Here is a 72,089-nt window from a genome sequence, read left to right as displayed (position 1 = left end):
ATTTGGCGGTTCTCAGAGAGATGGTGCTATAGGGTAGTGCCAAGGAGGTTTCTATCGGTGAGGATAGTGTTTTGCGACTCCAGGTTCGCCTATGTATTCCTAATATTGATGGTCTGAGGGAGAGGATTCTAGAGGAGGCACATAGTTCGCGGTATTCCATTCATCCGAGCGCTGCGAAGATGTATCGTGACTTGAGGTAGCATTATTGGTGGCGGAGGATGAAGAAAGACATAGTGGAGTATGTAGCGAGGTGTTTGAATTGCCAGCAGGTCAAATATGAACACCAAAGGCCGGGTGGCCTACTTCAGCAGATGCTTATACCATAGTGGAAGTGGGAGCGCATTACTATAGACTTTGTGGTTAGGTTGCCTCAGACTTTGCGGAAGTTTGATTCAGTGTGGGTCATTGTTGACAGGTTGACCAAGTCGGCCCACTTCATTCCAGTGGCGACTACTTATACAGTAGAGAGGTATGCTCAGATCTACATTCGGGAGATAGTCCGGTTGCACGGTGTGCCTGTTTCCATCATATCAGATAGAGGCCCTCAGTTCACTTCCCATTTCAGGAGAGCTGTTCAGAGTGAGTTGGGGACCCGCGTGGAGCTTAGTATAGCATTCCACCCTCAGACAGACGGGCAGTCGGAGTGGACAATTCATATCTTGGAGGACATGCTCAGAGCATGTGTGATTGATTTTGGAGGACAATGGGATCAGTTCTTACCCTTGGTGGAGTTTGCGTACAACAATAGCTACCAGTCCAGCATAGAGATGGATCCATACGAGGCTTTATATGGTCGACGGTGTCATTCTCCTATCGGGTGGTTTGTGTCACGACCCAAATCGAAGGGCCACGACGGGCACCCGGTGCCTTACTCAACTGAGTACCAACATAACATATCTTTCTTATTATACTATCTTGAGTAAATGAGCCAGAAACACGTCATGAGATAATAAGAATAAAACATAAGGGAATACTCAACATATGACGACCCAACAATGATATACAAACTTATACATGTGACATACGGGCCTATAAGGCCGACATGACCATTTGTAAACTCAACACATAAGCCAACAAGGCCATACAAGTATCCATAAACCTGACATCTGTCTACAAGCCTCTAAGAGTACATAAAATCATAAAGGTCAGAATAGGGACCCGCCATACCAATCAATACATATCCAAAGCATACTGACCAAATAGGCAACTCCGGAGCAAGTGGAGTGCACCAACACCTCCGCTGAGCTGATAGCCTACTCGGAGGAATGTCAACCTATCAATTGGGCCTTGTGGGAATGAAACATAGCGTCCCCAGGCAAAAAGGACGTCAGTACAAATAAAGTTCCGAGTATGTAAGGCAGGAAAGCATAAATAAGAACAGTAATATAAAGAGAGATAGAGGAGATACAACCTGTAACATCTGCGTGCCTCTGGGGGATACTGACGTGAAATGCATAATACATATATATACATAAACTTTTAAAAACATACGCCTCTTTAGGCATCATCATTATCATATTGTACCCGGCCTCAAAGAGGAATCGGTAAAAACGTATCCAGCCATCATAAGGCTCAGTAGAATCGTACCGACCACGTGGAGCTTGGTAAATCCAACTGATCAATGGTTGCACAATAGGTGTCGAACCTGGCCTACTACAGCGCGGCTCGGTAGAGTAAAATAGATACTATATATAATGCATGATAGACTCATGGAATCACGTTCTAAACCTTTTGGAGTGACTTAAGGTCGTTGCACCTTTGATTAATATTATGGACATCATACCATCAATATGAGCTTCTATAGGATTCAAGGATCATACATACTTGCTTAAAATAACTTTATAAGGAAAGAACAACATGGGTAACCTTAGATTCTAGGAGTAGATCCGTTATGAAATAGCATATTCATTTCACTTTAGATCATGCCAAAAGAAAGAGGGAAGTGTCTTAACATGCCTTAACCATGGTGAGTCCTTAATACCTCCCAATCTACTCTTCAAACAACTCAACTCAATCTACCATTGCATAAGGAGATTCAAAATCAGTGTTGAATAAAGGCTAAGTCTGCAACTTAAACTTGTAGTTCATTTATATAAATTCAGGCAGCATCTCCCCTAAAACAAGAGCCTCCTCCAATACCATATACCAACAACAATTACCAAAGAAATCCAACAATACATAATTATCAATAACAAGACACCATAAAACAACAAGAAGTCATAACTATTTTACGACGAGTGACAAGCTCCAATTGGAATTCATATACCCCATATCATCCCTTATAGACTTTTTGCTTTAACTTAATAGTATCATTAACATGTAAATAAAGTCATTCATCAATACTAGCCTTAAACCATATATCCATAACAAAGAAAATGATCCACAACCCCAATTATTCTTAATTAGCAACTTCATACACTAGTTTATGTCTAGTTCATCCATTTAACTTAACCAATGCCAAGACAACCTTAAGCGTCTGTAGGAACACAATATAATTACCTGCTACAGTGGATGCAAGTCGAAATCCATATTATATTTAGATTACAACAGCCCAACACACCCCAATCAATTCATACCAAAAAACGACGACTATAGTAGTGTCCAACGCCCCGAAAATATTACAAAGAATGACTAATCCATCATTTCTTCATTAGGTGGTGTTTATCCACACAATTTATCTTCCAAAACTTCCATTAAATAGCAGCAAAATATACATCCCAAAAGCTACACGAAACAGCCAACAAAACAGTCCATTACAAATAAAATAACTCGAACGCACGACTTCCGATCACCGTCCCGTGAGTTCTAACTATTATGAAATAAATTAATCAATATTACTTGATGTTTAAGAGCTTGAAACCAGAAATTAGGCATTTTTATTAACTTAAAAATAACTTCGAAAACTCAAACTACAAAGAAAAAGAGAGGCTATATAGTGATACTTACGTCGTGAGGATCGTTCTAGTGTTTGTCGCGCCCCCTTTTTTTTCTCGCGAAATAGGATTTATGACTTTGACAACTCTTTTAACGGGTATTAAAAGAGAAGAGTCACCACCTAATGATCAAAGTCCATTAGGACACTAAGAAGAGTTTGATTTAGGAAAACTAGACATCGGGTAAGAGCTTGAAATTATCCCGAAGGGAAGGTGTTAGGCACCCCTCAGGATCCACTAGTGTGGTTCCCGGCCATACTATAATTGTGACTTTAAGTAAGCAAATAAGAGTTTCAAATATGAGGGGGTTTTCACATAATAGTTGCAAATAGATAAAATTAAAAGAAGTGAAAAGCAAGCTGAAATTTGAGAAAAACGGTTTAAAATTTTGAAAGGTAAACAACGAAATAAACAAGTAAAGGGAAGGGGGTCCTAAGTTTATAAATAATATGGATCACCCCACACAATGTCTGGTAATCGCTCCTCGACGAAGGGTTACACGTGACATTATCGCGTGGTCATCACCTTCATATCTACCCTTTCCCACCCCGTTAATGTGTTAAAGCGCGGAATAGTCTCGTTTACTTATTACATGCTATTACCCGCCCCAATCCTATTAGCCCCGGAGGTGCTTGGGACTACTAATCCTATAATGGTGGAAATGTTGGCTTATTTGTGGTTTCAAAAGGTAAAAATACTAAGGCGACAAACAAAACATGTATAGCAAGTATTGGGAAAACACATAAATAGGTATGGCTCAAATAAACCTCCTCAAATCAAAGAAAGCATATAGTTTAGCATGTCTTACACGTACTGATTAGGGTCTGATTAAAACTTAAAAGGCTAAAGCAGGCTGATTTATCACATATTTTCAGATAAGAAGTCCGAATTAGACCTGCCCGCTGGTTGTAATTAATAAAAAAAAACTGGTGCAGTCATAACTATTATCCTAAGGCTTGCCTAAGTGTTAGACGAAACCTATAGGCATGATATCTACTGGTTTCAAAAAAGATGAAGTGTACTGATTTTAGAAGAGGTCGTCAGTTATTCAGGGAAGACGAGTTTTGACAAAAGATTCTGCAGATGTTGGACAATGATATTGCTGATTTTAGACTTATAGGTGAACGAAAACGTTTCATACTAGGTTGTTAATTCCTATAGGCATACTTTCTAGGCGTTGTTGACTTTAAAAACATTGTTATTGACATGCAGAAATCCTATAGGCAAGTCATCTGTATGCAGTTAGTTATTTAACTCCTATAAACAAGTTTGCCTAATGGCAGATGCACATGCAAATTGCAGGAAGTCCAATAGGCATATTATCTATATGATATGCAGAATTTTAGAAATGACTTATGGACATGGTCTCTATATAATATAGAAGTGCAGAAACCTATAGACATGGTCTCTATATAATTCAGAAGTGCAGAAACCTATAGACATAGTATCTATATGAAATGCAGAAATGCAGAAGTATAATAATTCCCTATGAACATGATATCTATATGAAATGCAGAAGTGCAGAAGTATAATAATTCCCTATGAACACGATATCTATATGAAATGCAGAAGTGCAGAAGTATAATAATTCCCTATGAACATGATATCTATATGAAATGCAGAAGTGCAGAAGTATAATGATTCCCTATGAACATGATATCTACCCCTTTGCAGGCATGATTCCCTCCCTTTTCACTAGCCATCCCCAATAGTTATTACAAGTTATTACAGCCCGGAATGAAATAAGAAAAATAAAATTAAAAGTACAACCAAGGGGAGCCTAATTTACACTCCATGTCTGAAATATGAGATGAACCAACTCTAAAATCATGATCCAAAGCCTTCCTCTCATATTTGGATGTGTCAGAGTTCCCTAAGAGCCTCATATGGACTCCAGGCAGTGCTCACACCCAAATGTTACCAGATTAAGAACATAGTGCAATGTGGAAGGTCCAGCCCTCAAGTGTCCAAGTTCAGAGGGAACTCAAGGTCCCAAGGCAAGGCTCACATGAGGGGGCAGAACCTAAAAACTAGGAGAGAGTGCAAGTGCAGAAGTGAAATTCTGAAAGGGGAAAGGGGGAAAAGGGAACGACTTAAAAATCAGTGTATATAGGGGTATAGAGGAGTAGGGAATTTGCAAGAACACAAGAGAAGCAGGCTGATGGGCATACTCAGCAATGGGATATGTTGGCATACCCTCCAGCCTGTTAGAGGTTAGGACCTCACTGGTTCAAAACTCAAGTTATGGGCAACAACTCATGTTGCCATACCCTAAGTCACCACTTACAAGCACATAGGGGTAATGGGGTAGGGAGTAAAGATTCACAGTAGAAACAGGCAGTAGAACATACGCATATTAAGTTAAATATTGAACTCTACATAAGCAGTAAGGTAGCCATGGATATAAAAACTTTAAGTAAACACATTGGGGTGATGCTGAAACTAAAATTAGAACATACCAGTTTCAGCGAAAACAAACAAAGATAAAGCAGTAGTCTTGTAAAGCCAAAGTGCAAACGAGCAATCAGAATGCTATGAGTTTAGAAGAGAATTGTGAAGTCTGAAGTGTAGAAGTATTGAATTGAAGGTGTCCTAAAGTACAGAAGGGTCATGCCCTTTTATAGTGCAGAAAGAAAGTAGAAATAGGTAAGAAAATAGTTTGGAAATCAATTACACAAGGTCTCCCTTTAATTATGGGATTCTGATTTCAAACGGGCAAAATAATTAAGGAAAGGGGTCAATCAAACACTTTTCCAGAGTAGTACAAGAGGGGTAAATACATAGAGGTTTATTTAAGGACAAAGTCTTGATAGTACACGGTTTGTGCAAATAAGGAAAGGAAATTAGTTAACAGCTAGTAAATCAGAAATTGAGGATTTCGTATGAATGAACCACGTCATAAAGATGGGAAGGATTTCGACTTAAGGAAAATCAGTACCAATCAATTAAACTTATTAAAAGGAATTCTGAATCAATCACAAGTTAGAAAACCATTTTGAAGAAAGATTCCTCATATATAAAAGCACACAAACACGTTAAACATGAAGAAATTTGTCATGTTATTGAATAGAAGAGTCTAGTGTAGGAGAATCAAAATTGTGTGCAAACAAAAGAAGTTCACACTTAGTTCATAGACCCAGAAATAAGTCCGGAAGAGTCAAGGTTCCTCAAACAGAACCCTAGTTTGATCATATGACCAAACTTGGTGGAAACCCCAAAATTCTAGGGTTTCCGACTCGAGTCAAATACAGAGATGAGGAGGCAACAGGCTCAGAGATGAGGAGGCAACAGGCTCAGAGATTTCTTTTCAGAATCTCATGAGAAGACAAGCAAATACAAATAACATTCAAAGCAGACAGAGTGTAAGAGCATAATGAGAGAATAGTCACGACAGTAAAAGACGTGTTTAGGAAAACCTTTTAGAAGGGACTTAAACAGAGTTCAGTAGAAGGCAAACAAAACTTAAGAACTCAGTAGGAAATACATACAGTAGAAGAACACAAAAATACCAGAAAAGTATAGCAAAAGATCATATAAAAAAATACAGCAAGATAAACATGCGAGCATGGTACAAAACACAGTAGAAAAACAAAGCACAGAAGAACATGTATAGCATAAGAAAGCAGTAGAAGCACATGCGTGACAAATACACACAAAGAAAGGAAAAGAAGAGTCGGAGACACTTTTTAAGCTTTTTCAGATGTCCTAAATTGGAAAGAAGTAATTTTTTGAAAGAAAAATTGGGTAAAATGTTTAAAAACTCAAGTAGAGCACAAATATAGAACAGATCTAAGAAAAAATCAGAGAAAAACTCGAATAGCTTAGGGTTTCAGGGGAACCCTAAAATGAGAAAGGCTTTGAAAAGGTTCGATCTGAGTCGGAGAGGTTAGAACCATGCTCAAAACATCATTGTACACCGGAGCAAAACCGGCAAGGGCCATAGAACCTTGGATCTATTGAGATCTGAACGGACACCTTCGAGGTCAGACCTAGGACCTTCGAATACCAAGTGTTTAAGAGCAGAGGGAGATGAGGTTAGGCCATCCATGGCTTGAGATGTCATGGATTCCGGTGAGCTTGAGGTAGAAGACAGTAAGAGAGGCTAGGGTTTCGAGAGAGTTTGAGAGGAGAGGGATTTCAGAGGCGGCTGATAGAAGAGAATAAGGGGATTAGGGTAGTCATTGGGGAATTAAAAAGGTAAGGAATGATCGTGGCCGTTGATAATGATCAACGGTCTGGATTAAAAGAGAGGGTCGGGCGGATCGGATAAGCGGGTCAGGGGTCAGGTTAAATTGAAATTTGGCTGGGTAATTTGGGATTTGAAATTGGGTTATTTGGAGGATCAATTTGGGCTATAATTGAAATAGCCAATTTTTCCCTTTTTATTTTATAAAAATAGAAAAATGACTTCTGAAAATAAATTAAAGGTACTAAATTAATTAATAATATATAGATATTATATTAAAAATGCTGGAACCAATTTTATAATTATACGCGCAATTAAATCTTAAAATAGGCTAAAATTGCAATTAAATGCAATTTAACTTTTAAAATACTAAATAAATTTACAAAAATTACCTTAGCTATATTTTGGTATAATGATGATTTTGGGAATAATTATTAGTTTTTGTACTGCTAAAATAGGGCAATAAATTGATTTAAAAATCTTTTAAAATTAGGAAAAATACTAAAACGTTTGGATATACCTATATATGCATACATATGATATTTTGAAAGTATTTTGCATATATAAAATATACAGGTAAAAATTGGGTATCAACAGCTGTCCCTCTTTACCCGAGAAGGATGAAAGAGTTGTCGGGTAAAGATATGATGGCCAATTTGACCGAACGAAATGGTTTGAAGAATCTGACCGTGCTCTGGTTCCTGAGCTGCCTACATATCCCTGGTCTTATAGGAATCAGGCCATATGTAGTTCAGGATCCGTCGGTAGAATATGCCGATGGAGATTTTTTCAAGAACGGACGAGATATTCGGGTTGGGATGGATGGTTAAAGTCTAGCGGAGCTGCGAGAACTGGAGTGGGATCGCTCCTACTGAGACGGCAATTGCTAGTCGGTTTACCTGCAAATAAGCAATACAAGTGTATACTATGCGAAAATTTAAACATGATGCAATTTCCCGTCGGACCATGAATGTTGTCTTCGGACGGTTAGGATGACGTCCTCAGACCATGACGTCCTGGGCCATGAAGCATATGATAAGGATTCGCATGCCATGAAATGATGTTCTCGGGCTATGAGAATGATGCCTCCGAACCATGATGCCTTTGAATAATGATATGCAAAAGATAAAAGGGGTCCTCAGGCCATGAAATGGAATTCTCAGGCTATGAAAATGGTGCCTATGAACAATGATGCATTTGGACAATTTGGCAATCTTTCAGCCCATGAGATGCAATAGGTGGCGATCTTTCAGCCAATGAAATGCAAGAAGTGGCGATATTTCAGCCGATGCAAGGTATAAATGAAGCGGCGATCTTTCAACCAATGAAATGCGATAAGTGGCGATCTTTCAGCCGATGCAAGGTATAAATGAAGTGGCGATATTTCAGCCATGCAGATGTAAATAAAGCGGCGATCTTTCAGCCGATGCAAGGTATAAATGAAGCGGCGATATTTGAGCCATGCAGATGTAAATGAAGTAGCGATATTTCAGCCATGCAGATGGAGGTAGAGCTTAACCTCGGAAGGCAGAATGGTAGACTTATGCAATGCAGAGAATGTATATGGAGACAGAGCTTCGTCTCGGAAGACAGAATGGTAGCCTTATGCAATGTAGAGAATGCAGATGGAGATAGAGCTTAGTCTCGGAAGGCAAAATGGTAGCCTTATGCAATGCACAGAATGCAAATGGAGGTAGAGCTTAACCTCGGAAGGCAGAATGGTAGCCTTATGCAGGAAGTAAAACGGCAAATGGCAATAAAGTTTTCTTAGCTGATAGCGGATTGCGATATTGCGACTGTTGGGGATACTGTGTTTGCTGGGGACACTACGTGCGGATGCAGCTGTGAGTAAGTGCAACGGTTCTGAGAGTAGTATTTCCGAGTAATGTGAGTCTCGTGAGTGTATAGTATATTTGATGACTTTGCAACTCAAGTGCCTGCATCCAAAGAAAATCGTGAGTTTTGTAAAGGGGGAGGTTAGTTCGTATTCCCGCTGGCTCTGCTTGACTTGCTCGGCTCTGTTCCGGTGATACTGTGTGTATCATTGGGGTAGCGTTGCTAAACAAAGCAACTTTGGTAACAGATATGCATGATTTAGTAAAAAAAAATACATAATTGAGAATAGTTTTCCTTAGATGAACCTACGACTACGACGTGGTTCAAGACATTACAACTTCTCTTACTTCGAAATTTCGAGGGTCCTCCTCAAAATTCTGCCCCAGTTTACTGGGCTGCTGCTTCTAATGGTTGTTAATGATAAATGGCTGGAATTGGCTTTGGAATTTTGAGGGTCCTCCTCAAAATTCTGTCCTAGTTTCCAATAGCGGGGAAATGGAAATTTTATTGCATTGTGACCGAACCCATAGGGCTGCCTACGTATCCTCTCTTAAACGGGAATCAGGTCAGGCGTAGTTCAAGTTACATCATAAAGTAAAGCATAAAGGTTGCAATAGTATCGCTTCACTACATTTGAATTGATCGACTTCGGCCAAACTTCTCTGTCCATTTCTGCAAGTATGAGGGCTCCTCCTATTAGAACCCGGTGGACCATGTACGGACCCTGCTAGTTGGGAGAGAACTTCCCTTTGGCCTCGTCTTGATGCGGGAAAATCTTCTATAACATTAGCTGCCCCGGTGTGAACTGTCTCGGCTTGACTCTTTTGTTGAAGGCTCTGGACATTCTGTTCTGATAAAGCTGACCATGGTAAACTGCGTTCATTCTTTTTCCATCTATAAGAGCTAGCTGCTCATAACAACTCTTCACCCATTCTGCATTGTCGAGTTCTGCTTCCTGTATGATCCTCAAGGAAGGAATTTCTACCTCAGCAGGAATGACCACCTCTGTACCATAAACCAGCTTATAGGGAGTCGCCCCGGTTGATGTGCGGACTGTGGTGCGATACCCCAATAAAGCAAATGATAACTTCTCGTGCCACTGCTTATGCTTCTCTATCATTTTCCTTAGTATCTTCTTGATATTCTTATTAGCAGCCTCAACGGCTCCGTTCATCTGAGGTCTGTAGGTTGTAGAATTCTTATGTTTTATCCTGAAGGTTTCACACATGGCTTTCATCAAATCACTGTTGAGATTGGAACCATTATCAGTAATGATTGATTCTGGAATTCCGAACTGACAAACGATACGGTTGCGGACAAAGTCTGCCACAACTTTCTTAGTCACTGCCTTGTACGATGCTGCTTCAACCCATTTGGTGAAATAATTAATTACCACTAGGATGAACCTATGCCCATTTGATGCGGCAGGTTCGATTGGTCTGATAACATCCATTCCCCAAGCGGCGAACGGCCATGGTGAGCTTGTTGCATTAAGCTTGTTTGGAGGCACCTTTATCATATCTGTATATATCTGATTGCAGTGGCATTTCTGGATATACTGGATGCAGTCCGTTTCCATAGTCATCCAAAAATAACCAGCTCGGAGTATCTTCTTGGCTAAGACAAAGCCATTCATATGTGGCCCGCAGGTCCCAGCATGGATTTCTTCTAGTAATTTAGATGTTTCCTTTGCATCGACACACCTTAGTAATCCCAGATTCGGAGTCCTCCTATACAGGATTCCTCCGTTGTGGAAGAAATTGTTGGATAATCTTCGAAGTGTACGCTTTTGAATAGGGTTTGCATGCTCTGGGTCTTCTCCTTTCGCCAAGTATTCCTTGATATCATGAAACCAAGGTTTTCCATCCGCTTCTTCTTCAATGTGAGCACAGTAAGCTGGATGATCGTAGATCTTTACTGGAATAGAGTCAATGAAATTCTTATCTGGATGTTGTATCATGGATGATAGGGTAGCCAATGCATCGGCAAATTCATTCTGGACCCTGGGGACATGCTGGAACTCTGTCCTTGTGAACCTCTTTCTCAACTCTTGTACATGATGCAGATAAGGGAGTATCTTGGAGTTCTTGGTTGCCCATTCTTTTCGGACCTGATGTATAAGCAAGTCTGAATCCCCGATCACTAGCAACTCTTGGATGTTCATGTCAATGGCCATCTTGAGTCCCAAGATGCAGGCCTCGTACTCAACCATGTTGTTGGTGCAAGGGAATTTGTGTTTGGCAGACACTGGATAATGCTGATCGGTTTCTGACACCAGGACTGCTCCTATGCCAACTCCTTTGAAATTTGCTGCTCCATCGAAAAACATTCTCCAACCATCATAGGATTCTGCAATGTCTTCTCATATGAATGACACCTCTTCGTCAGGGAAATACGTCTTTAAGGGTTCGTATTCTCCGTCCACAGGATTCTCGGCAAGATGATATGTCAATGCCTGTCCCTTGATTGCTTTCTGAGTTACATAGATAATGTCGAATTCACTCAGCAGGATTTGCCACTTGGCTAGCTTGCCAGTGGGCATGGGCTTCTGAAAGATGTACTTCAATGGATCCATCCTTGATATGAGATACGTGGTATAGGCACAGAAATAGTGCCTCAACTTCTGAGCTACCCAAGTCAGAGCACAACAGGTGCGTTCTAACAGAGAATATCGGGCCTCGTACGGGGTGAACTTCTTGCTAAGATAGTAGATGGCCTGCTCCTTCCTCCCCGTTTCTTCATGTTGCCCAAGAACACAACCGAACATTCCATCTAGCACTACAAGGTAGAGTAATAGGGGTCTACCTGGTTCGGGCGGGACCAAAACTGGCGGTGTTGACAGGTACTCCTTGATTCTATCGAAGGCTCTTTGGCAGTCATCAGTCCATCTGGTAGCGGCGTCCTTCTTCAACATCTTAAAGATTGGCTCACAGATGACAATAGATTGAGCTATGAACTGACTGATGTAGTTAGTCTTCCCAGGAAACTCATCACGTCCTTTTTTTCTTTGGCGGTGGCAATTCTTGAATGGCTTTAACCTTTAATGGATCTAGTTCTATTCCTCGGCGACTTACAATGAACCCAAGTAGTTTTCCGATAGGAACCCCAAATGCACATTTCGCGAGATTCAGTTTCAGGTTGTACCTTCTTAGTTTGTTGAAGAACTTCCTCAAATCTTCCATGAGATCAGTGGCTTTCTTGGTTTTGATGATGACATCATCTACATACACCTCGATCTCCTTATGTATCATCTCATGGAAAATGGTAGTCATGGCCCTCATATAGGTGGCCCCTGCATTTTTTAGGCCGAACGGCATCATCTTGTAACAGTACATTCCCCGCGGCGTAATGAAAGCCGTTTTCTCAGCATCTTGTTCATCCATCCAGATCTAATGATATCTAGCGAAGCAATATACAAATGATTGCAACTCATGCTTGGCGCAATTGTCGATCAGGATGTGTATGTTCGGCAAGGGGAAGTCATCTTTCGGACTGGCCCGGTTGAGATCCCGGTAGTCGAGACAAACTCTGACATTCCCGTCCTTCTTTGGTACTGGCACAATGTTGGCTAACCATGTTGGGTATTCTAGTACCCTGAGCACCTTGGCTTTGACTTGCTTAGTGACTTCTTCCTTGATTTTCAGACTCATGTCAGGCTTAAACGTTCTGAGTTTTTGCTTTACCGGTGGACATGTTGGATCGGTTGGCAGTTTGTGAGCTACAATAGATGTACTCAGACCAGTCATGTCATCATATGACCAAGCGAATATATCTTCATATTCCCTTATAAATTCTTTATATTCCTTCTTTTCTGATAGCGATAAGTGGACATTGATTCTCGTTTCTTTGACGTTCTCTGCATCTCCCAGGTTAACAATCTCGGTTTCATCTAGGTTGGACTTAGGTCTGTTCTCAAAATTTTCAACCTCTTTAACAATCTCTTCTGGTATGTCATATTCCTCTGAATCTATGTCCGTTTGTTGCGTTGTCTCGTTGCATGTCACAGTCATTGGTTCATCAAGATAAGTAATAATAATGATGTATGAGTAAAGTAATGAGAGAAAAATAATAAGAGTAAGATTTATAGGGAAAATGGAAATGTTTTGCTAAATTCCATAATTGTTTTGAATATTGAAGATCTTATTGCAAAAATTCAAAAATGCGAAAGGAAAATCAACTAGTAAAAATGAAAGATAGTGCATGATGCTTTGTTCAGCCTTGCTACCCCGAGGCTTTCTGGGCTCTGGTGGTTCTGATGGTCCAATTGTTGATGTATGCTCCTCGGCTTACAGCCTGTATGGAAGGGTCTTCCTCCCCCTCCTCCTTGCAAATGACACAACAATCATGTCATCATCTTCCACGAATAAATTCCTCATTGCTGCCAGTGCTTCCTCTTCTTCCGACCCATATATAACATCGGCTGACTGGAAAGTCTGTTCCAAATGGGGTATCGGCTGCTCCAGTGGGTAGTAAGGGTCGCGCCATGGTGGCGACCAGTTGTTGAACTCTTCCCAAGTGTACTCGTATCCCAGACCGAAAATGGTGCCATGCTTCTTCGGCTTGATAGGTTTGGCGATTCCTTGGAGGTTCTTGCCAAGTCCCTTACCAGGTTCATATCCGCTCCAGTTCAATATGCTTTCGGTTTTGTTGTCCCACCATTTGTCCTTATCAACGGCGTTGACTCGCTCGATGTGGTGATAGGTCTCTCCGCCTATCTTTCTTCTACCTCCGATCGCTGGGATGGTTTGGTGACTGTATATGGGATTGCTACCGTCGCCGTGAATAATCACCTCTTGGTGATCCCACTCAAACTTCACTGCCTGATGTAGGGTTGATGTTATAGCCCCAGTGGCATGAATCCAAGGCCGTCCCAAGCAAGTTGTAAGATGTCGGCACGTTTATTACTTGAAATTCAACATCAAACCAAGTAGGCCCCATCTGCAAACACAAGCTAATTTCCCTAATAGTGGACCTTAGGGAACCGTCGAAAGCTTTGACATTGATGGCCCTATCCTTGATCTCATGCAGCCCCTTTCCTAATGTCCTGAGTGTTACCAACGGACAAATGTTGAGGCTGGAGCCTCCGTTAATCAGGATTCTTGTGATGAAATAATACTCACATTGCATAGTGATGTGCAGCGCCTTGTTGTGATTCAACCCTTCTGGTGGCAACTCATCTTCATGAAAAGTGATCTTGTGACTCTCTAATACCTGACCTACCATGTTTGCCATTTCTCCTCCAGTGATGTTGCTCAGTATATATGCCTCACTCAGCACCTTCAACAAGGCGTTCTTATGTGCATTGGAGCTTTTTAGCAAGTCTAGGATAGAGATCTGTGCTGGTATTTTGTTCAACTGATCAATGATTGAGTACTCCTTTGCTTGTATTTTTCTCCAGAGATTATCGGGCCCTGCTTCAGTGATGGTCGGTCGTCCAGAGGCCTGCTTGCTTGATTCAGCCAAATGTTCTGGGGTGTATACTCTGTCGGTTCTTGTCATACCCTGTGTCGCGACTGCTTCTTTGGATTTGGCTTTACCTTTCCTTTGTTCCTCGGTTGTGTATTCCCAAGGGATGGCCTTTGTATGGAATGGTGTTATAGCCGACATTGCTACTGGAATGGGCACCTTTACCCCAAACGGAGCATGTATTTTGGACGGTAAAACCATAACTTCAAACGGCACGGGTGTGTTTGATGAAGACCCAAACTCGACCTCAATTGGTGTTGGCATCTTTGTGGGGGAGGACGCTTCAAACTCAAGTGGTATGGACATATTCACCTCGGTGTCCACAGAAGGCTGGATCTGGACAACAATCGGATTAAGGGTGACTATCGGTTTCTTTGGATCGTCACCTTCCGCGATCAAACCGATCGATCCCTTGGGGTCCCAATCATCTTCTATCTCAATCATGAGAACGCCTCCACCCTTGTGGTCGGGCGGAGGGTTGTTGCAGACATTTAGAGCAGGCTCCTTTGCCACAATAATCTTGTTATCAATCAGTACATGGATCTTATCTTTCAGAGAACAACATTCATCAATGGCATGCCCTTTCATGCCGGAATGATATGCATGGGATTTATTTGGATTGACCCATTGGGAAGGGTTTTTAGGGGCTATAGCAAAGATGGGGGTGACATAACCAGCAGCTTTGAGCCTTTCATATAGATGGTCAATTGGTTCAGCAATGGCGGTATATTGTTTGGGAGGTCTGCGGTCGAAATTTAGTCGGGGTCTAGGAAAGTTTTGGCGAGTGGGAGGTGATTGATACTGAGAGGGTTGAGCATTGTAGGCTTGATAGACATGTGCGGGTTGGGAATATCTGGGTGAAGTAGGCTGATATGTGGGAGGTGGAGGTGATTAGTAAGTAGGTGGTGGAGTTTGGTAAGAGGGTGAGGGTGCTTGGTAATTTGGAGTAGGTTTATATGTGAGTGGAGGCATCGGGTAGGTTTGGTATTTGATAGGGGATTTGGTTCTCTATGCAACCATTACGGTACTCACGTCCCTTTTCTTGGACGTGCCACCAGACTATAGAGCCTCGTTGGTAGCCTGCAAGGCTTCAATGTTTGTGACCATACCACTTTTGATGCCTTCCTCGATCCTCTCACCTAGCTTGATGATGTCGGAAAATTTCTAGCTTTCAATCAGCATCAACCTTTCATAGTACTGTGGGTCTTGAGCTCGGATGAAAAACCTGTTCATTTGTTCTTCTTCTAAAGCCAGTCTGACCTTAGCAGCTTCTGATCTCTAGCGAGTAGCATACTTGCAGAATGTCTCCGCGGGTTTCTTCTTTAGGTTCTGGATGTAGAACACATCTGGCGCATTTTCTGTGTTGAACCTGAACCTGTCCATAAAATTGGACGCCATGCTTACCCAGTTCGACCACTTCTTCGGATCTTGGCTAATGTACTAAGACAGAGCATCTCCCTTCAGACTCCTCATGAAAAGTTTCATGCAGATCCTTTCGTCCTTTTCTACTCCGACAAGCTTGTCGCAGTATATTCTCAAATAAACTCTCGGATCTCATGTACCATCAAACATCTCAAACTTCAGAGGTTTGTACCCCTCGGGCAGTTCAACATCGGGTTGTATGTAGAAATCTGCATAGTTTAGCCCCTCAATTCCTTTTCTTCCTTCGACGCCCAAAATTCGGCTAGTCAACTTCTTAAGCTCTTCAGCCAAACTCTTGATGAGTGAGTCTTTATCATCATACTCAAGTGTGCTTGAAATAGGTTGGGTGGAGTGTGGCATGGTTTCCACATAGATGGGGGTGTTATGAGTGTGGAAATGGTCATTTGTGGAGTTCACAGGTTCTGGGATGAGCAGTGGAGTATTGTTGGAAGTATGGCAGGTGTTGTAGTGGTGGTGAGAAGCGGGATGGTTTTGTGGTTTTGGGATGTTTTGTGGAGGTGTGGGGTTTTGAGCGTTAGGAAAATTGACATCTGGGGTGGTGAGGGAAAATGATAAGCTTGCCAAGTCCCGGACCTGATCAAGTTCCTCCTGAAATTTCAACAGTTTTTGCTCGAGTTGGGACGCACTTTCTTTGGAGACCTGAGTACCATGAGTGACCTTTACCCATTCAGTTGAGTTGTTCAGATCCTCCATCTTTTCTTTGTTCTTATTTTTGACAGGACTTGGAGGAGGAGTGGGTGGAGGGCCCTTTGATCTTGTGGAATATGATGGTGATGCTAGAGTGCATGAACTAACCTTGGGGGAGGGGAATAAATAAACAAAAATAAAAATAAAAAGGTAACAAGTCAGTGAGGATTATAAGAAAAAATGTTGCGATATTTAAACACATAGTGCAAGAATGTAAATTGTGTCCTAATTTGGGGAACCTCTTTGTGCCCGAGGTAGGCCTAGCAACAAGTTGATTTGGAGATCTTATAATGCTAAATGCCTCATTTTATTGATAAAAAGTAGACGAATCCCAAAACGATGCTAAATAATAGGAAATAAAATGTCACTAGTGGCCATGGGCCTTATTACATTCATAAAACGAAAAATAAAGACTCCTATCTACTTGGTCCCAGAAGGACCTTCCCTAGACTCGGCATTTTTGGCTCCATCGAACAGCTTCACCAGCTCGTGAAGTCCCAACAGCAAGTAGGCTCTAGCCAGGTGTTCACCTTCGTTTCCCTCAGCATTCTGGCGGTCCTCGATCCTCTTGATGAATTTCCTTTCCAGCTCTACTAGACCCCGTTCCAAGTATCCTAGTTGCTTGTTGGCGCTGACATCAATGTCTTTCCATTCTTCAATCAGTTTTTGGTGGGCTTCTTGAATCTCGCGGTGTTCGCTTTCACATTCCCGAATCCTCTTGCGCAGTTGGTTGTATTTGACCTGTGCTTCAGCCCTCTCATCGATGATTCTGTGACTTCGAACAAACCCAGGTTGGCCCAGACCATTATGATTGTCCTCCAGCCATCCTGAATAGTATGGGTTGTAGCTAGCATGGTATCTGTCTGGCTCGATAGTATCTCTCCCCATAATGATCTTGTAATGCCACATATGCTGAGCTTGGCACTTATAAGGACTGTCATCAGCTTGGAAGTCGGCCTGGAAGTGACTCATCTTGTCGACCCTTGGTATAACCTGTTTCCTACCAGCCTGTCTCATAACCCGGAGAGGGACATAAGGGTAGTTCCTCTCAAATCAGTATCAGAAATGGTGCATCCCTAGATCGAGCGATGAACTCTTCAGTAGGGAACCACTCGAACATCCATTGTATTTGATCCTCAGTCAGATTTTCAAACAGCTCCACCCATCCCTTGGCATCTTCTGGCTGAGCAAACATGTTGGGCATGTAGTTCATTCACCTTAGTTGATGGAAGGCTATATGATCGTCCCAGTCTCTATGTTGAATCTCTTGCTGATATTCACCCCTTTGGAGATGCTCCATGAGCCAGAATTGGAGTAGCAAGTTGCATCCCTCGAAGTGTGGGGCTCCTTGTTGACACTTTTCTAGGGCTCGGTATATCTCTGCGATGATCATGGGCACTATGCTAAATGGTTGTCCCCCAATTCCCTCCATCAATGTTTTGGTGACCATGGCTAGCCTGGGGATCCTTGCTTTCTTCATTGGAAACACTATCATCCCCAAGAAACAGAACATGAAGACAAAGACCCTTCGGTGAATATGCCCCAACGATGTAAGGGCAAACTCATCCGGATAAGTACGCTAGGATTTGCTGTGACCGTACCTTTCGTACAAATAATCAAAGGGAATGTAAGACTCCTTCAAACATGTCAAGTCTTGATTCTTCTTTAGGCCCATAATTTTGAGGAAACCTCTACCCTTGCGATTTTCTGGCATTAACAAACCCGGAGTCTCCCATGGTATACCAGTCAATCCTCTTATTTCCTCTAGCAGAGGTGTCATCGCAATCTCCCCGAAGCGAAACACAAACCTATCACAGTCCCAGAACAGAGTAGCAGCTTCTATGATTTTGTTGTTGGGTTGGACCTCCAGGAGAGAAGGTAGATTTCCTAGGTATTTTCGGACAAGAGTCTGATCACTGGAATGAAGATCCTCCCACCAGCTTAGCAACCTTGGGTGGATGTTTATTTACCATGCCGAATCTGGGGACTTCATGCCTCATGTTTCTGTAAGACAAAAGGGTCAGGCCCTTCCCCCCACCAGACTCGACTATTAAATACCAATAATTGGCATAAAAGCATTTAATTCTCCAAATAAATGCACAGAATATGGTAGTGTCCAATTGGGTTTTTTGGAAAACCCAGTGGACTTTGGATGAGGTTGTCTTAAAGAGTCATTATGCGGATAACATAACTAACTCGCTAAGTTTGACCATGATGCATGCACAATTAAACAGAGTAAGGTTTCTATGGGGTATTAGACTGGTACCCTTGAGAGGACAACTCAAGAGGGAAAGGCACGGAACCGTCGACTACACCATTGATCGACTGATTTTACCGTAAATACGCCTTTGCCAGATTTAAAGGGTGAAAATATCGGAAAAGCGCAACCGCTCATTATAAGCGTTGCTATGGTATTTGTTTGGCACGAGTGGAATATGATGTTGAAAACATGTTTATGCAATGATTAAACAAGTTGTCACGTATTTGCACGTTCATAAAGTAATAATTACAATAATTTAAAACAGTCATAAAGGAGTGCAGTAGAGGAAAGAAGTAAAGGAGACAAGGGAAAGAAACAAGAGACAAGTCAGTTTCGCAATCGAAAAGAAAATTGAATGCTTAAAAGAAATAAACAAATACCTGCACATAAAGAAGAATAAATCACAATAATAGTCTGAAATGGTAAAAGCCTAAATGTCCCCAGCAGAGTCGCCATGCTATCGCGCCCCCTTTTTCTCCTCACGAAATAGGGTTTATGACATTGACAACTCTTTTAACGAGTATTAAAAGAAAAGAGTCGCCACCTAATGATCAAAGTGCATTAGGACACTAAGAAGAGTTTGATTTAGGAAAACCAGAGCTCGGGTAAGGGCTTGAAATTATCCCAAGGGAAGGTGTTAGGCACCCCTCAGGATCCACTAGTGTGGTTCCCAACCATACTATAATTGTGACTTTAAGTAAGCAAATAAGAGTTTCAAATATGAGAGGGTTTTCACATAATGGTTGCAAATAGATAAAATTAAAAGAAGTGAAAGGCAAGCTGAAATTTGAGAAAAAAGGTTTAAAATTTTGAAAGGTAAACAACGAAATAAACAAGTAAAGGTAAGGGGGGTCCTAAGTTTATAAATTATATGGATCACCCCACACAATGTCTGGTAATCGCTCCTCGACGAAGGGTTACACGTGATATTATCGCGTGGTCATCACATCCATATCTACCCATTCCCACCCCGTTAATGTGTTAAAGCGCGGAATAGTCTCGTTTACTTATTACATGCTATTACCCGCCCCAATCCTATCAGCCCCGGAGGTGCTTGGGACTACTAATCCTATAATGGTGGAAAAGTTGGCATATTTGTGGTTTCAAAAGGTAAAAATACTAAGGCGACAAACAAAACATGTATAGCAAGTATTGGGAAAACACATAAACAGGTATGGCTCAAATAAACCTCCTCAAATCAAAGAAAGCATATAGTTTAGCATGTCTTACATGTACTGATTAGGGTCTGATTAAAACTTAAATGGCTAAAACAGGCTAATTTATCAAATATTTTCAGATAAGAAGTCCGAATTAGACCTGCCCGCTGGTTGTAATTAACAAAAAAAACTGGTGCAGTCATAACTTTTATCCTAAGGCTTGCCTAAGTGTTAGATGAAACCTATGGGCATGATATCTATTGGTTTCTAAAAAGATGAAGTGTACTGATTTTAGAAGAGGTCGTCATATATTCAGGGAAGACGAGTTTTGACAAAAGATTCTGCAGATGTTGTACAATGATATTGACGATTTTAGACTTATAGGTGAATGAAAACGTTTCATACTAGGTTGTTAATTCCTATAGGCATGCTTTCTAGGTGTTGTTGACTTTAAAAACATTGTTATTGACATGCAGAAATCCTATAGGCAAGTCATCAATATGCAGTTAGTTATTTAACTCCTATAAACAGGTTTGCCTAATGATAGATGCACATGCAAATTGCAGGAAGTCCTATAGGCATATTATCTATATGATATGCAGAATTTCAGAAATAACTTATGGACATGGTCTCTATATAATACAGAAGTGCAGAAACCTATAGACATGGTCTCTATATAATGCAAAAGTGCAGAAACCTATAGACATAGTATCTATATGAAATGCAAAAGTGCAGAAGTATAATAATTACCTATGAACATGATATCTATATGAAATGCAGAAGTGCAGAAGTATAATAATTCCCTATGAACACGATATCTATATGAAATGCAGAAGTGCAGAAGTATAATAATTCCCTATGAACATGATATCTATATGAAATACAGAAGTGTAGAAGTATAATGATTCCATATGAACATGATATCTACCCCCTTGCAGGCATGATTCCCTCCCTTTTCACTAGCCATCCCCAATAGTTATTACAAGTTATTACAGCCCTGAATGAAATAAGAAAAGAAAAATTAAAAGTACAACCAAGGGGAGCCTAATTCAAGCTCCATGTCTGAAAAATGAGATGAACCAACTCTAAAGATCATGATCCAAAGCCTTCCTCTTATCTTTGGATGTGTCAGAGTTCCCTAAGAGCCTCATATGGACTCCGGGCAGTGCTCACACCCAAATGTTACCAGATTAAGAACATAGTGCAGTGTGGAAGGGCCACCCCTCAAGTGTTCAAGTTCAGAGGGAACTCAAGGTCCAAAGGCAAGGCTCATAAGAGGGGGCAGAACCTAGAAGATAGGAGAGAGTGAAAGTGCAGAAGTGAAATTCTGAAAGGGGAAAGGGGGAAAAGGGAACGACTTAAAAATCAATGCATATAGGGGTATAGAGGAGTAGGGAATTTTCAAGAACACAAGAGAAACAGGCTGATGGGCATACTCAGCAATGGGATATGCTGGCACACCGTCCAGCCTGTTAGAGGTTAGGACCTCACTGGTTCAAAATTCAAGTCATGGGCAACAACTCATGTTGCCATGCCCTAAGTCACCACTTACAAGCACATAGGGGTAATGGGGTAGGGAGTAAAGATTCACAGTAGAAACATGCAGTAGAACATACGCATATTAAGTTAAATATTGAACTCTACATAAGCAGTAAGGTAGCCATGGATATAAAAACTTTAAGTAAACACATTGGGGTGATGCTGAAACTAAAATTAGAACATACCAGTTTCAGCGAAAACAAACAAAGATAAAGCAGTAGTCTTGTAAAGCCAAAGTGCAAACGAGCAATCAGAATGCTATGAGTTTAGAAGAGAATTGTGAAGTTTGAAGTGTAGAAGTATTGAATTGAAGGTGTCCTAAAGTACAGAAGGGTCATGCCCTTTTATAGTGCAGAAAGAAAGTAGAAATAGGTAAGAAAATAGTTTGGAAATCAATTACACAAGGTCTCCATTTAATTAAGGGATTCTGATTTCAAACGGGCAAAATAATTAAGGAAAGGGGTCAATCAAACACTTTTCCAGAGTAGTACAAGAGGGGTAAATACATAGAGGTTTATTTAAGGACAAAGTCTTGATAGTACACGGTTTGTGCAAATAAGGAAAGGAAATCAGTTAACAGCTAGTAAATCAGAAATTGAGGATTCGTATGAATGAACCACGTCATAAAGATGGGAAGGATTTCAACTTAAGGAAAATCAGTACCAATCAATTAAACTTATTAAAAGGAATTCTGAATCAATCACAAGTTAGAAAACCATTTTGAAGAAAGATTCCTCATATATAAAAGCACACAAACACGTTAAACATGAAGAAATTTGTCATGTTATTGAATAGAAGAGTCTAGTGTAGGAGAATCAAAATTGTGTGCAAACAAAAGAAGTTCACACTTAGTTCATAGACCCAGAAATAAGTCCGAAAGAGTCAAGGGTCCTCAAACAGAACCCTAGTTTGATCATATGACCAAACTTGGTGGAAACCCCCAAATTTTATGGTTTCCGACTCGAGTCAAATACAGAGATGAGGAGGCAACAGGCTCAGAGATTTCTTTTCAGAATCTCATGAGAAGACAAGCAAATACAAATAACATTCAAAGCAGACAGAGTGTAAGAGCATAATGAGAGAATAGTCACGACAGTAAAAGACGTGTTTAGGAAAACCTTTTAGAAGGGACTTAAACAGAGTTCAGTAGAAGGCAAACAAAACTTAAGAACTCAGTAGGAAATACATACAGTAGAAGAACACAAAAATACCGGAAAAGCATAGCAAAAGATCATATAGAAAAATACAGCAAGATAAACATGTGAGTATGGTACAAAACACAGTAGAAAAACAAAGCACAGAAGAACATGTATAGCATAAGAAAGCAGTAGAAGTACATGCGTGACAAATACACACAAAGAAAGGAAAAGAAGAGTTTGAGAAACATTTTAAGCTTTTTCAGAAACCCTAAATCGGAAAGAAGTAATTTTTTGAAAGAAAAATTGGGGAAAACATTCAAAAACTCAAGTAGAGCACAGATATAGAACATATCTAAGAAATAATCAGAGAAAATCTCGAATAGCATAGGGTTTCAGGGGAACCCTAAAACGAGAAAGGCTTTGAAAAGGTTCGATCTAAGTCGGAGAGGTTAGAACCATGTGTTGATACCCAATTTTTCTCTAGGTAATTTTATACCCAAAATATTTCCAAAATAGCATATATGTGCATATATCAGCACACCCAAGAGTTTTGGTATTTTTAATTATATGTAAAACCAAGTTATTGCCTATTTTAATACCATAAATCCAATAATTGTTCCCAAAATTATTATTTTTGGTGAATAACTTGTTTTATCCTCATATTTACACCAAAAGACAATTAAGGTGATTTTTACATATTTTTACAAATTTGTTTGGCATTTTTAAAAGCTAAATTGCATATAATTGCAATTATAGCCTATTTTGTAATTGATAGCATCTTATAATTATAAAATTAACCCTAGCATTTTTTACTTAATATTTATATGATATTTGTTTACCCGGTACTTTTAATTTGTTCTTAAAATCGTTATTGCTATTTTTTATAAAACAAAATGGGAAAAGTGGCTATTTACAATCTAGCCTCAATTGTATTTCAATTTCAGCCAATTTGGAACCCTTAATTAACCCAACTCAGCCCCAAATTCGAGCCCAAACTACCCAGCCCAATTACCTTTAACCCGACCCAGCACCTACTCAATCGACCCAGCCCATAACCCCGTTCAATCTCGGCCGTTGATCACCTAGATCAATGGCCACCATTGATTCTTTCCTTTTTAATTTCAAACGACCCCTAAACCTACCCCATTCCTTCAGAGACGCTGCCTTTGAATCCCTTCTTTCTCTCAACTCTCTTTCAACCCACCTCAAACCCTAGCCGCTGCCTCTCACTGAAACCCTAATCCATGGCTTCCCAGGCTCATCGGAGACTTGTACCAGCCTCTCATGGCCTCTACGTGCTCGTCTTTGAGGTCTTATGACCAGATCTTGAAGGGGTTTCGACCAAGCTTTTGCTTGATGACTGTTTTTCGGTCGTCTTCAACCTTTGTCCAGGCCAGCCATGGCTATTCGAGTTCGATCTTCGACTTTCCTACTTAGATCGATAGTTTTCAAAGCCTTTCTCATCGCCTGGGTTTCTTACGAAATTCTAATCTAAGGTTCCTTCGATTTTATTTCAGATCTGCCCCGAATCTATATGTGTTTGAACTTTCTAAGCATCTTTCTCAAAGTTTCTTTAATTTTTTGCTTTCAAAACTCTTTATTATTTAATTAGGGTTTTATGTTAAGGTATTTCGAATCTCTTCTCTAATTCTCGACATGTTTTACTGTGTTTTGATTGTGTTGTTTTCTATCTGAGTTAGCATGTTTAAAACCCTAATTCTTGAGATTTTGTTTGAGTTTCTTAGTCTGTTTGTTAACATTCATTTACCTTGTTTTTCTATCTGATTTAGCATGTTGAAAACCCTAATTTTTGGGGTTTATTCGAGATTCTGAATTTGTTTGCTTGTTTCACTTGTTTATCGCCTCTAAACCTGACTGATTTTGAAAACCCTAGTTCTTTGGGGGTCTATTTGAGTTCCTGAAGTTCTTCGTCTGTTGAAATTGCTCAATGTGATTCCTTTACTTCAACTCTCTTTTTTCTTTATGTGACTCTTTTGGTTCTGAGTTCTTGCTACCTGTCAAACTCGACTATGATTTTCACTCAACTCTTTGCATGCCTCTGATCCTTTTCTCTATTACTAAACCACTGAAACCTGACTATCATGCTTCGAATGCTTGCTCTATACTACTACTGTATGTTGTTTCTTTTTCCATAGTTTGGCCTCACATGTCTATTACTTGTGCATTCCTTTATATACTGAGTCCTTTCTGTGATTGATTTTCAAACTCATAACTGGTTTCAAAACTTTTTCCTCTTACTCGCCTGTCAAGGGTTAATTGATTCTCTTTCTTGGTTTGGCCTTACTAAACCCTTTCCAAAAATAAGTACAATCATGTACTTGGACTTAAATACCTATTTTATGATTTTACTGCTCATTTTATGGCAATAACCATTCTGCTTACAGACTGATTTTCTTTCCTTATTTTTGATCCTGTTAGTATCTGTTTGAACAATAATCCCTTGATTAAAGGGAAGTCTTGTGTTAATTGATTCTGATTGTGATCATGCCCATATTTGTGTTGAAGCTATACTTGTTTCCTTATTCTTTACTCGTTTTCAAAACTATAAATATCTATACTCTTCTCTTTCAGAGACACGAACACACACAGCATAAGTCACTACTTCTTCTCTCAAATACTCTTAGTTTTTCTTAAAAGCATTCGAGTTTTTCTCTGAACTCATAAGCTAGAGTCCTCTTCTCTGATTGTGCTTTGGCTGCAAGTATTCTGCTTTTCTTCCTGCTTACTTTTCTGCAACAGGTATGTCTCTTCTTATTTAAATTCTGCCTCTCTCTTATGTGTTTATGCTTCAGTCTTCTCTTTGTTTATTTTACTGCTTTTTTCAAGTTTGTTTATTCCTACTCCTATATGAATCCCCATCCCTAAACCCTTTGTATGTTGAGTTATTGTTCAGAAAACATGACAACACTTGATATTGTTGTTCATGTATATGGACTGGACTCCCTGAGTCCTAAACTCTTTCAATCCCCATTACCCTTTCCCTTTATATGTATTCTGAGCCTGAGACTTTGGTCTGGCAGTGTCTTAATCACTGTCCAGACCATAGTCTGACCTTCTATAGGTCTGTGCTCTTCTTTATTGGCTGAACAGGCCTGGTCAGGGGTGTGCCAGCCTATCCTATGGCTAGGCATGACCACCAGCCTGCCATGGCACTCCCTAACCCTCCCCCCCTCTTGCATTTACACTCATTCTTAGAAACTAAGTTCTGCCCCTCTCTTGTGATTCTTGCCTTGGGACCCCCTGAGCTCCCTCTGAACTTGGACACTTGAGGGCTGGCCCTTCCACACTACACTATAACTCTTTCTAATTAATATCTTGGGTGTAAGCACTGCCTGGAGTTCTTGAAACTCCTTGGATCTCTGAAACACCCTAGATAAGAGAAGGCTTTGGAAATCTGGATCTCGGAAGTGGTTCAATCTTATATTGTTAGATACTAAGTCTGAATTAGGCTGCTCGGGTGTAGTTGTAATTTCTGATGTATTTTTATTTCTGTCTTATTTTTCTGGTCTATAATAATTTGTATAAACTCGGGGATCTAGTGAAAAGGGGAGGGAATTTACTTTTATGCACAAAAAGGTAGAAACCATGCCTATAGGACTTTTACTGTTAATCTATGCAACCTAACAAGTAGAAACCATGTCTATAGGATCTAACTTTTTGATTTCTGCAACTATGCATATAGATACCACGCCTATAGGGATTTGCATTTATAATGACATTAGGCAAATCGTTAGGTTTAATGATAAATCAGCATATAGATATCATGTTTATAAGGCTGTTAACGTTTGAAAGGTATTAAAATCAGTAACTCGTAGAGATCATGCCTATAGGAACTTCAAATCAGAATTGCTTCACTCGTCTAAAGCAGTACTGACCCTTTTTGCTAAAACAAACGGCTTTCTGCACATTTTCTGAACCCTTAAAACTTTTCTTGCAACCAAATCAGTGCATCTTTTTCCTTCTTGATAAATATTCTCAAATCAGTGCATATTTTCTGAAAAAACTTACTGCTTTCCTGATAATTTGACAAATATTTTTTTCAAATCAATCTGAATTCATTTCTTTATACTTATCTGATAAACCTTTTGAATCAATCTGCAATTCAGTTCTTTTGTTAAAGCTCGGCAACTTTTTTTCTTAAAAACGTTGTTTTCTGAAACGCGTTTTAAACCATTTTCTTTGTATTAAGTCTGTAATCTTTTCTGAAACTTATCTTATTCTGCAACTCTTTTACAATCAGTAGTTCTGTCCCACACTTAAGGTAAAGTTGACTAATTAAAGTGGCTCAGTCTTTGACAACTGCATTCTAGTGAGCCTAATGCGGACTTCCTGTCTAAAAGTATGTGTTGAATCAATCCGCTTATCGCTTAATTTTTTAAAGACCAAACCAGTACATGCAAGACATGCTAAACTCTATGGCTTATCTGATTTAAGGAGGCTTACTTGAGCCTTACTTGCTTATTTGCCTCCACTTTACTTGTATTATGTGTTTTGATTGACGCCTTAGTATTTTGTCCTTTGAAACTCTCAAGAGGCCCCAAATCCCTTTCCCTTTAGGATTAATAGTCCTAGATGTCTCCGGGACTGATAGGATTGGGACGGGTACTAGCATGCAATAAGTAACGAAACTTTTCACGCTTTAATACCTTAACGGGGTGGGAACGGTAAAATATGGATATGATGACCGGTGCGCTAATATCACGTGCGACCCCTCTTTTGAGGAGTGATTGCTGGATATTGCATTGAAGTGATCCATATTAATCAAAAACCTAGGACCCCCTTCCCTTTATTTTTTTTCATCTCTTCTTGTAAAACTATTCAAATCCTTTTTCATAAATTTCTGCCCTCTCTACTTACCTTCAAAAGTTTTTAGCCTAATTGCAATGTTATATGCGAGTCCTTATTTGAGCCTTGATTGTTTACTTGTAAAGTCACAATTGTAACATGGACGGGAACCACACTAGTGGATCTTGAGGGGTGCCTAATACCTTCCCCTCGAGATAATTTCTAGCCCTTACCCAAACTCTGATTCTTCATCTCAAACCTTTCTTAAAGTGTCCTAATGCACTATAATCATTAGGTGCAACTCTTCAAAATTCCAAAACCCAATTCTCGAAAGGGAATAGAGTTTTCCTCCCAATGTCGTATACCCGATTTCGACCCACGCGTAGAAAAAGGGGGCGTCGACACCATGCTCAAAACATCATTGTACGCCGGAGCAAAACCGGTAAGGGCCATAGAACCTTGGATCTGTAGAGATCTGAACGAACACCTTCGAGGTCAGACCTAGGACCTTCGAATACAAAGTGTTTGGGAGCAGAAGGAGATGAGTTTAGGCCATCCATGGCTTGAGGTGTCATGGATTCCGGTGAGCTTGAGGTAGAAGACAATGACAGAGGCTAGGGTTTTGAGAGAGTTTGAGAGGAGAGGGATTTCAGAGGCAGCTGATAGAAGAGAATGAGGGGATTAGGGTAGTCATTGAGGAATTAAAAAGGTAAGGAATGATCGTGGCCGTTGATCAAAATGATCAACGGCCTGGATTAAAAGAGAGGGTCGGGCGGATTGGATAAGCGGGTTAGGGTCGGGTTAAATTGAAATTGGGCTGGGTAATTTGGGATTTGAAATTGGGTTATTTAGGGGATCAATTTGGGCTATAATTGAAATAGCCAGTTTTTCCCTTTTTATTTTATAAAAATAGTAAAATGACTTCGGAAATTAAATTAAAGGTACTAAATTAATTAATAATATATAGATATTATATTAAAAATACTGGAACCAATTTTATAATTATACGCACAATTAAATCTTAAAATAGGCTAAAATTAAATTTAAATGCAATTTAACTTTTAAAATAAATTTACAAAAATGTGCAAAAATTACCTTATCTATATTTTGGTATAAATATGAGAATAAAATAAATTATTCACCAAAATGATGATTTTGGGAATAATTATTAGTTTTTGTACTGCTAAAATAGGGCAATAAATTGATTTAAAAATCTTTTAAAATTAGAAAAAATACTAAAACGTTTGGATATACCTATATATGCATATATGTGATATTTTGAAAGTACTTTGCATATATAAAATATACAGGAAAAATTGGGTATCAACAATGTTATTGCTTCGTGATTTCATGCCTCGGACGATAATCTTGTTGGATAACCTTGTGGACAGCTTAAGGGCGAGGTTAGGGGTCTTATATAGTCGAGCTCTCTGGAATTATGAAGAAAGAGTCGACATAGGAAGATAAATATCCATTTTGGTTGAAAAGTCAAAAGGCGCTACTTGGCACCATCTCATTGGCCCTTTTTCAAATACTTATATCTTTTTATCCAGATGTCGTATGAACGAACGATTAAGAGAGTTGGAAACTACATTCTAAGATCTTCAATTTGGTATATAATATGTCCCAAAAAGAACTCATATAGCACACGAAATTTATTACTCAAAAAGCTTTATTACACGGCAAATCATTAGTCTTTTTTTCCGCAACTTAAATCCGATTTTTATCAAACTTTATACTTCATATACAAACATCATATATAGCTATATCATGGCTTTAAGCTTATTTAAATCATGATTAACAAGTCTTATATTCATCTTAACTTGCTTAACACTTAGGCAGACCTTTCTTGTCCTTGTAGAAGGATTTCATCCTTTTTGAGCTTACATCAATTGACTCACGACATACTTTCAGGTACAAAAATATGGGTTGTAATAGTTTGAGCCTGGTGAGGCTAAGTTATACGGTATAGATTTGGTGCAGGATGCCTTGGACAAGGTAAAGTTGATCCAAGAGAGGCTTATAACAGCTCAGTCCAGACAGAAGAGTTACGCGGAGCAGATGGCGAGTGATGTATCATTTATGGTTAGTGAGAAGGTCCTCTTGAAAGTCTCGCCAATGAAGGGTATTATGAGATTCGGGAAGAATGGCAAGCTGAGCCCAAGGTTTATTGGCCCATTTGAGGTGTTGAGGCGAGTTGGGGAGGTTGCTTACGAGCTTGCTTTACCCCCCAGCTTATCGGGAGTTCACCCAGTTTTTCACGTGTCTATGCTTCGGTGGTATCATGCCGACTTGTCCTATGTGTTAGACTTCAGTACTATTCAGCTGGATGAGAGTCTGAGTTATGAGGAGGAGCTAGTTACCATTGTTGATAGACAGGATCGCCAGTTAAGATCCAAGAGGATTTCAGCGGTGAAGGTCCAGTGGAAGGGCCAACCAGTCAAGGAGGCGACCTGGGAGTCCGAGGAGAACGTGCAGAGCAGATATCAAAATATATTCAGCACCTCAGGTATTTTTCTATGTTCGTTCGAGGACGAACGTTTGTTTAAGAGGTGGAGAATGTAACGACCCGACTGGTCGTTTTGCTTTTTAGAACCCTGTTCCCTTAAATAAAACTTTCCATGCTTGCTTTAACTAATTTATGACGTATGGGGACGATTGGTTCTGGATTTGGAAGAGTTTGGGTTGAAATATGCTCATTTGATTCCTTAAAATTTTCTTAAAAGGGCTAAGTTTGACTTTAGTCAACATTTTTAGCAAATGGACCCGAATTTGTGTTTTGATGGTCCCGGAAGGTCCGTAGGAAAATATGGGACCTGGGCGTATGCCCGGGATCGAATTTCGAGGTCCCTAGCCCAAGTAATGAATTTTTATTAGAAATTATTAAATTGAAATTTTAAGGATTTAAAGATACTAATTAATGATTGATCACATTGGTATCGGGCTCCAATGTTGGTTCTGGAGCCCAATACATGTCCAATTTAACATTTAAGACCTACCCGCAAAATTTTATGTCAATCCGAGTAGTATAAGTACATTAGGCACGTTAGAAGTGAATTTAAAAACTTGAAGTTCATAAGTTTGATTCAATCGGTTTTAGGGGGTGATTCGTAGATTTAGCGTTATTTCGGGTGTTTCGAAGGTTCGAGCGGGTCCATTTTATGATTTCAGACTTGTCGGTATGTTCAGACAGGGCCCGAGAGCCCCGAGCGTCAATCGGACGAGGCTCGAGTGAAGTTGGAAAAGTTGCAAAGGGCTAAAGCATCTGGTATTTGTCATAACCGCACCTGCGGTTGGATGGCCGCAGGTGCGAGACCGCATAAGCGGTCGCCCTCTCGCAGATGCGGCCAAGGCAGGCCAGGCCAGAAACCGCAGAAGCGGCTCAGAAGCGGGATCGCAGATGCGGTCCCCTGACCACAGAAGCGGAAATCGCTGAAGCAGCGAGCTTCATTTAATACGGGTCCTAAGTCATTTTTGCCACTTTTCACTCCTCTTTTGGGCGATTTTGGAGCTTTGGAGAGAAAACTTCCACCTAGCACATTGAGGTAAGTTTATCCCACCTATTCCTAGTTTAATACTTGTGTCTTAGGTAGATTAAACACTAGGATTAAGGTAAAATCATGGGGTTAGAGCAAAACCTAGGGTTTTGACAAAAGTTAGATTTAACCATGAAATTTGCTATGAAATGAATTAGAAATCACATATTATTGATCCTTAGGTTATAGAGAACAATTTTCTTCGAAAAATTTCGAAATCCAGGCATGTGGGCCTGGGGTCGGATTTTAGGAAACTAGAGTTAAGGGTTGGGAAATTGCTTAAATAGCTAGAATACGATCTTGTGAGCTTATATTGACTAGTTCCTACCTCATTTAACTAGCTTTGGATCGTTCGGCTCCAAATTGAGAGTTTGGGCTCGTTCTTGGCATTGGAAGTATACTTTGGAGCGAGGTAAGTCTCCTTTCTAATCTTGTAAGAGGGAATTGTTCCTATAGGTGTAATAATTGAATAAATTGCTAATATATGTAGGAGTTACGTACGCACTAGGTGATGAGAGTCCGTGAGTAGCTACTATTATGCTAAGTCCGGGTAGTCTAGGACCCAAAAGCATGCTCTATGTGATATTCTTGTAACTTCATGTTTAATTTGGATTTGTATAAATCATGTTGATTAGGGTAAATGATACTAGTAAGAGGAACATTATCTTTCTTGGCCTTTAAAAGAGAAATTGATTATTTCTGTGAGTAACTGTTTCCCAGATATACACTATTTTCTGCTTGTTGTTGTGTTATTTCTATTTGATCGCATCGCATGTTTGATTCGCGAGCGGGGTAATAGATGCATCTATGGTTCGTGTCGTTCGACCCTCGGTAGTGCACAATTTACTTTTATGTTGGACCGGGCCGTACGACCCTCGGCATTACTTGCGCATGTTTTACTTAGTATTTTTCTACGGACTGAACTTCGTATATGCCTTGGAATGTAGATAGTTAACTATGATATTATCAGGAAAAAGGAACCAATATTTCTTGCCATGAAATGCTAATTAATTGTACTATCCACGCTTAGCATAAATTATTTCTCATATTATTTGACCCTAGTAAGTATCAAGTCGACCTCTCGTCTCTACTTCTTCGAGATTAGACGAGATACTTACTGGGTACATATTGTTTATGTACTCATACTACACTTCTGTACTTAATTGTACAGGATCTGAGGCAGGTACCTCTGGCTATCTGTCTGGTGCGCATTCCTGAGCAGATTTCGAGACTTCTATAGTGAGTTGCTTCCCTTCCAGTGTCGTTCAATAGCTAGATGGAGTCTCTCTTATTTATTTTTGTTGTCTATTCTATTTCGGATAGTAGGATAGATTGATTCTTTTATATATTCTACTAGTTGCCCACAACTTGTGACACCAGGTCTTAGCACACATATTAGTAGATTATTCTTTTGGGGATTGTATAATTATTTTTGGTACATTACTGGTTATCACCCGTTCTAATCTTAACTTAAGGAATTATTGCAAGTATGTTGGTAAAGGTAAAATGAGAGCTTATTTGGTATTTTTTTCCGTGTTGACTTGCCCGGCAATGGTATTGGGCGCCATCATGACCTATTATGGAAATGGGTCATGACAGACCCCTCTGAATTTGTGGCAATAGATTTCAGAATAATGGAGAAGAATGCAAAGGCTAAGAAAATTCTTATCTATTGACTGGTTCCTGATGAGTACAATAACATTTCTATGTGCTCTAATGCAAAGCAGATATGGGATGCACTCCAAACTGCTCATGAAAGAACAAACCAAGTGAATAGATCAAGGATAGAGCTAATTATGAGAAACTATGAGCTCTTCTCCATGAATTAGTCTGAGTGCATCCAGGATATGATGACTAGGTTTACTATAATAACTAATGAACTGAAATCAGTTGGAAAGGTGTTTAACTCAGAATAGTTGGTCAGCAAAGTTCTAAGGATTCTTCCAGCTTCATGGGAATCAAAAGTCATAGCAATCCAGGAAGCCAAGGAGCTGGACAAAATCTCACTTGATGAGTTGGTTGAAAACTTAAAGACTCGTGAAATGAGAAAGATACAACTGAGCAAGGAAGAACCAAAGAGGGATAAGGCCTTGGTTTTTAAAGCATCTGAGGAAGATGAATCTGACAATGTTGACCCTAACCTAGCAATGTTTTCCAAGTTCAAGAGGTTCATGAAGAACTCCAAAAGTGCATCAAAGAGAGAAACCAACGGTAAGCCTAAGCAGATGGACAAAGCTAATTATAATGGGTGCTACAAGTGTAGAAAGCTAGATCACATGGTCAAGGACTGTCCAATATGGAAAATTGAGTGGAGGAAAGAACGAGCTAAAAAGGAAAAACGGGAGAAGATGAGAGAAAAGGGTTCCAGCAAAGGAAAAAACCTAGGTAAAAGATTCACTGAAGCAATGAAGCAGGCTTCTTGGCATCATATAAGGATAGTGGAAGTGATAAAGAGGAAGAAAAGGAGTATGAGGCTATAAGTCTCTATGTTGTATTTGATAAACATCATGTTTTGGAGACAGAGCCCCCAATACAGCTTGGAATGCAGATTGGAAGACCTCCTTTGATTGATGAACACCAGTACGATGAATGGAAGCTACGTATGGAAACATTTCTTCGGGCCACTGACTTTGACCTTGGTAATTTTCAGTCATGGACCAATTCTCCCGACCAAAAAAGGATAGTGAAAGTAACAAGTGCAACAAGAGAGAGAGGAATATTATGAGGAATATCGTCAGTTAGTTCAAAAAAATGCTAAAGCAAAGGACCTGGTCTACAGAAGCTTGTCCAGAAACACTCTCTTCAGAGTGTCCTTTTGCATATCTGCTCATGATATATAGAGAACCTTGGAAACCGACTTTGGAGATGAAATTTTTCAAGTGGCATTAATGGCGATTGAAGAATCCCAAACAAAAGAAGAAGTAATAGGATTGATGGCCATGAGTAATTCAGAAACTAAAGATAAAACAAACGAGGTAAGTATCTCTAACTTGAAAGAAAACATTCATGCTATAAAAAACAACTGATGGCCATAATTGTGACCTTGATGAATGAAATGGATAAAATGAGTACTAGAAATGATCGGCTAATAAGCAATCTTTTATATGTCAAACTTGATCTCAAAGAGCTTGAATCTGACAGTGTTAATCTAGAGAAACAGGTCAAAGACCTTAAGAACCAGGTTCTTGATCTTGCTTCTAAGAATGAGAAGTCTACTGATATACATGGTAAGGGAAAAAAGAGTGATCTACAAGATAAGCTTAAAAAGAAACTAAAAAGGGCTAAAGATAATCTTTATGATGCTGAATGCAGGAATAAAACCCTGCAGGAAAATCTAGAAAAGGCTAATTATGAACTCTCTAGACTAAGTAAATGTCATAGATCTTCTGATGCCTTGGCTGAATGAAAACTGTAGCTCTAAAAATTTCAAAATTGGCTACAGAAAACTTGTCTCTATGTTTGAGCCAAAGTATGTAGGAATTTCTGATAATAACATGTGCACTCATTGTGGAAAGGTAGGACACTGAGACACTTGTCCTGCCTTAATTCATGCTCAGTTTAGAAGCACCTTTGGTATTGCTATAAATGTGAAGAAGGAAGAGGAGCCAAAAGTCAAGCCTCTTGTCCATACTAAGTGGATTAAGGTTAATAAGAAAATAGCTTCTAATCCTCTCCCCTTCTAGATAAGAAGAGATTTGATTCATCCTTTTTCCAACAAAAAGGGACCCCAAACTTGTCTGGATTCTCAAAACTAACTTATGTATTCTGGTGCAAGATAAAGTGAAATGGAACAATCAAGACTGGTATCTAGACAGTGAATGCTCAAGACATATGGCTGGAAAAAAGAAAAACTTCCTCTCACTGACAGACTTCCAAGGAGGGAGTGCATCATTTGAAATAGGAAAAAGGTCCAGATAACAGGTATTGACAAGGTTGGTAAGTCACTCTCTCATGCTACAGAAATATTATGTGTTAGGCCTTAAACACACTCTTTTTAGCATCTCTCAAATGTGCGACAAAGGAAATAAAGTAAAATTCAATTCCAAAATTTGCACTGTGATACTGATGAAATTGTGTTAAAGGGTAAGATACATAACAATATCTATAAGATATTGATTATTTCATGTCCCCAGAGTGAACACACATGCTTGAGTATAGTGGAAGATGGTCCACTTCTATGGCATAGAATACTAGGACATGCCAGTCTCTCCCAACTCAACAAGTTGGTAGAAAAGGACTTGGTCATTGGTCTACCAAAGGTTGAGTTTTCCTTTGATAAGGTGTGTGATGCCTGTGTTAGAGGGAAACATGTAAGTTCATCCTTTAAATCTAAAAAGGTTGTCAGTACCTCTAAACCTCTGGAACTCCTTCACATGGACCTATGTGGACCAATGAGAGTAAGGATTAGAGGAGGTAAGATGTATATTTTTGTGATTGTTGATGACTTCTCCAGGTAGACATGGACTCTGTTTTTGGATCTAAAGATGAAACATTTGATATTTACTGTGTATTTTTTAGAATGATTCAACAAAAACTAGGTTGCAATGTATTAAGTATAAGAGCTGGCCATAGAACTGAGCTTGAAAACTCCAAATTCCTTGAGTTCTATAGCTCGCATGGTATTGACCATAATTTCTCTGCACCTAGAACTCTACAACAAAATGGGATTGTAGAAAGAAAGAATAGATCCCTAGAAGACATGGGGAGGACCATGTTGATTTCTAGTGGACTGCCTAAGAGTTTCTCGGCTGAGGCATTCAATACTACCCTGCTAAATAGATTCATGGTCAGATCCATTCTTGAGAAAACTCCCTATGAGTTACTTCGAGGAAGAAAACCCAACATCACTCACCTGAGAGCCTTTTGGTGCAAATGTTTTGTGCATAATAATAGAAAAGAAGCTTTACGTAAGTTTAATGATAGAAGTGATGAGGGAATTTTCTTGGGTTACTCTCCACATAGTAAGGCCTGTAAAGTTTTTAATAAAAGAACTATGTATGTAGAAGAAAACATTCATGTTATCTTTCATGAATATAACAATTTGACTGAGAAAGGTTTCTAGGATGAAGATTATAACATAGGACTCACTGGTGATGGAGTTACAAAGGAATCTGAAACTTAGTATGAAGATGGATCCGAAGACGACAAGAAAATTGACAGTGATCATGAGGAACAAGAAAAAGAGAGAGCTACTTTGACTACTAACCAAACTAATGAAGCCACACCCATCGAACATGTTCCTTTGGGTCACTCCTTGTGTGAATCTTCTCTTGGTATACAGATTAGATCATAGAAGCATCAAAGCTCACATCCTCTTGAGAATATCATCTTTGATTAAAATGCAAGAGTGCAAACCAGGTGTTCTCTAAGAAATCTATGTGAACTCATAGCATTTCTCTCACCGTTTGAACCTAAGACCATCAAGGAACCCCTAACGGATCCAGGTTGGATTATAGCCATGCAAAAGGAGATAAATCAATTTGAAAGAACCAAGGTCTGACACCTGGTACAAAGACCCAACAACAGAACTATCATAGGTAACATATGGGTGTTTACAAACAAGCTCAATAAACAAGGAAATATCACACGGAACAAGGCCAGACTCGTGGTTCAAGGATACAATCAAGAGGAGGGCATTAACTATGATGAGACGTTTGCACTTGTAGCTAGAATGGAAGCTATAAGAATGTTGATAGCCTTTACTGCTCACATGGAGTTCACCTTGTATCAGATGAATGTAAAGAGTGCCTTCTTGAATGATTATCTGAAGGAGGAAATGTTTGTCAAACAACCTTCTGGATTTGAAAGTGAAGAATTTCCTTACTCTATGTTCAAGCTGGATAAAGCTCTTTATAGACTGAAACAAGATCCAAGAGCTTGGTATGCAAGACTCTCAAAGTTCCTCCTAGCGAACAACTTTGTAAGAAGAAAGATGGACAACACTCTATTTCTAAGGAGCAAAGGGAAGAGAATATTCTAATTATACAAGTGTATGTGGATGGCATTATCTTTGGGGCTATTAATGAAGCAATGTGCAAGGAATTTGTTGAGATGGTGGGAAATGAGTTTGAAATGAGCATGATGGGTGAATTTAACTTCTTTCTAGGGCTGCAAATCAAGCAAACACCTACTAGAACCATGATACATCAGCAGAAATGCATCAAGGAACTACTAAAGAAGTTCAACATGTACTCCTCTAAGTCCATTGACACTCTCATTGCCACTGCAACAAAATTGGACCTTGATGAAGAAGGGAAAAGTGTTGAACAAAAACTATATAGAGGATTTAGATCACTATTGTACCTCACAGAAAACAGGCCTGATATTGTATTCAGTGTGGGACTCTGTGCAAGATTTCAAGAAAATACCAAGGAATCTCACCTGAAGGCTGTCAAAAGGATACTAAGACATCTCAAGGGAACCCGTGACCTCTGCCTATTGTATCCTAGAGGATATAGGTTTGCTCTAGTTGGCTATGCTGATGCTGACTATTCAGGTTTTCATGTTGACATGAAAAACACTTCAAGAATATCTTATTTTCTAGGTTCTGTCTAGTGTCTTGGGGAACAAAGAAGCAAAACTCAGTGGCATTATCTACAGTTGAGGCTGAATATGTGGCAGCAACATCCTGTTGTGCTCAATTGTTATAGATAAGATAACAACTAATGGACTATGGTATTTTTGTTGATTGTATTCCCATCTTCTGTGATGACACTAGTTCAATAAACATTGCTAAAAATCGATGTCAGCATAAGAGAACCAAACACATTCATTAGACACCACTTTCTCAAAGACAATGTTGAAAAGGGAAATATCTCAATTAACTTTTGTAAAACTGAAGATTAAATTGCTGATATTTTTACTAAACTCTGAGTAGGAATCACTTTAAAAGGAACAGAATAGAACTAGGTCTAATTAATTCTTCCAACTAGGTTGAACCCCAGTGATTGGCTAGAAAGATTATAATTAGATGTAGATAATTAAGTACAATGTGTTTGATTCAGCTTCGTGTTTGTATCAAGCACACACATTTGCTCGGAAAATCTGGCTGATAACTATGTTGCATGATACTAATGTGAAGTGCTAAAGCTTTATTGCATAAATAAGTAAGTATCTACCAAAGAGTTGTTCTTCGACTCAGGTACGTGCCATATTGTCTTAATTCACTAGGACTTAATTTCCTAAAATTATTGTTATGCTCAGACTTCTAATTTTGTTGGCATCACTTCCAGTTGTCTTCTAGTGAAAGAGTAAGGGGGAATCCTGGTACAATTAGAGTTCAATTACTTCTGAAATCCTAACAGTCAAAGTAACCGTTATAAGAGTCCCACTAGAACTCAAATTCAGTCACCTTCTCTCTTCCAGTCAAATTAGGAGTAATGTCTTTAAAAGGCCCTTAATCAAGAACCAATTCTCTCATTCTCTTCATCGAGTCTCTTATCTGATCACCATACCCAAATCCAGCCAAAGTCCCTCTAAAGCTAAACTATTAGCCAAGGCTGAAGCAAAATCCAAAATCATGAAGCCCAAATCAAAGAAAAGTGTCAAGTCATCAAGTGAACCTACACCAACACCTGCTCCTTCTCCTTTGATATCGTCCACTGTACCTACATCAACATCCCATGTTCCTGTTGCTCTCACCATCCCCACTTCCATTGCACCCCCCACTTCCAAACCAACCACCCATACATCTGAGATTACTATGAAAAATACCTCTAAGTCAACCAAGGTCAAGGCTACTCTAAGAAAATCTATCTAGGAAGTGGCTGATGCAACTACTCAGTTAGAGACAGTGGTCAAGAAAGCTATGGTTCAGGGGGAATCCGTACTAGTCATTGCTAATCAAGTATAAAATCCTCCTTCAAAATTAGATATTTTGGTATCCACTATAGATGCTACACCTTTAGACACTCTGCCACCCACGAGTGAGAAACCACAAGTAGAGGAATTCACTATAGAAAAGGGTGTAGGCAATCTGGGGAAAGAGGTAGATACTACTCCTGTGGTGCATATGGTTGAGGGGAAGGAAGTAAAGAACTAGTATAAAAGGAGGCATCTGATGGTCTTTCATTTATTTGGACGAAGAATGAGCATGATGATGGGGGTGAAAAAGAAGAAGAATCTGTGGACGGTCATGAGGAACATATTGCTCTAGACATAGCTAATAAAAAAGAAAAGAGTAAAAATGAGGAAGAATCTGGAGATGAGAAGGACACTGATACGGATGATAAAATAGGTGAACAAGTAAATAATTCTGTAGAAGAAGAAAAACATAGTGAAGAAGAAGACAAATCTGAGAGTGAGGATCAAGAAAAGGTAAGTGGGAGTGAAGGAGTGGATGAAAAAAGTGAGGGCGAGAGTGACAATTTGATTGAGGAATTTGAAGGCTCTATGACCATTGGGAACACTATCATAGCCCCTTCAGAAGAAACTAGTGAAGAGAAAAGGATTCAAGAACCTGGGCCTCTGTTAACTTCTTTCACTGGAGATGAAGAGGTTAGTAGTGATGAAGATGACTTGCCATTGTCTAAGGTAGGGAAGAAACCCATGAAGACTCCTATGAAAGCAACAAAGTCATCAGTCCCAACAAGGAAATGAGTGGCTCCTCCTACCAGGTCTCCTCTTACAAGGAGTAAAAGAAAGGTTGTTGATGAACAAGTCATTAAGGAGTCTAGAAGTGCAAAGAAGCCAAGGAAAAAGGTTTCAATTGTGGAACCTGTGGTTGAGTTGGATGGAGAAGATGAGTCTAAGTCTGCTTTGCCAGCTAAGGCCTCTACACCAAAAAGAATGTTTCCAAATTTACAAAAATTGCTACCCCTTCTACAAGGGCCAGTAGAGGAAAGAAAAGAAAGAATGTGCTAACTGTAGTTGATAGACTCACAGAGTTCAGGAACAGAAAAGTGCTTAATGGGAAGATTCTTGCAAACATTGATAAGAAGGGGATGGCTCAACTGGTGGAAAATCTTGAGCTACAGGGTTAGAAGCACATATTTGGCAAAGCCTTCCCTCATGTATGTGTTCATGATGTGGTGGAGTTCTATGCAAATTTCAAATTTGATGGGAAGGTAGTCAAAAGTAATGAAGAGGGTTTAAAATGGAGTTTGATGCTGAGGAGATGTGGATGCTTCTGAACATCTCTTCTTTGGGATTTGACAATTACTTGAAGAAAAAGTGGTCAGCCATAGACAATGATGTTGACACTGGCATTGTAGTCAAAAGAAAATTTTCTCAAAAGTTTGAACAGGATGCTCCCGAGAAGGTGTACAAGACTGATTTGACTCCTTCCTACAAGTTGTTGTTTCATTTTGTCAATTCCTGCATTCTTTAGAGGTCTGAGATAAGGCATGAATTACCCTACTGGATATGGTTATAATGAAATTGCTTGAAACTGGTAGACCTATCAATCTCATTAGCATGATGATTCAGCATATGGCAAAATCTGTAGACACTTCTAAGCCTAAGCATGCTATGCCTTATGGTTTCATGTTGACTAAGCTGTTTGACAAGCTCAACATTGCCTTGCCTGAGTTTAAGTATGGAAATCACAATGATTTTTTGGATGTTATTACCCTCAAGAAGTTTGGCTATGAGGAGATCAAGACTAGAGGACCCATAATATATGTTATTCTACCTAGGAGAAACAGGGTTGCAGAGCTCAGTAAGAGGTTGGAGTTGGCTGTTGAAGAGAATGCCAAGCTTCATGAAGACAATGATAAGCTGAGAAAGGAAACCAGGCAACTTAGGGAAGAGCTCAGAAGAGATAGGGAAGCTCATGCCCAACAGATTACCACTCTTGTGAAAGCATTGACCCCCTTTATCTCTCACCCATGAACTTTTTCCTTCCTAGTGTCCTTAGTTTCCTTTGCTATTCCAGTGATGCTTTATATTTTTTTCTTCCTTTTCTCTTAGTCTGAGTAGTTTGCAGTATACTTATTTTATTTTTTCCTAATGGTTTAAGACGAGGTTCTGGGCTTATTTTGGCACTACTAAATGTCTCCTTTTGTATTGTTTTACTAGTTTGTACAATATTGGATCTTCAGCCTAGTCTGTTTGCCTTGATGTTTCTTTAACTTGTGTTGTAGCCTGTTTGGCCTTGAATCTTACATTATTTGTGTTTTATCTGTCTAACATCTTTTTTTTTCGATGATGCCAAAAGGGGGAAGATAAGGTTATGAGGATGTGGGCAGTGAATATACATGTCTGTCAATAGTATTTGTTGTGATTATCTGGTTCCGTTGCGTACAAAGTTTGTCATCATAAAAAGGGGGAATTTGTTGAGTATTGAAGTTTTGATGATTAACAAAATGTGATTAAATGCAATGATTTAAAGAACCAGATCCTCAACATAGCTGCTTAACTGTTCTAAGAACCAGCTCCTCAGGTTAATGATTGTACGTCTGTACAAGACAGTAGCTTTATCTCAAAAGTTACTCAGGTCTGAGTTTGGTGGAAGAAGGTTGCTACATGTGATAAGGGTTGTTGCTCAAGAAGATACGAATAATTCAGTCAAAGACAAGAGTTCCAAAGCTTATGGAATCCTTGGAACAGTAGGAGTCCTATCAAAGGAGAAGCTGACTATGTATAGGACTCCCAGAAAATCTCAAGTCTATGCGTTTAAATACTATCTACTTTGGACTTCTATTTTTATCCTTTTACACATCAATTGAAGAGTCATATTTTTTTCACTCTAGTCGAGTACTTGTATTATATTCTTCTGGAGTCAGTCTAGCAAATGTGTTTTAGGAAATCGAGTTGTAATGAAGCATCACAAATAATTACTAAGTTAGAGTGAGTGTTTGCTTTACAAGTTAGAGTAACTTGTAAATCAAATAGTTGCAGTAGGAGTATTGAAGAGTATTGAATTACAATCTTGTAATTAATACATTTTTAGTTCATTATTCTAGTGGAGTTGAAGTTAAAATCTTACGTAGTAGGCCATGGTTTTTGCACCTTTTGAGCATGATAATTTTTCACGTAAAAACTGATGTGTTTACTTTATTGTTACTTTATTTCAAGTTTAAGGAACAAAATAAAAAACCCAGTTCTTTAGTGAATCATATGGGCACTCAAACTAACAACTATATCCAAGCTAATAGGTTAAAATATTAAATAATAAACACATTTAATCTCTGAATATAGTTGTTTTGCATGAATAATAAATCGAATAAAATTCTAATCCAAAAATATTTGAAAATGAGAAAAGAATAAAATAGTATAATGGAATTTTTGCAGTTTACAACAGATACCCGAGGTTGGAGTGAAAATAGCACGGGTTAGTCAGTTTTCGTGATCGATAATTGAAAAATAGCCAACGTTTGCAAAGTCATTGAAAAATAGCTTCTATTTTGCTGCAATATGGAAAGTTACAGTATAATATAATGGAGATTGGTGCACCTGTGTATGAACTTCCAGCATATTATGCTGGAACTCCAACACACGAAAAGTTCCAGCATAATATACTGGAGATTGGAGCACCTCTGTAGGAACTTCCAGCGCCAGTATATTATGCTGAAATATTTTTCGAATTTTAAGTAGTATTTTTGTTCTAATTTATCTTTACATGAAAAATGGCTAAATTTCGATTATTTTTAAAAATATGACTATTTTTCAATTACCTGCTATTTTTGAATTTCACCCGCGGTTGGAATACCGGCCCAGTCTATCAAATATGGGCCTAAACGTTGTAAGACAAGTCCCACTAATATCAATCAACTGGGCTACCATAAATAATTCCAGCTCCATACCCTGATTCTCTTCCAACAATTCCATTACGCCTCTCCGTTCGCTAAAAATCGACACAAAGGGAGGAGAGGATTTTTTGAGGCAAAAATCAATGGCCACTGAAGCACCGATAGAGGCGACGGAGGTTCCGCCGGCGTCAGCGACGGAGACGGTGGCGAAGCAGCCACATAAGCTAGAGAGGAGATGGACATTCTGGTTCGATAATCAATCTAAGCCGAAACAAGGAGCCGCTTGGGGAAGTTCTCTTCGAAAAGCTTATACTTTCGAAACTGTTGAGGAATTCTGGAGGTATACAAAAAATACAAAACACGAGATCTCTTTTAGATTCTTCTGGTTATATTTTTTTTGCCCTAATTTAGATTTTTTAATGAAATTTTATCAATTGTTTTATGAATTGGGTAATAGCACTTTTGATTCATAAGTTATTGAGAAATTCTGATTTTGTTCCCTGTAGCATTTAACTAAGCATATTTAACCTTTTATTCATTAAAATGTGTGTTTTTTGGTCCCATTACATAGGAAAATATGTTTACATTTAGATTAGTTTTAGAACTATATTACCCTTAAATATGAAGTAGTAGTACAAATTTAACATAACATATGGGTACTTAAATGATTTAAAAGTTAATAGTTCGTTAAAGTGGGTAGATTCACAAATAGAAGGATGAAAAGTGCACATTTTAATTAATTCAAGTTTAAGTATGCATAAACAGATAGCACAAGGACTATAACTAGAATATTTCAACATTTAAGGGTCAAAAAGAACACTCTTCCGTCCTTAATTAATTAAGATGCTTTCATGTTGCAATGTTATGTTGATGTAAGAGTATATGAATATGTTACCTTCACAAAGAGAGAGCACATGTCTTGGACCTACTTTGTGCTGGAAACATATTAAAAATTATACTTTCTACTACCTGCTCGCTCATATGAAACTCTGTTTTGGGAGTTCGAAAAAATATTCACCATTACGTTAATTATGGAGTATTATTTATGGAAAAGTTCCATTAAGAATATTGTCCTATGCATCTTTTGCAATTTTCAAGAATCTAAGTGCACCTAAGGGGGTGGGCTAGTGGTCAATGAAGTACGAGAAGAACCTTGAGATCTCAGGTTCAAGTTCCAGCGGAGGCGAAAAAAATAGTAGGTGATTTCTTCCAATTTGCCTAAGCCTTGGTAGGCAGAGATACCCGATACCAGGTAGCAGGTACACGGCAGAAGCCGGACATCACGTCATAAAAAAATCAAGAATTTGAATTATTTAACAATCCAAAGCTTGTGATATGTTCTCTGTACACCTAAGTTTTTAGGTATCAATTTAGTATTTTCTTTAACCACCACTAATATAATTACTATACAGTCAAGCATTGTGCTATAAAACCAAACAGTGCCATTTTTATCTTAAATTTCATAATTTTCCATGTAATGAATTTACTGCTGCAATTTATCCATAGTTTGGATGTTGTGTGGCTTTATTTTAATTCATTAATGAGATATTACTGTTTAGAAAGTGTAATAGTTCCACTATGTGGGATTATACTGGGTTTGTTGTTGTAAAGTATAATAGTTGGATAGAGGCTGCTTTTAAATGTCAATTGAAGTGTTAGATCTTTCTCTTTTCAGTTTATATGATCAGATATTCAAGCCCAGCAAGTTGACTGCTAATGCGGACTTTCATTTGTTCAAAGCTGGGATTGAGCCCAAATGGGAAGATCCTGAGTGTGCTAGTGGTGGCAAGTGGACTGTTACGAGCAGCAGAAAGGCTAATCTTGAGACTATGTGGCTTGAAACTGTAATAAAATCTTCTCTTTACTTTTCTTGGTTTCTGTTCAGTAGGCAGGATGTCATGAAAGCATTATGTTGATTAGTTTCTAGTTAAAGATGCTCACATGTTGTTTGCTCGATGGAATTCTTTTGAATAGCTGATGGCATTGGTCGGTGAGCAGTTTGATGAGTCAGAGGAGATATGTGGAGTGGTTGCCAGTGTACGTCGGAGTCAGGATAAACTTTCCTTATGGACTAAGACTGCCTCCAATGAAGCAATTCAGGTTATTGGAATTCTCATGATGTAGAATAGTTACTGAACTGAAAACTGTGTTATGTTTTACCCTATATCATAAATCTGATATGAAATATTATTTAAAAAAGAATATACCAGAATATGATCTTTTTCTTAATGATGATGATATGGCCCATCTTCCCTTCTAAAAAAGGAGCTATCTCCAATTCTTTTTTAAATGCTGAAAAAGGAGAGCGTATTTATTTGAGCACTGAATTTTGAGAACAAGGGAAGCATGCCCTTCCCCGTTGTGACCCATGGATGGAACACTAGATCTAGTTATTAAATATCGGTTAAAACCATCACATGCCTTAGCTAATCAGTGGCTGAAACTATTATTTCTTGGTAGGGAAGTCCTTGATATTTCCTTTAACTTGTCTCTAACCGGAGTTGGCAGATATGATGTTGTTTTTGTAATGGTATGACCTCTACCATGTATTTGTTTTGAATTTTTTCTTTTGATAAAGTAAATAATTTTCTTAGTGATGGGGTGACCCCGTATACAAGCCTATACCAAAAAGTGGAGAACCTACAACAAAATATGGTTGTCAGTGAAAGAAACCAATCATTTATACACATAAAGACCTCATGGGTACACCAAAAAGCTAGAAACGAGAGGTCGTTTTGCAATTTTTCGAAAGCATTATCAACCTCTTCAAATACTCTCATGTTCCTCTCTTTCCATAGAACCCACATAATGGCTGATGGGGAAACATCCCATGCCCTCGGTCTTCTCTTCCTCCTGAAGGCCCAAGTATGCAACGCCTCTTTCATTGTGCACGCATCACGCATTATATTCGAAACCAATTTAGGACCACCGACCGCAACTGTCCAGCCACATGACAACGCAACAAGAGATGGTTTTACACCTTTGCCCGCACAACTGTACAAGATGCAACAACTAACCATTTGTTCTTATTATGGGCCTTTTGTTGCCGTTTTGCATTAGGCCTTCGCTAAAAACACTTTGACCCTGGCTCATATCCCTTGAACTGATCTATGGACATATAGGCATCTGAATGTGCTTCATTTTCATCTTCTAAAGTACCCTTGTGCTTGAAATCGAAATTTGCTGTGTGGTGATGTTCTATAGATCATAGATGGTAAGAAATTCCAAAAGGGTGTGAAGTTTGCAAAGGTGTTCCCTAGAAGTCTGTACTCATCAGCTTCTCATCTAAACACAGGAATGTGGTTATTTTGAAGGGTTTTACTTGTCACGAAGTGGATGCAGGACCCCCTCCCCCCAACACACACACACACAACACACCCACCCACCCAATATGTCTTTGTCTCCAATTTAATTAATTAATGATTATGGATTTGGGAAAATGGAAATATGCTATCTGGACTTTAAGGTTGTACTTTGCAATCTTTTAACCTTTCCGACTTGAACTGTATAATGAATTGATAATGTTACAACGACCTTTTAACATTTGTTTAGAAAAAAGGGCAACTCGGTGCATGATTCATCCCGCGTTTACACAAGATCCGGTGAAGAGCCGCAACACTAGTGCGTGTGATGGAAACAACTTTACTGTTGCTCCAAGACTCCATTTCACCTTTTTAACATTTTAGTTTTTTTATTTAAGTTTGGGGGTGGGAAGAGGGATTTCAAATGGAGACGTGTACACTAGAAAGAACTAACTGAAAAAGGACAAAGGACAGATAACCTAATGCTGTACCTGGGACATAAACCATTTCTCTTATCTTTGCCTTCATGATTTAGTGATTTTTCTCTTTTTTCTTTTCCTTGCGAAGTTTTCACATTGCCTCTTAAAATGTTTAAAAACTCGTCAGGGTGGTAAAGTGCAATAGGCCTTTTATACGAATAAAAAGACAAAGAAACAGCTAAACTGAAATAGTATTTCTTCAATCTCACCTAACAGTTTCATTCATTTACAGTGTACCTAATTCTGGTTGGTCTTGTTTAATACACCTTCTCCTGTGTGTACCACTAATGCACTTGCTAAGGATGATTTAATTCCCACACCCATACTTAATATGATTTTTTATTCTGATATCCTATATGATCCTCTTCTCCCATATCCCCCCCCCCACCCACCCACCCACCCACCCACACAAAAGATGCTGGAAAATGTATCTTTCTCCCTCTGAACATGCAGCTTGGAGTTTTAGACACAAGTTCTTGTATTTCATTCGTTAAGCACTATTCCATATTATACTAAAAGCTTATATTAGACATGTTCATCTTACAGTATTGCAAGACACAAGGTTCAATTTAAATTCCATTACATTGCTCCACTAGGTTTCCTTTTTTGTTTATTGTTGTGTGACTGCATGTGTTTTCCTGCTTTTAACACATGTAACATGTCTGGATATCAACAATCTTCATTCCTAACCTTTGTTTTTTGGCATGATGCTACACTTGATGCATTGTTTTCCTGCTTTTAACACATGTAACACGTCTGGATATCAACAATCTTCATTCCTAACCTTTGTTTTTTGGCATGATGCTACACTTGATGCATTGTGGTTTCGCAATTATATATAACCGGTTGGTTTTATGCTGCAGATGAGCATTGGTAGGAAGTGGAAGGAGATCATTGATGCTGAAAAAATATCCTATAGTTTCCATGTAACTTCCCTTGCCGCTTCCATTATTGCAAAGTCAAGTGTCTTTTATCTTTCCTCCTGTTAATTTCTTTTCCTCTCGTAATCAACCTATCTTTTGGTCGTTGCAGGATGACTCTAAAAGGGAAAGGTCAGCTAAGAGTCGATATACTGTGTGAATTCCTTTATTGTGTGGGATTGACACTGGTCCCTAGATTTTCCAATACTGAAAATTGTACGATTAGCACAGTTTTGCGCTTGTCTGCTGCAAAATTTTGATTTTCTTTTTAAATTTATTCGCACTTGATATGGATCTTTGGATGTATTGTGTTAAAGATTTTGTTTGGTTCTGTGTTACTTATCTGGAGCCTGCCCCATGTATTAATTTAACGATGAGAGTTGCAGTTTTCATTCCTCAAAGCCAAGGGACTTCTGTTCTGTCAAAAGGTTTAGTCGATTGATAACTAATTTGATATGTAGCTTATTGTGATGAAAGAAGAAAAAACTGTTTTAATATAGCTCACTGTCGAAGTGGTCGAAAATCATCTAAAGAAAAATGATAGTAGCAAAAGGAACTGCTTTTTAGTGAGGCTATCACTAGCTAAAAGTAGTTGCAAGTTACTATCAAAATCTGTAGCACTTTTTCATACAATACAATAGTCACAACTCAAACATCTCGTGTTCTCAAATAGTCATATTGTTTTGCATCCAACTGAGAATTTAAGAAAGTAGTCTTGTAAGTCCAAAATCTATTCGTTATAAGTCCAAAATCTCAGTTATAGTCTTTACCTTGTACATTCTCTTCCAAATATTCATTGGCTTTTAGTTTGCACTCATCAACTTGGATTTCTCCCTCTAAAGCCAGCTTTGTGTGAGTTGCCTTGTGCGAGGAATTATGAATGATGCAAAACAGTTCTCCATTTGTTCATCTTCTATGACACATTATTTGGAGAGTCAAAGAAAATCCTCTTTTAACAAAATTGCAATAACTATCGGGGTATTAAGCTGCTTAACCATACTATGAAAGTCTGGGAGAGAGTGGTAGAGCTAAGAGTGAGGAGGAGTGTGTTTATTTCCGAGAACCAGTTTGGGTTGATGCCGTGACGTTCGACTACAGAAGCTATCCACCTTGTGAGGATATTGATGGAGCAGTATAGGCAAAGAAAGGACTTGCATATGGTGTTCATCGACTTAGAAAGGACATACGTCAAAGTTCTGAGGGAGATTTTGTGGAGATGTTTGGAGGCTAGAGGTGTACCTGTTGCCTACGTTAGGTTGATTAAGGACATGATGATGGATTAAGGACCTGAGTGAGGACAGCGGGTGGGTGGGGAGGACTCGGACCATTTTCCGGTTATGATGGGGTTGCATCAGGGGTTGGCACTCAACCCTTTTTTGTTTGCTCTGGTGATGGACGTACTAACGCGACACATCCAAGGGGAGGCGCCGTGGTGCATGCTATTTGCAGATGATATTGTATTAATTGACGATATGCGAGACGGTGTGAACGCGCAATTAGAGGTATGGAGGAAGACCCTACAATCTAAAGGTTTCAAGTTGAGCAGAACCAAGACAAAATACTTGGAGTGTAAGTTTAGTGGCGAGACTCAAAGAGGGGAAGGGGAGGTGAGGCGGGACTCGCAGGCCATCCCTAGGAGAAGGAGTTTTAAGTACCTTGGGTCTATTATTCAGGGGGGTGGGGAGATTGATAAAGATGTCACACATCGTATTTGTAGCGGGATGGATGAAATGGAGACTCGCTTCCAGTGTTTTGTGTGACAAGAAGGTGCCACCGAAATTTAAAGGCAAGTTCTACAGAATGGTGGTCAGACCAACGATGTTGTATCGGGCGGAGTGTTGGCCAGTCAAGATCGCTCATGTCCAGAAGATGAAGGTAGCAAAGATGAGGATGTTGAGATGGATGTGCGGGCACACCATGTTAGATAGGCTCAGAAATGAGGTTATTCGCGACAAGGTGGTTGTGACCCCTATTGAGGACAAAATACGGGAAGCGCGACTTAGGTGGTTTGGTCATGTGAGGAGGAGGAGCACATACGCTCCGGTGAAGGAGGTGTGAGAGATTGACATTGGAGGGTCTATGGAGAGGTAGAGGTAGGTCAAAGAAGAGGTGAGGAGAGGTGATTAGGCAAGACATGACGCAGCTTCGGCTGACCGAGGACATGACCCATGATAGGAAGGTATGGAGGTTGAGGATTAGGGTAGTAGAGTAGGTAGTCTAGAGTGTTTGTAACAGTAGTATTGGCACGCAACCTCGCTTTCTATTGGTAGTAGGTTTGTATGATTAACCGTTGTTTTCTTTCATTGTTGTTCGCCTTACTATCTTGTTGTTTTTATTTTGCTTTTATATGGCTTTTTGGTACCTTCCCGTCTTGTCTATGCTTTCATTAATGTGGTGCTTATGCTTTCCTGAGCCGAGGGTCTATTGGAAACAACTTCTCTATCCTCACAATGTAGGGGTAAGGTTTGCGCCCAGAGCTCACGGTGTGGGATAATACTGTATGTTGTTGTATCTTTTAAATATTTCGAATGACTTACAATTGTGACTTATAGTACTCCATTTAAGGGTTTTTTAATATGGACATTTCATTTAAACAAACTTGAAGAATATATGTTTGGACTAATACCGAAAATTAAACAGCTTGATTCGCGTATTCTAAACCTCCCACTTAACATTAAACAGTGAGACGCATTCCATGTCTCCCCCTACACAAGACGTTCAAATTTAAAAGCAATTTGGACTTTTGGAGCGAGGAGAGGTCAAAAGTAACGAAACCTTGTCACCGTTACTTTTCCTGAAGATCTGCCTTTCTTTCGAAAATTTCTCTAGAACTTTGTTATTTCCTTAAAAGAGTTAATATAGTGAATATGGATAGAATCTAAGTGTTGAAACAAGAAGGCATACCTAGACTAAAACGCATATGTTTGAATAATACAGATAACTAAGTTGTATCAACATTGAGTTGTTTCAAGTACACAAAGCTATAGCTAAGCTATTTGATCATAACAACATTTCCCATGTCAATGGTATGGGACACCATACATATAATATATAAAGCTGATATCAAGCAAGAAATCCAAGTCTTTCACCATTCTTCTTTGCTAGTCGGATCAATCCTTGCCTTTGCTTCTGATCTGCTCCTATTGATTTGCAGAACTCTGTGATTACCTGAAAATCAAATACCATACACAATTCCTTTTTAGTATTATATCTTGCACAAAATTGTAACATTGATGTTCGAATTGTGACCTCTTCGCCTCTCGGTTATTCTTTAGATATATATATATATACACACACATACATACATACATACATACATACATACATACATACATACATACATACATACCTAACCGATCTTTCGTCTAAGGATGCCTAACCGCCGCACCAATCATTAGGGTGGGACACTGCAAGGTGGGTAGTTTATCTGGGGCGGATGCCTCCTAAAGAGTAACAGAGGTGTACGAAGGTAGGCTCATGCTAAGATTCTGCTCGTGAGCGTAATGGTATAAGCCTACCTGAGTGTGAGACCAACTGGTCGACAGAGACAAAAGTCGGCCATAGTGATTTGAGAGTCCCGTGTGGAAGTGCTCTCGCTCAACGGATATGTTTATGTATGTGTGCATTATAAACATATAATATACATATTTTATACACTTTTTAGCTGGCGAATGCAATTAGTTTTGGTCGACCCGACAATTTGGTATTTCCCCTTTCTTGGAGACTCAAACACTACATTTATCTTAGAACATCCAATTACAAACTGTCCTCGATAAAATCTTTTAAATATGTTTTATTTTGTTATCATTTTAAAGTAATTCTCGTGTAAATATTCTATCACAAGTTTACTTTAAAAGATAAATTGATCAAGTTCGATGTTACAGGACATCTGGTCAAATTGAAGATTAAAAAACATAACCTACTTGTTTAGAACAGTAATATTAAAAGTTTGAATTGGAAATACAATCTTAAACCGCTCTTTGTTTGAACCCTTGTTTCACATTCATTCGAACTGATGCTATAAAATTTTAAGGATTTGAAACTTTTAAAACTGAACCATAAGTTCAAAATCAATCCAAATAGACAAAACTAAAGATTTTGTTCTCAATTTGAAAATAACACGTAGTTGTCTTTAAATCTTGAAATTAATTTACATTTGATCATTTCTTTTACCAAACAACTGTGATATATTGCTGACTTTATTTCCAAATTAGAACATTGTTAGAGCATTCAATACCATCACATTAAGAAAGACTATTGCAAAAGCTATATCTACCCAAATTCTACCACAACTAAGATATTAAGAATATAGGGAGAGAGAAAAAGGACATCAACCAAAAGCAGTTAGATAGAGCACTCAACGATGCTCCCAGTGGTCAATGGCGTGAGTGCAAAACAACAGGTGATTGATATTAAAAATTTTGAGCAGACACAAAAAAACGTAATTTATGTCCATCTAGCGAGCAAATCGAGTTATTCAGTATATATGTTGGTGTGAGGAAATAAGTATCTAATGAAATAGTCTGGCGCAAACTCAACACTAAAGGACAGCTCTGTGCACGAAGTATCCCGAATTCACGCGGGATTCAGAAAAAGGCTGCAGCCTATCCTGATGCAAGTATCAGTGGTTTGGACTTGTAATCTATAGGTCACATGAAAATGACTTTACCGTTGCTCCAAGGAGTCACTTCAAATTGATCTCAACACTACCGTTATTTTAAAAAAGAAAAATCTGCTAGTAAATGGTTAGTACCTGAGAGTGTAAAGCAATAGCTTTGCCCCTAAGCTGATTGAAACGTTTCTTGCCAACAATATTCCTAGTGACAACAACAATAGGAGCAAATAATCCTTTCCCATCATTAACATTCCCCATCATTGGCCTTGATCTCACTGGTTTTCCCATACGTACGTTCATTGGCACTTTCCTAGCAAGAATGCCATAATCTTCACCACCAATAGATGAAGAAAAAGAAGTAGTAGCTGAAATTGAAGTTGTAGTTGTTGCCATTGAAAATACTTAGAATTTTCAACTACAAGCTACTTAAAATCTTCAATATTGAATGGTTCTTTGTTGTTGTGGTTGTGATTTAGAACTTGTTGTGTTATAAAAGATTTTTTTTGTGGTTTATGAAGAAGGGGTTGGTTGTAAACTTGGTAGCCTTTGGTTTTTTTTGAGTGGTAGTGAAGGAAAGGAAAAACAAGATGGAATGTTGAGAACCACACAATTGCATTGGCTGGCTTTGATTTTTTGTATTGGACTTTGATTTTTTCCAGCAACACGTATTTTATTTTACTTGAATAATAGGAGTAAGATTCTTGTTTTTTTTATGGTCCCCATTTTCTTTTTCTTCATTCCATCTGTTTGGGAGATCTGTATCTTCTATTCTAGTGGCTCTTTTTCTCCATATGGGGTCCACTACCATTCATTCTTGATCATCCTTGTGAAATTGTAGCCGTTGGATTTATTTATTGTTTAAAAGTCTTTTAATGATCGCAAATTATGAGTCACAATTTTGGAGCTTGAACTATTTTATTCTGTATTTCTATTTAAATGTTATTAATGATGAATTTTGTGAACCACCTAATTTAAAATTTACGCAAAGAGATGAGCTTATGCTTACTCTCAGTCTCTTTGCTTGGTAGGTCTACGGGCTAAGCCCCTTACTTAAGATTCACTTCATAAGGCTAATTTATCGTGAGGCTTTGGTTATAGACTAGCTACTTCTAGCGTCTATACTAGCTCTTCCACTTTAGTGTAGTTTTAGTTTGTATTGGTACTGAATGAATATATTAAACAAAGTGAGCAGCCGATCAGACGTTTTAAGTGTATAATAGTATTTTTTTTTTTTCAAAAATTCCCACGAAATACATAGGCAAGCCTGGTGCGAGTTCAAACTAAGGAGGTTGCTGATGAGGGAAATCAATCCCAGGTCTTCCTGTAGGAAATCATTCACCAAACCAACTTAGCCATTTGTAAATCCATTTGCAGATTAAAAGTTATAAGTGTTGGGCACATGCCCATGTTGTCCAGCCAAAGGCCCAATGGCCTAATCCTATTCTCTTTTGGTTTCCATTCCTATTCGGAATTGGATTTGATTTTTGTTCCTATTTAGAGTTGGTTTTGGCGTTAAGGGAAAGCACCACTCATGATCTGTATTGAAAGACTTAAGCACATAAGAGTGGTTTTTGAGAGAGTTTTCATCAAGAGAGAAGATAGAAGAAAAGTATTTATTTTGCTGCAGATTTTTATTTCGACCAACCAACTTCAAATTACGTTTTCGGATTCGTTATTCGTTGGATCAGACTGAAATATTGATTGAGTGTTCGTAACATCTTGATGTTTGATTTAGACGGTGGAGATCGGATTTGGAGGCTCGCAGTATCTGATTTCGAGTCTCGAACAACAACTTCATTTTTGTGGAGTTTCCTCTTTCTTCAATTGATTTATTGTTGCTTTTGTTGCTATTGTTGCTCCGTGTTTGACACTTGTTGTGTAGCTAATTTGGAGAACCCTTGTAACACTCTTATTGTTATAGTTGAGCTTTTTGGATCTTTGTGGCCCCATTATTTTTACCTTCGATTTGAAGGGTTTTCCACGTTAAAATTTGGTGTTCTTTACTTTCTTTATTTTCGGGTTTGCCTCTTTCTCGACATAATAGTGGTATCATAGCCTTGGTTATTTATCCAGGTTGTTACGGAATGGAGGCGAATATGAGCAAGATGGTATGTTTAAATTGGAGAAATTATAATATTTGGAGAAGCAAGATGAAAGATTTGTTGTTCGTGAAGAAGATGCATCTACCCATTTTTGCAGCTCATAAACCCGAGAGTGTATCTGATGAAGATTGGGATTTCGAGTACCAACAAGTATGTGGATATATACGCCAATGGATTGAAGATAATATTCGCAACCATATTGTGAACGAGACACATGCGAAGATCATTGTGGGAAAAGCTAGAGGTTCTTCCTTGATCAACTGTCTGGAATGGGAGTTAATTTTGATGATGAGATACAATGATTTTGGCTTCTTAATACTCTTCCAAACTCTTGGAAAACTCTTCATGTTTCTTTGACAAATTCAGCTCCTGCAGGTAAGGTGACCATGGAATATACCAAGAGTGGTGTGTTAAAGGAGGAAGTAAGGAGAAAATCTCAGGGTTCATCCTTACAAGCAGATATCTTGGTTACAGAAGACCGGGGGAGAGATAGAACAAGAGGCTCAAGGAGTAGAGGTAAAAGTAGAAGCAAGTCAAGGTCCAAATACTATAATATTACATGCAACCGTTGTGGCAAGAAAGGACACATCAAAAGGTTTTGCCGCAAGTTGAATCAAGACACTAGAGAAGGAAAGAAAGCTGAAAATAACGAGAACAATGTTGCTGTTATTGTTCGAGATGACCTTCTTTTTGCTTATGATGAAAACGCAATCAATTTGTTATCCCATGAGACTAGCTGGATAGTAGATTCTGGAGCTACATCACATGTCACACCAAGAAAAGATTTTTTTCTCATCTTATACTCCTGTTGATTCTGGAGTGTTAAATATGGGCAATGCCAGTGAATTTAAGGTGTTTGATGTTGGCACAGTTTGTTTGAAAACTAATAATGTTTCAATGTTAGTTCTTCAAGATGTCAAGCATGCTCCAGAATTTCCTTTCAATTTGATCTCCGCAGAAAGATTAGACGATGAAGGTTACCATAATGCCCTCTTTAATGGCCAATGGAAGCTCACTAAGTGCTCGTTAGTAGTGGCTCGCGGAGTCAAGTCTCACTACAAAAAACAACATTTAGCGACGGATTTTAGCGACAAACTTAGTTTCGTCGCTGATTAGCGACAGATTGGCTACGGAATAATAGTTTCGTTGCAAAAAAAGCCAAAAAATAATCAGTATATAATATAGCAACAGAATAACAACGAAATCGAAAAATCGTCGCTAAATATTGGCGCCCTCAATTTAGCTACGGATTCAGCGACAAAACCTGAGCGACAAAATTTATTTACCTACAGCGACAGAATTAGCAACGAAATTTCCGTCGCTATGCTTAATTTCTTTATCAAATTTTTAAGCTCCTTCATTATTAGCGACGGAAATTAAGCCGTAGCTAAATCCGTCGCTGATTACCACTTAATTATTTACCCTAGGCACAAAATTGGTAAAAGTTCGGTCTCTTCTTCGTCTAACAGGGTAGAACGCTGGGAGCAAATATAGGCGGTTGGGAGCAAAATCAATGGAAAATACACTTGAGGGCAAGAACAAGAGCAAAAATTAGTAGCCAACGTGAATCTAAGGTGTGTAGATGAATTTAATTTGTTTCTTCTTCTGTTTCTTATGAATCAGTAGCTTGATGGCGATGCCAATGACTACGAATACTATGTTCATTACACTGAATGTGAGTGAACATTTTCAAATTAATTGTTTTCTTCTTACTTTATTTGCATCAATTTGGAGCAGCTAGGGCTTGGAGCTTTATCAGATTTTAATTGTAAAATGGGGCTTTTTTGTATGTAAAGTTCTTTTCTTTCATGGTTGGACTTGTGTTTCTGGTTTAATTGTCAAGATAGGATCTTTTTTACGTGACCAATTAGGTTTTCACTATATTTGTATTTACTTCTTTTACAGTTTTACTGACTCTTTTTGTGCTTGTCTTGGTGAAGAAGTAATGTGTTATTAGCAAAATTGGGTTTTAATTTGACTTAAAATTGATATAGAATAGTATCTATCAATTCTTGACTTTGGTTGTGATAAGCAATTTTTCATTTTTTCCCCTTGATGAAATCTCCCAAAGTGCAAGATCCTTTTATTATTCAATCTCCTTTGTTTGTAAGAAGGTTTGGAGTATGTAATTTTTGTTCTCCCCTCTTCATCTTATTAGGGTTTATATAATTTGAAGTTGAATTTGAGAAAGTCTATGGATTAGTTTCTACTGTATCTGCTATTTTACTGCGATTTGATCTAGTGAGTTTTTTTCTTATTTTAGTTGAATAATTGCCATTTATGTCTAACTGTAGTTCCTGCACTTCCTTTTTTCCCATATCAGCAAGCATGTTCTAGCAACATTGTTGACAGGTAAAATAATGTGTCACTTTCTTTTAAGTTATTCAAACAAATTTTGCCTTGTAGAATCAGTTGATCATCTTTGGTAGATATTTACATCTATTTGACTTCGAATTTCATCATTGTTTGGTATATGAGAACTTTTCTTCTGCATATGAAATATTAGTATTTCACTGATCTCCCTGTAGCCTTGGTATGATTGAGAAGATGGTGGCATTCTTGTGTTTACTAAGCAGGAGTTTTTGATGTCTTTTTATATATATTTGTTTGCCTAAAATAATTAGTTTATATATATATATATATATATATATATATATATTTATTATCTTACTCGTAGAAAAAAGAAGTTTGATTATCCTGTTTTGTTTCTATATTAAATAGGAATATGGATAATTTAGAGCGTGCTTGGATGTACGAGATGTTGGATGGCCGAGGGGGTATTAATTCTAATTTTGTAACTGGCGTAGATAGCTTTCTCCTGTTTGCACGTTCTCAGCGAAATCGCATGAGTGGTGATAATGTTCGATGTCCATGTAAAAAATGTCGCAACATTATATACATGGATGTTGAAACAGTTAGATTTCACCTTTTTAAGTTTAGATTTGTTGAAAACTATTCTATTTGGAAGTATCGAGGGGAAAAAGATGTGACTGGTGTGACGTCTTCTAGCAGTGATCTACATGGTGGTGTTCAACCTGCATTAGGATATGACAATCCATACCGACAAATGATTTTAGATGCAGTTGGACCCAACTTTGGCCAGGGTTCTAGTTGGCAATCTTATAGTAATACTGAAGTTGAGTCGTCTCATCATTTTGAGCCTTCAATGGAGGACGAGTCTAATCCTTCAATGGGGGAGGATCCTAATCCTGAGTCTCAAAGGTTTTATGATTTGCTAAAGGCCGCTGATACAGAATTGTATCCTGGTTCTTCCCACTCTCAACTCGCAGTAGTTTCTAGGATGCTAAACATTAAAATGGAGAACACTTTATCACAAAGGGGATATGACCAAATGATGCAATTGCTGAAAGAGGCTTTACCTGAAGATAACATAATGCTTGAAAGTTATTATCAAACTAAGAAGCTAGTGCATAGCTTGGGTTTGCCGGTTGAAAAGATTGATTGTTGTAATTCAGGATGTATGTTGCATTGGGGTGACGATGAAGGCCTCACATTTTGCAAGTTTTGTGGCTACGAGAGGTTTAAACGTCGCGTTGGTTCTCGTAAGAGGAAATTAGTCCCTTATAAAAGGATGTATTATTTTCCTTTGATTCCTAGATTGCGAAGATTATATGCATCTTATGCTACCGTCGGTGACATAAGATGGCATCATGAGGATATATAAGAGGAGGGGGTAATGCGTCACCCATCAGACTTTGAGGCTTGGAAGCACTTCAATGAAACTCATCCATTTTTTGCTGTTGAACCAAGGAATGTGAGGCTGGGGTTATGTACTGATAGTTTCCAACCATTTGTTCAATCAGTAAGAAAATACTCTTCGTGGCCGGTGATTGTCACTCCATACAACTTACCTCCTTGGATGTGTCTGAAAGAGGCGTACATGTTCTTAACTGTCATTGTTCCAGGGCCAACCAATCCTAAACAAAAAATTGATATTTTTCTACAACCTCTAATAAAAGAATTGACCTTGTTATGGGAGGAAGGTGTGGAAGCATTTGACATCTCAAAAAAGCAACACTTTCAATTAAGGGCGGCTTTGACGTGGACAATCAATGACTTTCCAGCATATTCTATGTTATCAGGATGGAGTACTGCTGGAAAGTTAGCATGTCCTTATTGTATGGAGGACCCACAATCTTTTAGATTACGTCATGGTGGGAAAACAACTTGGTTTGATAGTCATAGAATGTTCCTTGACCAACATCATCCATTTAGGAAAGATCGTAAAAACTTTCTTAAAGGTCATACTGTCAAAAGACTACCATCAACACTTAGAACGGGAGAGGAAATTTTGAACCAAATTAGTGAGTTAGGGCTAAGGAAAGTAACAGAGGAAGATGCACAAGTAGTTAATTCGAGAATATGTAAATCTTGTGGATGGAAAAAGTGAAGCATCTTTTGGGATTTACCTTATTGGAGTTCTAACATGATTCGGCATAATCTTGACGTCATGCATATTGAAAAGAATATCTTTGATAATGTATTTAACATAGTTCTTAATGTTAAAGACAAAATCAAAGACAATCCAAAGCACGTCTGGATATGCTAACCTATTGCGATAGACCTCAGTTGGCAAAGGATGCTAGTGGAAAATATCCCAAAGCTGCATATACAATAGACAATGAAGCAGGAGATATCTTATTTGATTGGGTGAAAAGTTTGAAGTTTCCAGATGGGTATGTTTCAAATTTGGGTCGATGTCTAGAGACGAACAAGTCTAGGTTATTTGGCATGAAAAGTTATGATTGCCACGTGTTCATGCAATGATTAATGCCTACTACTTCCTAGCAATGTGTGGCAGGCACTTACAGAATTGAGCTTATTTTTTAAAGATCTTACTTCGACCACTCTACTAGTGGATGACATGGAGAGATTAGAAATAGACATCCCACAGATCTTGTGTAAGTTGGAACGTATATTTCCACCGGGGTTCTTTAACTCAATGGAACATTTGCCCGTGCACCTGCCATATGAAGCAAGAATTGATGGACCTGTACAATATCGATGGATGTATCCTTTTGAGAGGTAAATTTAAAACTTCTATGTCACAAAAATGACAAGTATGCTACACATGACTTTTTAATTTAATGGTCCATTCATTTATCTATTTAGGTACCTTGGAACTTTGAAAAAAAATGATTGGGAATAAAGCTAGTGTTGAGGGATCTACTTGTGAAGCATACTTGATGATAGAGTCAACACAATTATTTTCTCATTATTTTGAACCTCATGTCATTACACGTGATCATAATGTGGACCAGAATGATGATGGTGGTGTTGTAGAAGATCATAAAGGAAATTTATCAATATTTACACATCTGGGTCGACTATGGGAGAAGCAAAAAAGAGGAGTTTATCCTTGGAAGAAATCAAGGCTGCCCAAACTTACATTCTACTAAATTGTAAAGAGGTTGAGCCATTTGTAAGGTAACATTTGAAAGTTATACTTTCTTAATATAACAAATATTCATATATCAGAAGCACTAATTTTAACTTATTTTGTTGCAATGAAGTATGTACATGGAATGTTTACAAGAAGAATATCCGAATTTATCTCAGGATCAAATAGAAGAGAATCTCGAAACATATTTCTCTATATGGTTCAAGCAATATGTAAGCCTACAACAATAATTTACTTTTATATAATAATGTACATAAATTGACTTGTTAAATTTAACTAAGTCTCACAATTTTTTTAATAGGTTCAAAGCAACCATATAGAGAATACATTCTTGCGTAGCCTTGCTCATGGACCATTGACAAGCACGATATGTCATTCAGTGTATTTTGTTAATGGATATAAATTTCACACAGAAAGTCATAGTAGCGCAAGATCAACAATGAACAGTGGAGTTTGTATATCGGATCCAAATGTTGGTGACTACTATGGTCGGATACAAGAGATTATACAAGTAGAATATCGTGAAGAACCTTTAAAGAATACTGTATTATTCAAGTGTGAATGGTTTGACCCAACGATGAATGTTAGTGTTAAAAAGCATAATCAATACAAACAAAATTCTGCTATTCGTGCAAATATGCCCATGTTGTCCAGCCAAAGGCCTAATGCCCTAATCCTATTCTCTTTTGGTTTCCATTCCTATTCGGAATTGGATTCGATTTTTGTTCCTATTTAGAGTTGGTTTTGGCTTTAAAAGAAAGCACCACTCATGATCTATAAATAGGACAACCTTGAAGAATTATTCTATGCTCATTGATACAAGTCTTTGAAAGACTTAAGCACATAATAGTGGTTTTTGAGAGAGCTTTCATCAAGAGAGAAGAGAGAAGAAAAGTATTTGTTTTGCTGCAGATTTTTATTTCGACTAGCCAACTTCAAATCACTTTTTCTTATTAGTTAACCGTTGGATCGGGCTGAAATTTTGACTGAGTGTTCGTAAATCTTGGTGTTTGATTTGAACGGTGGAGATCGGATTTGGAGGCTCGTAGCATCTGATTTCGAGCCTCGAACAATAGCTTTGTTTTTGTGGAGTCTCCTCTTTCTTCAATTGATTTGTTGTTGCTCTTGCTGCTATTGTTGCTCCGTTTGTGTAGTCAATTTGGAGAACCTTTGTAACCCTCTTATTGTTATAGTAGAGCTTTTTGGATCTTTGTGATCCCGTACGTGATTTTTACCTTCGACTTGAAGGATTTTCCACGTTAAAATTTGGTGTTCTTTACTTTCTTTATTTTCGGGTTTGCCTCTTTCTCGACATAACAATAAGAATTGTTATGAAGAGCTATCTGCGCGAAAAATTTAGAAAAAAAGCAGCGAAAAAAACTAAAACTCATAGCTAAACGCCCTTCTGTATGATTTTTCAGTATCACAAGTTGTCTCAATTGCTTTGCTAGAGCCTCTCACCAGTCTAAAACTCATAGATGAATCTAGTTCACAAGACATTCGTCGATTTGGCACAAATTTTAACTGTATTTTTCCCGAGGTTTAAACTATTTATCGAACTTTTTTATGGTTCTAAACTGTACACGAAGTCTTAAACAATCCAAGAAACTTGGAATCCTCAGTTCGCATACAATTAGTTGACAATTGGACGGTGCAAAAACGTTTGAAACAAGTAGGAGTACATAAATGTCTTTTTGTTTCATATTTAATGCATGTAAGTAGGGAGAAATGAAATTTCAGCCGTTGATAATAGTAGTAGGTTTGATATATGAAGCTTCTAAGGGCTTTCGAGAATTGAATTGCTTGTCAATTCCACTGTATTTCAGAAATGAAACTCGTTTAGAAATACTTCTCATTATTGCTTGATTTAGTGCTAGCGCATCTAGAACATGCCCTAAAAATTTTCAGAAATTCAATCTAGTTCACATTTTAAACAGCATTATCAAAGGCGAAAAGAGCAAAAAAGTTCTAAGGTTTGTTGGGACTTTAAGGGCGAGCACAATTAATGCATGAACTTTAATGAAGAATGACGCCAATAGGGAAAAAAACTACAAAAATATGTATGTTGTCCAAGATTAATATCTATAAGCATGAATATCAAATATATGGACAAGGAAATTGAAGAAAATTTACGATAAAGTGAAATATCAATCAGCATGTATTAATATACACGAAAAAGTAGATATAACCATAAAAATATATGTTGCATGACCGCGAAACGCCATAAAATGAGCCCGAAAGTCATGGTAATATCTGTGGACGTATAAAAATTCAGACTAGTCGGAGTATTGGTCCCTATGTTGTTTCCTTGGCTTACTATAGTACTATAATAGAATTAATAAACAAGGGTTTTGCTAACTTATTTATATGAAGACAGTAGATTATCATTGTACCTATTGTGTATTGACAATATGTCATTAAAGGCATTTAATATAGAATTTCGTTTAAATGTTTCACTTAACGACCTCTCCGCCTATAAAACTGCAAAAGAACAGAAAGCAAACCTCCGACATAACAAGGAGCATGTTTGGGTTAGATGATTGTAGATAGCTAAAAATATTAACTGTTAGTAAGCTCTTTCTCGTGCTGAAATTGACTTAATAAAAAAGCAATTATGTATTAAGAAAGTGATGATAAGCAATTGATGTGTTTGGTAAAAGAGGAATTCGGAACTTAAATGTGGTTCTTTTTTACTCAAAATACGTTTTTAAGTGTAAAAAAAAAGTTACGTTTCTACATAAAACGTTGTACTGTACCGCGTTTTACCTTAACAGCTGTTTGAGCCGTTAAGGTAAAACGCGGTTCCTAACAGCGATATATATAAAACGTGGTACATTATAGCGTTTTATATATATCGCGGTTAGGAACCACGTGTTACATGTTAAGTTGGCCCACCAATAATTGTTCTGCGCTTAACTGACATAACAATAATTCAAATATGTAAAATGCTTTTTTAAACCGCATTTTACTTCAAAAAATTTGACCCCCGGAATTGGGCATTGCCTTATATAAATGAGTTAAGGGTTATGAGAATTATCATTCAGAAATACTCCAACTTCTTTATAAATTTTTCTTGTTGTTAAATTCTCAAGGTTTGTTCATAATGTCTGAAGAGCGAAAAGTAAGGGTTTCATTATATTGGGGGGGGGGGGGGGGAGGGGTTGAGGTTGTGGTGGAAAATAACTCAGTGAGCTATAGTTTATCTCCACAGTATCATGTTAAGTTCCCACTTACAATGACATACGATAAACTAGTATCGTTGTTATGAAATAAAATGAGATTGAACAAACGTCCGGTGAATCTTAAAATAACTGGAAGGTATCTATATTCTATGACTCCGCAAGGGTTTGCTTGTTATTCTAAGTTTAACATCCAAGACGATGAAACTCTGAGAGATTTTTTGAGGTTTCCGGATGAATACAGAGAATTTATTATGATAAAATTGTTGGAAATGTACTTCAAGGCTGAAGACATTCGCAATAATGAGATTGCACAAAGCAGGAATAACCCTCAATCATCGGGTGGTTATTTTGGAGCAATTTTAGCCCAACAGGTTCCGGCTGAAAGAGTTTGGCCGGATGTTAAGTTATCTCCGCGGGCGAACGAGAAGTGAGAAAATAATTTCTCTCCTACTTTACATAATCCACGAGATGACTGGTAAACTTCAACTTTCCTTTCTGTTATGATATTTTTTTTGTTGAATTAAATTTGTATTAACACTCATATATTCCATAGGGGGTACTGTTCGGATATAAATTTTACAAGTTATGACCCCACGCCCAGTTGGAATATGTGTAGTTTTGGCATGTTGGATCACAGTGGTCCATCCGGAAGTCATCACCAACAGAAAAATGTCAATCATGGAATGTCAACACAGTACGACTTGTAAGTGAAGTGATATAGCTAAATGTAAAGTATTTATCAATTTGAGTAGCTTATCATTTTGTTATTTGTGTAGTGAAAACGAGCAACTTGATGGTCTTGACCTCACTTAGTTGCCTGTAGATGACGTATTTACTCGGGATTTGGCAGCTACGCAGAGTGAGGAAGATAATAGCGATTTTGACAACAATGCCGATGAGTCTAGAGATGACACACCTTTCCCTGACGAGGGTGATGAGGATGAGGAAGTGAATGTCGAACCTGAGCTGACGAGGGAGCATGCTCCTACTTCTCCTATTAGACCAAGAGTGTACGAGTCTCACGTGCTGTTTCATTCAAGGCATATTCCCTACCTTGATAATTTGCTAAGTATGCTGGATGTGGATGCCCTCACAAGGGATACTGATGAATTTCGGTCAGCGATGTGGGATGAGTCTAGGCCAACGCTGTTGGAAAAGGGCATGTATTTTTTCCAATAAAGCTCGCCTAACCAGGGCTGTAAAAATGTACAGCATAAGAGAGTGCTGTGAGATGATGGTATGAGAGTCAACAACGGGGGTATACAAGGTCGTATGTCGTAGATACTTTATGGGTTGTAACTGGATGTTGCGTACGAGCAAGAAGGAAACAGGGTTATGGAAAGTGGGTAAATTTAATAGCACCCATGTTTGTGAAATGGACACATTCAATGAGAATCACTTTAACTTGGATGTAGACTTGATTTCTCTTGTCTTGATTCCACACTTAGAAGTGTCCATTAGGTACAAGATCAAAGAGTGTATTACATCCGTCCACCAGGAATATGGGTGTACTATTACCAAAAGAAAGGCATATCTCGGGTGCAAACGTGCATTTGAAATTATTTATGGTGACTGGGATAAGTCATTTTCATCTCTACCCAGGTACATGGCTGCACTGAAACAATTTAACCTCGGGACTGTTGTTGAATGGAGGCATGAGCGGAGTCCGGGAATACCGAAATATATATTCAATTACGTGTTCTGGGTATTTAAACCAGCAATTGATGATTTTGTGCATTGTCGTCCGGTAATTTCCATAGACGGTACTCATGTCTATGGAAAGTATGATATTAAGTTGTTGATCGCCGTTGCAGTAGATGTCAATGGACTAATATTTCCACTAGTTTTTTCCATTTGTGACAATGAAAGCGAAGAGACATGGATGATAATTTTGAACCACTTGAAGCAGCACGTTGTCAAACAGCGTTTAGGTATTTATCTAATATCTGATCGACATGGTGGTATTTTAAGTTCTGTATGGCATTTGCCTGAATGGCAGGAACCCTATGCATACCACAGTTACTATGTGAGGCACATGAAGGCCAATTTCCAGAAGAAATATCCCACCAAGGAATTGTATGATTTAATATGGATAGCTGCAACTGAGCACCAGCAGTGCAAATTCAGGAGGCGCATGAAAGCAATCTGTCAGTTAGACGAAAGAGCCTATAATTGGCTGATAGGACATGAGCTTCACAAGTGGACATTGCATGCTGATGGTGGCAGATGATGGGGAGCCCTGACTACAAATGTGTCGGAGTCATTCAACGGGCTATTGAAGTCTGCACGTTGCCTGTCACTGTCATGGTCCGAATGACATTCAAACAGATGGCGAAGAGGTTTGTTGAAAGGCATAGAGCTGCATCGGAATTGATGGACATGGGTGTTGAATTTATCCCAATACCGATGATAAGATTTGAGAAATATAGGAGGCGAGCACATTGACATTCATATTTACAGTATGATCATGATCAGGGTGTTTTTGATGTTCGCACCACTATCTGCGGACACTGCGGGAATAATCTACACACCGTGAATGACGCCGGCAGGTTGTGTTCATATGGGAAATGGACCATCTACCACATGCCGTACGCACATGCCATGAAGTGATTTCAACAAGTTGGTTTAGGGGCAATCAACTATCTTGGTAGGCAATATAGTGTTGCTGCATACGTAAACACATATAGTGGGCAGTTGCAGCCATTGGGTGCTGAGCATTATTGACCGCCGGAACCATTTAAAATGTTGTGTAACAAGGACTATTTGCGCAAGCTGCAAGTGCAAAAGAGAACGCGTATACGGAACCAAATGGATGTTTGTGATACCCTTTATGCGCGTAAATGTGGCATATGCTCGCAAACAGGACACAACCACCATAAATGTCCTTCAGCTGGTTTGGGTGGCGGTCGTAATCCAGGTCCTGGTGCAAGTTCATCTAATGTACCCAACTATCAAGGATACACCTAGTGTTTTGTTTTCGTAATATTTTTTGTAATAGTTGTCTGTACTTGTTTATGTTGCAAGATGTATCAAATAAAATAATGTTCCACAGCCTTGTTACATCTTATTGATATTTAACCTTTTTCAGTTGACTAAACGAATGAGTTTCACTCTAAAATTGGTAGAAACTACACGCAAATGGATGTTAAGTATGATTTGAACAGAATGAAACATGACCTTTTGAATTGGGATGATGATATGATAGTACCAACATTCAACTTATTGGTGTTAGTAAAGAAGACCAATATGAACATTGAAATTTCATAACATAATAGTTCAAGAGAAAAATGCACAACAACCATAACTAAAGCAACATACATGAAAATACAAGATAATAAAAGGATAAATTACAGAAACACATCCTAGCAGAAAGTAAAAAACGGATTAGTACAAACAGGATATCCGTCACCCTTCACTTGAACATTGAAGATAGCATCTGTTGGTGAAACATCAACCAACGTAAATTGAAAATAAGCAAAATACATGAAAATACAAGATAATAAAAGGATAAATCAACGCAAACACATCCTAGTACCAAGTAAAAAATAGATTAGTACAAACAGAATATTCGTCTCCCTTCACATCCACATTGACGATAGCACGCAGTGGTGAAACATCAACCAACATAAATTTGACGACGAAACCTTGCCTGATAAAATTATCCAACACAAAAAGTCTCCATCCTACCTTGAACCTTCTTTGATCACCAACACTCATATTTACATACCACTCTTTGCCACGATGGTGAAGAACCGCGTGTTCTAATGTTGGAGGAAGATGCTTGTATAATTTTCTTGGAATATACTTTAAAAAAAGCATTACTATTAAGTTTCGGAAAATATGAAACTGAATGAAGATATACAATACTAATGTATATATAATTTATGGAGTTAAGGTACAAGAAACAAAAGTATTTTATTTTAAAGAAATAAAGTTTAATGGACATAATAATTTACCAGATCGTTGTCGTCGATGCATGAATCAGTCATAACCACTTCAAATATTGGAAGATTCTCTTCTTCATTATCACTGCTAGTAGAAGAGTAAGGTAGCTACTATTAGAAGAGTAAGATAGGGCTCTTTTGGTAGAGGAAGAGTCATCCATAGTTTAGGGTTTGAGTATATGAGTGTGTTTTATGTCTTTAGGGTTTGAGTTTGTGAGTGTATTTTATGCTTTGAGTATGTGACTATATATATAGGGAAACGCATAGCATAACGGCAATTAAATACTACCTTTTGCATGAATATATATAGCGCGGTTTAATACTACGTTTTGTGTGTTGTCTTGCCCATCTGAAAAGTTGTTCCACTGCGAAAAAGTTGTTTTGTACCAGAAAGAATATTTAGCATAGCGTGGTTAAATACTATGTTTTGCGTGAATATATATATATATATATAGCGCGATTTAATATTACAATTTGTGTGTTGTATTATTGATCTGAAAAGCTGCCCCACTGCGAAAAAGTTATTCTGTATAAGAAATAATCTTTAGCATAATGCGGTTAAATACTACATTTTGCGTGAATATATATAGCCCGATCTAATACTACATTTTCTGTGTTGCCTTGCCTATAAATAACAGGCGCATTCTAGTTAGTATCTGCGCTTAACCATAACAAATAGCAAAACTTTTCATAAAAGCAGGTTTTTTTAGCATTAACAAATGTCTGACTACATGTATGTACCAATGTGCCAATGTGGCAAATGATGTATGATGGCGGACTGTTGGAATGACGGTCAAGTTAGGCGCATATACTGGATGTGTGTGAACAAGTTTGGACGCAACAACGAAAATTTTTGCAACTTTGAGGTATGGCTTAATGAACCCTGTGAGCAGGAATGCTACAAATTTTTTTTGTAGTATCTTCATGATTTGACCAAAAAATAGTGGGAAGATGAACGCGAATATAAACGAGAAATTGCGGAGTTGAAGGAAAAACTCAAAGAGGTAGAAGAAGAAAAAAATAAGTTGGAAGAGAAATTTAAGTGGCTGGAGCAGAGAATACTAGGCGGTGGTGACCAAACAATGACATGTATGTGTTGAGTGTAGTACTATATCTTTATGTTTCTGGTGTCATGTGTTTTCATTAGTTGTATTGCATTTAAATTATGTTAAGTTTCTATGTTTGTGTTTGTTTTGTAGTGTCAAAATAAAGAAGAAATGGGAAATAAAAACATAATGTGCATATTATGTAAGCATAAAAAATTAGTGTTATTATTTACATAAAATAATATTTACATAGCGTACATAAAATACAAAAAAAAAAATCAATGTGTCCCACATCCTGTGTGCTTCAATGTAGCCGCTGGCCTGAGGTGCATCCCATCCCGCCTGGATACGCTATCAGAATCATCCTTATTACGTCGCTTCTTTATCGGAGGATGCGCTGCAGCATGATCGTCAGTAGTGTTGGCAGGATCGGTAGAAGGGGTCGTCGGTCCATCAACAACCTACAAAAGAATAAGTCAATTCAGTATATGAAAATATATATTAGTAATGTATGTGTTAAGTCAAAAGCAATTTCTTATCATGGTCTCTCCGGGCTCCTGAATATAAGCATCCGTCGCATCCTGCTCAGCATCGCCCAAAGTGGCCTCCGTAACAGGCTGGGATGAAGCCTTAATAAGAAAATTATGAATTTATATATTGTGAATCAATGAGAAAAAAATATTTAAAATTAATACCAATACAAACATACCTGCGCCTGTGAAAGATCCACACCACCCGTCGACGATGAGCCATAACTCAGCTGGCGCCCACCATCTACATCTCGGCACGGCCGATCCTCAGCAGCGGTCTAAGGGCCTGCAAACATCTGCTCCCAATCATGTCCGTTAATGTTCGTGCCCGTGATCAACAGTGGATCTGACGGGATCATCAGCGATGTGGCTGGAGTGAACGCCAGCTGAAGGCTGTACGACAGCATGCTACTGGGATGCTCGTCTGGCTGATGGAGGTCACCCGACATATCATCTCCAACATCCCCAACATCCTCATCAGGTGCCTAAACAGGTGCCTCAACGCCCGTTTGCTGGGGACCACCTCCTCATTGGCCCCCACGTCCTCGTGGGATAGCCTGCCTCGTGGGGCACCCCTGCCTCGGAGGACAACCCTGCTTCTTGGTCCCCTCGCTTGTGGGATAGGCCTACCCCGATGGTAGTTCTCTGGTGCCATATAAGTAGGTATGTGCTCTAAGCGCTGGTCCTCTCTGGCTTGGAGTGTCCTGGTAGCCAGCTCTGTAACCTGCTGGCCATACTCCTGCAAAGCGACCGCAGGATCGCCGGCATGCTGCTGCATCTGCAGTCCCAACTGGTGGACTAAATGTAGCCTAATATCCTGCAAAACAATAAAGGCATATCAATCACGGAACGCTAGAGCACAATTATAAGTAAGAATACCAAATAACATACCAGTGCCTCGTGCATCCCGGCGTATGAAACATACCACCCGCCAGCTCGATGAATGGGTTCCCGACGAAAAGTCGGGTAACGCTGCGGTACCAGGGCATATAATCATGCTCAGTATCCTGCCGACTCGATAATGGGGGAGGGGGGAATCAACTCTAGTCGATCGTCCCAAATAAATAGCTGCTCCTGCAGGAATGCCAAAAATGTGTTGTCACCCTGATATGATCATCCCGCTAGTAATGTGTGGTCTACCAGGTGGGCGGGGTCGGTATGAGATGCGGCCTGCCAAACTGGCAAAGTACCAGCTCGGTGGCATTACACTCCACAATATCAAGGCAGAACAACGTGATGGAAGAGGCCCACATAAGTCGCCCGACCGAGCAATAATCGGGCAACCCAACTATCAACGCGTCGTTGTATGGCGTCCAGATGAACTATTAAGTATGAAAAGGAACGTTAGTATATGCAAGTTGTGTCTAAAGCAATGACAAGTATAGTTAGATATTCATTTACCTGTGCGCCATCTAGCAAATCCAATATATCCCTGCACAAGGAGAGATTATGCCGAGCCTCATACTCACACATCTGTCTCCGTCAGAGTACCCACCTCCTAGCTAGAGGGAGAAACGGAGGTGGTACATCTGGAGGTAGTGGTGGTAGAGGTGGCTGCAACTACAGAAACCGCTCCCAGGCCCAAACCTAACATAAAAAGTGGACATAAAATTTAAGATATATTTTTAGTAGGTATGTTATAATGAATAAAGTATAGGCAATATGTTGTCACTTGCAGTAGCGGCAAGAATCCAGCAACCTCACACTGGGTGCCCATGCTCACCCGACTTATACATCTGTATAAGTAGGCGAGAACAACAGAGCTCCAACTATACTGGGGTAAGTCATCTAGCTGCTCAAGATGATGAAGAAATCACAAGCTGACTAGGTTCCCCGAAGTGTTCGAGAATAAGACCCCTTCAAACAACAGTAGTACCAGCAACATCGTATACCGGTCAACATGATAATCCGGTATATCACCATCGATCTGAGGATGCAATGCATCCAACCACAGTCGAATAGTCGTCAATGAAAAATGACCGGTTCCATGCAGTACATTCTCATCCTCTGGGCAGAAAGCAGTGAGCCGATGCAGCATGTCTAGGTACTGTGTACCTGTCATCTCTCTCATAGGGGGCGACAGAGCAACGGGTTGTCCATCAACGGGCAACCCATATAAAACCTCCACATCTTGGAGTGTGATAGTGGCATCGCCAATAGGCAGGTGGAATGTGTGCATCTCCGGCCGCCACTGCTCTATCAGGGCCGTGAGAAATGACCAATCGAGCTACAACCGCCCGATCTCAATCATCCTATAGAAACCTGTATCCCGCAAGCGCACGACTACACGATCATGGAGAACTCTTCCATGCAGAAAGTCCCACATGTCGTCCACTCTCCTAGAGAGTCTGGGTCAGTAACTCACCCTCCAATATGTGGGCGGACCTATGATCGCCTTGTAACGAGAGCAGCTCATCGCTGGAAGGTCCGGGATGAATTGGCGGCACCTCCATGTCGTCTAGTGTAAATTAAACAATATTAAGTACATGTTAGTTTTATAATTTTATATGTTTATTTGTAAATTAAATAATTAAATATTTATAATTATACGCTCATATTTAATTATGATGTATTCACAATTAATTTTACATATGTGTGTTAGTTTTATTATAATTTTATATGTTAGTTTATAAATTAAATAATTATTTTTTATAAATAAATATTCACATATGTGTTCTAGGCTCGATATTTGCGGCCCAGTAGCACCAACTTATTCTATTTTCTTCTACGTGTGTGTTAGTTTATTAAAATTTTATATGTTAATTTGTAAATTAAATAATTATTTTTTATAAATAAATATTCACATATGGGTTCCACGCTCAATATTTGCAGTTCAGTAGCACCAACTTATTCTATATGTTAGTTTTATAATTTTATGTGTTAGTATTAAAATTTTATATGTTAGTTTGTAAATTAAATAGTTATTTTTACAAATAAATATTCACATATGGGTTCCAGGCTCGATATTTGTGGCCCAGTAGCATCAACTTATTCTATATGTTAGTTTTATAATTTTATGTGTTAGATTAATAATTTTATATGTTTGTTTGTCAATTAAATAATTAATTTTTAGAAATAAATAATATTTAATTATTAAAGATTCATATATGGGTTCCAGGCTCGATATTTGCGGCCCAGTAGCACCAACTTATTCTATTTTCTTGTATATGTGCGTTAGTTTATTAAAATTTTATATGTTAGTTTGTAAATTAAATAATTATTTTTTATAAACAAATATTCACATATGGGTTCCAGGCTCGATATTTGCGGCCCAGTAGCACCAACTTATTCTATGTGTTAGTTTTATAATTTTATGTGTTAGTATTAAAATTTTATATGTTAGTTTGTAAATTAAATAATTATTTTTTATAAATAAATATTCACATATGGGTTTCAGGCTCGATATTTGCGGCCCAGTAGCACCAACTTATTCTATATGTTAGTTTTATAATTTTATGTGTTAGTTTAATAATTTTATATTTTTTTGTCAATTAAATAATTATTTTTTATAAATAAACAATATTTAATTATTAAAGATTCATATATGGGTTCCAGACTCGATATTTGCGGCCCAGTAGCACCAACTTATTCTATTTTCTTCTATGTGTGTGTTAGTTTATTAAAATTTTATATGTTAGTTTGTAAATTAAATAATTATTTTTTATAAATAAATATTCACATATGGGTTTCAGGCTCGATATTTGTGGCCCAGTAGCACCAACTTATTCTATGTGTTAGTTTTATAATTTTATGTGATAGTATTACAATTTTATATGTTAGTTTGTAAATTAAATAATTATTTTTTGTAAATAAATATTCACATATGTGTTCCATGCTCGATATTTGCGGCCCAGTAGCACGAAATATAT

At 38.5% G+C, this 72,089-nt stretch overlaps 3 protein-coding genes across 3 annotated transcripts; 2 read left to right on the top strand and 1 right to left on the bottom strand.

Annotated features, from left to right (window-relative positions):
- Window positions 1-38,795: 38,795 nt before the first annotated feature.
- On the top strand, window positions 38,796-39,586 carry LOC138868211 (uncharacterized). The gene is made up of 2 exons (XM_070145712.1): window positions 38,796-38,834; window positions 39,074-39,586. The coding sequence occupies exons 1-2, from the start codon at window positions 38,796-38,798 to the stop codon at window positions 39,584-39,586; spliced, it is 552 nt and encodes a 183-aa protein (XP_070001813.1).
- A 3,235-nt stretch (window positions 39,587-42,821) lies between these two features.
- On the top strand, window positions 42,822-47,539 carry LOC104248903 (eukaryotic translation initiation factor isoform 4E-2). The gene is made up of 5 exons (NM_001302572.1): window positions 42,822-43,018; window positions 44,354-44,522; window positions 44,653-44,778; window positions 47,323-47,385; window positions 47,492-47,539. Exons 1-5 carry the CDS (start codon window positions 42,822-42,824, stop codon window positions 47,537-47,539), a joined length of 603 nt encoding a protein of 200 aa, NP_001289501.1.
- Window positions 47,540-50,284: 2,745 nt separating this feature from the next.
- Window positions 50,285-52,720, bottom strand: LOC104248904 (protein PROTON GRADIENT REGULATION 5, chloroplastic). The gene is made up of 2 exons (XM_009805255.2): window positions 52,133-52,720; window positions 50,285-50,547 (listed from the first exon to the last, which is right to left on the bottom strand). The coding sequence occupies exons 1-2, from the start codon at window positions 52,385-52,387 to the stop codon at window positions 50,443-50,445; spliced, it is 360 nt and encodes a 119-aa protein (XP_009803557.1). The 5' UTR covers window positions 52,388-52,720; the 3' UTR covers window positions 50,285-50,442.
- Window positions 52,721-72,089: the final 19,369 nt, after the last annotated feature.

Source organism: Nicotiana sylvestris, chromosome 1, assembly GCF_000393655.2.
Source record: "Nicotiana sylvestris chromosome 1, ASM39365v2, whole genome shotgun sequence".
NCBI classification, from domain to species: domain Eukaryota; kingdom Viridiplantae; phylum Streptophyta; class Magnoliopsida; order Solanales; family Solanaceae; genus Nicotiana; species Nicotiana sylvestris.
This window is presented reverse-complemented; position numbering and strand designations above follow the sequence as displayed.

Coding starts and splice junctions, on each gene's coding strand:
- LOC138868211 (XM_070145712.1), top strand. CDS start 38,796: ATGGTTCAGGGGGAATCCGTACTAGTCATTGCTAATCAA. Junction 38,835..39,073: donor TACTAGTCATTGCTAATCAA/GTATAAAATCCT, acceptor ATTTGGACGAAG/AATGAGCATGATGATGGGGG.
- LOC104248903 (NM_001302572.1), top strand. CDS start 42,822: ATGGCCACTGAAGCACCGATAGAGGCGACGGAGGTTCCGCCGGCGTCA. Junction 44,523..44,652: donor AGACTATGTGGCTTGAAACT/GTAATAAAATCT, acceptor TCTTTTGAATAG/CTGATGGCATTGGTCGGTGA. Junction 47,386..47,491: donor AAATATCCTATAGTTTCCAT/GTAACTTCCCTT, acceptor TGGTCGTTGCAG/GATGACTCTAAAAGGGAAAG.
- LOC104248904 (XM_009805255.2), bottom strand. CDS start 52,387: ATGGCAACAACTACAACTTCAATTTCAGCTACTACTTCTTTTTCTTCA. Junction 50,548..52,132: donor CTATTGCTTTACACTCTCAG/GTACTAACCATT, acceptor TTTGATTTTCAG/GTAATCACAGAGTTCTGCAA.